The 72089-nt window shown below is 34.7% G+C and overlaps 1 protein-coding gene and 1 pseudogene across 1 annotated transcript; one reads left to right on the top strand and one right to left on the bottom strand.

Annotated features, from left to right (window-relative positions):
• Positions 1-43615: 43615 nt before the first annotated feature.
• LOC135553788 (electron transfer flavoprotein subunit alpha, mitochondrial-like) lies at positions 43616-61131 on the bottom strand (annotated as a pseudogene).
• Positions 61132-62383: 1252 nt separating this feature from the next.
• LOC135553780 (insulin gene enhancer protein ISL-3-like) lies at positions 62384-67214 on the top strand. Its single transcript, XM_064985729.1, has 6 exons — positions 62384-62484; positions 62919-63108; positions 63596-63858; positions 65045-65340; positions 65992-66159; positions 66478-67214. The coding sequence occupies exons 1-6, from the start codon at positions 62427-62429 to the stop codon at positions 66592-66594; spliced, it is 1092 nt and encodes a 363-aa protein (XP_064841801.1). The 5' UTR covers positions 62384-62426; the 3' UTR covers positions 66595-67214.
• The last annotated feature ends 4875 nt before the right edge of the window (positions 67215-72089 follow it).

Here is a 72089-nt window from a genome sequence, read left to right as displayed (position 1 = left end):
CCACCATGATATATAACACCATTATCCACAGTGATATATAACACTGTATTATTCTGATACTGTAGCTTTCCATGATCCACTGTGAATTATAACACTGTATTATTCTGATACTGTAGCTTTCCATTATCAACGGTGAAATATAACACTATTATCCTGATACTGTAGCTTTCCACTATCCACCGTGATATATAACACCATTATCCACCGTGATATATAACACCATTATCCTGATACTGTAGCTTTCCATTATCCAACGTGATGTATAACACTATCCTAATACTGTAGCTTTCCATTATCCACTGTGATATATAACACTATCATCCACCGTGATATATGACACTATTATCCTGATACTGTAGCTTTCCATTATCCACCATGATATATAACACTGTATTATCCTGATACTGAAGCTTTCCATTATCCACAGTGATATATAACACTATCCTAATACTGTAGCTTTCACTTATCCACTGTGATATATAACCCCATTATCCACCATGATATATGACACTATTATCCTGATACTGTAGCTTTCCATTATCCACCATGATATATAACACTGTATTATCCTGATACTGAAGCTTTCCATTATCCACAGTGATATATAACACTATCCTAATACTGTAGCTTTCACTTATCCACTGTGATATATAACCCCATTATCCACCATGATATATAACACTATTATTCTGATACTGTAGCTTTCCATTATCCACCATGATATATAACACTATCGTAATACTGTCGCTTTCCATTATCAACCGTGAAATATAACACTATTTTCCTGATACTGTAGCTTTCCATTATCCACCGTGATATATAACACCATTATCCACCATGATATATAACACTACTATCCTGATACTGTAGCTTTCAATTATCCACCGTGATATATAACACCATTATCCACCATGATATATAACACTATTATCCACCTTGATATATAACACTATTATTCTGATACTGTAGCTTTCCATTATCCAACATGATATATAACACTATCCGAAAACTGTTGCTTTCCATTATCCACTGTGATATATAACACTATTATCCACCGTGATATATAACACTGTATTATCCTGATACTGTAGCTTTCCATTATCCACCGTGATATATAACACTATTATCCACCATGATATATAACACTGTATTATCCTGATACTGTAGCTTTCCATGATCCACCGTGATATATAACACTATTATTCTGATACTGTAGCTTTCCATGATCCACCGTGATATATAACACTATTATCCTGATACTGTAGCTTTCCATTATAAACCGTGATATATAACACTATTATCCTGATACTGTAACTTTCCATTCTCCACCGTGATATATAACACTATTATCCACCGTGATGTATAACACTGTATTATTCTGATACTGTAGCTTTCCATTATCAACCGTGATATAAAACACTATTGTCCTGATACTGTAGCTTTCCATTATCCACCGTAATATAACACCATTATCCACCGTGATATATAACACTATCCTAATAATGTAGCTTTCCATTATCCACTGTGATGTATAACACCATTATCCACCGTGATATATAACAGTATCCTAATACTGTAGCTTTCCATTATCCACTGTGATATAAAACACTATTATCCACCAAGATATATAACACCATTATCCACCGTGATATATAACACTATCATAATACTGCAGCTTTCCATTATCCACTGTGATATATAACACTATTATCCACAATGATATATAACACTGTATTATCCTGATACTGTAGCTTTCCATTATCCACCGTGATATATAACACTATTATCCTGATACTGTAGCTTTCCATTATCCACCGTGATATATAACACTATTATCCTAATACTGTAGCTTTCCATTATCCACTGTGATGTATAACACCATTATCCACCGTGATATATAACACTATCATAATACTGCAGCTTTCCATTATCCACTGTGATATATAACACTATTATCCACAATGATATATAACACTGTATTATCCTGATACTGTAACTTTCCATTATCCACCGTAATATAACACCATTATCCACCGTGATATATACCACTATCCTAATAATGTAGCTTTCCAATATCCACTGTGATATATAACACTATTATCCAGCGTGTTATATAACACTATTATTCTAATACTGTAGCTTTCCATTATCCACCGTGATATATAACACTATTATCCTGATACTGTAGCTTTCCACTATCCACCGTGATATATAACACTATCGTAATACTGTCGCTTTCCATTATCAACCGTGAAATATAACACTATTATCCTGATACTGTAGCTTTCCATTATCCACCGTGATATATAACACCATTATCCACCATGATATATAACACTACTATCCTGATACTGTAGCTTTCAATTATCCACCGTGATATATAACACAATTATCCACCATGATATATAACACTATTATCCACCTTGATATATAACACTATTATTCTGATACTGTAGCTTTCCATTATCCAACGTGATATATAACACTATCCTGAAAACTGTTGCTTTCCATTATCCACTGTGATATATAACACTATTATCCACCGTGATATATAACACTGTATTATCCTGATACTGTAGCTTTCCATTATCCACCGTGATATATAACACTATTATCCACCATGATATATAACACTGTATTATCCTGATACTGTAGCTTTCCATGATCCACCGTGATATATAACACTATTATTCTGATACTGTAGCTTTCCATGATCCACCGTGATATATAACACTATTATCCTGATACTGTAGCTTTCCATTATAAACCGTGATATATAACACTATTATCCTGATACTGTAGCTTTCCATTATCCACCGTGATATATAACACTATCCTAACAACGTAGCTTTCCATTATCCACTGTGATATATAACACTATTATCCACCGTGATATATAACACTATTATTCTAATACTGTAGCTTTCCATTATCCACCGTGATATATAACACCATTATCTACCGTGATATATAACATTATTATCCTGATACTGTAGCTTTCCATTATCCACAGTGATATATAACACTATTATCCTGATACTGTAGCTTTCCATTATCCACCGTGATGTATAACAGTGTATTGTTCTGATACTGGAGAGTTCCATTATCCACCATGATATATAACACCATTATCCACAGTGATATATAACACTGTATTATTCTGATACTGTAGCTTTCCATGATCCACTGTGAATTATAACACTATTATTCTGATACTGTAGCTTTCCATTATCAACGGTGAAATATAACACTATTATCCTGATACTGTAGCTTTCCACTATCCACCGTGATATATAACACCATTATCCACCGTGATATATAACACCATTATCCTGATACTGTAGCTTTCCATTATCCAACGTGATGTATAACACTATCCTAATACTGTATCTTTCCATTATCCACTGTGATATATAACACTATCATCCACCGTGATATATGACACTATTATCCTGATACTGTAGCTTTCCATTATCCACCATGATATATAACACTGTATTATCCTGATACTGAAGCTTTCCATTATCCACAGTGATATATAACACTATCCTAATACTGTAGCTTTCACTTATCCACTGTGATATATAACCCCATTATCCACCATGATATATGACACTATTATCCTGATACTGTAGCTTTCCATTATCCACCATGATATATAACACTGTATTATCCTGATACTGAAGCTTTCCATTATCCACAGTGATATATAACACTATCCTAATACTGTAGCTTTCACTTATCCACTGTGATATATAACCCCATTATCCACCATGATATATAACACTATTATTCTGATACTGTAGCTTTCCATTATCCACCATGATATATAACACTATCGTAATACTGTCGCTTTCCATTATCAACCGTGAAATATAACACTATTATCCTGATACTGTAGCTTTCCATTATCCACCGTGATATATAACACCATTATCCACCATGATATATAACACTACTATCCTGATACTGTAGCTTTCAATTATCCACCGTGATATATAACACCATTATCCACCATGATATATAACACTATTATCCACCTTGATATATAACACTATTATTCTGATACTGTAGTTTTCCATTATCCAACGTGATATATAACACTATCCGAAAACTGTTGCTTTCCATTATCCACTGTGATATATAACACTATTATCCACCGTGATATATAACACTGTATTATCCTGATACTGTAGCTTTCCATTATCCACCGTGATATATAACACTATTATCCACCATGATATATAACACTGTATTATCCTGATACTGTAGCTTTCCATGATCCACCGTGATATATAACACTATTATTCTGATACTGTAGCTTTCCATGATCCACCGTGATATATAACACTATTATCCTGATACTGTAGCTTTCCATTATAAACCGTGATATATAACACTATTATTCTGATACTGTAACTTTCCATTCTCCACCGTGATATATAACACTATTATCCACCGTGATGTATAACACTGTATTATTCTGATACTGTAGCTTTCCATTATCAACCGTGATATATAACACTATTGTCCTGATACTGTAGCTTTCCATTATCCACCGTAATATAACACCATTATCCACCGTGATATATAACACTATCCTAATAATGTAGCTTTCCATTATCCACTGTGATGTATAACACCATTATCCACCGTGATATATAACAGTATCCTAATACTGTAGCTTTCCATTATCCACTGTGATATAAAACACTATTATCCACCAAGATATATAACACCATTATCCACCGTGATATATAACACTATCATAATACTGCAGCTTTCCATTATCCACTGTGATATATAACACTATTATCCACAATGATATATAACACTGTATTATCCTGATACTGTAGCTTTCCAATATCCACCGTGATATAACACTATTATCCACCGTGATATATAACACTGTATTATCCTGATACTGTAGCTTTCCATTATCCACCGTGGTATATAACACTATTATCCTGATACTGTAGCTTTCCATTATCCACCGTGATATATAACACTATTATCCTAATACTGTAGCTTTCCATTATCCACTGTGATATATAACACTATTATCCTGATACTGTAGCTTTCCATTATCCACCGTGATATATGACACTATTATCCTGATACTGTAGCTTTCCATTATCCACCATGATATATAACACTATTATCCTGATACTGTAGATATCCATTATCCACCGTGATATATAACACTATTATCCTGATACTGTAGCTTTCCGTTATCCACCGTGATATATAACACTATTATCCTGATACTGTAGCTTTCCATTATCCACCCGTGATATATAACACTATTATCCTGATACTGTAGCTTTCCATTATCCACCGTGATATATAACACTATTATCCTGATTCTGTTGCTTTCCACTATCCACCGTGATATATAACACTATCGTAATACTGTCGCTTTCCATTATCAACCGTGAAATATAACACTATTATCCTGATACTGTAGCTTTCCATTATCCACCGTGATATATAACACCATTATCCACCATGATATATAACACTACTATCCTGATACTGTAGCTTTCAATTATCCACCGTGATATATAACACAATTATCCACCATGATATATAACACTATTATCCACCTTGATATATAACACTATTATTCTGATACTGTAGCTTTCCATTATCCAACGTGATATATAACACTATCCGAAAACTGTTGCTTTCCATTATCCACTGTGATATATAACACTATTATCCACCGTGATATATAACACTGTATTATCCTGATACTGTAGCTTTCCATTATCCACCGTGATATATAACACTATTATCCACCATGATATATAACACTGTATTATCCTGATACTGTAGCTTTCCATGATCCACCGTGATATATAACGCTATTATTCTGATACTGTAGCTTTCCATGATCCACCGTGATATATAACACTATTATCCTGATACTGTAGCTTTCCATTATAAACCGTGATATATAACACTATTATCCTGATACTGTAGCTTTCCATTATCCACCGTGATATATAACACTATCCTAACAACGTAGCTTTCCATTATCCACTGTGATATATAACACTATTATCCACCGTGATATATAACACTATTATTCTAATACTGTAGCTTTCCATTATCCACCGTGATATATAACACCATTATCTACCGTGATATATAACATTATTATCCTGATACTGTAGCTTTCCATTATCCACAGTGATATATAACACTATTATCCTGATACTGTAGCTTTCCATTATCCACCGTGATGTATAACAGTGTATTGTTCTGATACTGGAGAGTTCCATTATCCACCATGATATATAACACCATTATCCACAGTGATATATAACACTGTATTATTCTGATACTGTAGCTTTCCATGATCCACTGTGAATTATAACACTATTATTCTGATACTGTAGCTTTCCATTATCAACGGTGAAATATAACACTATTATCCTGATACTGTAGCTTTCCACTATCCACCGTGATATATAACACCATTATCCACCGTGATATATAACACCATTATCCTGATACTGTAGCTTTCCATTATCCAACGTGATGTATAACACTATCCTAATACTGTATCTTTCCATTATCCACTGTGATATATAACACTATCATCCACCGTGATATATGACACTATTATCCTGATACTGTAGCTTTCCATTATCCACCATGATATATAACACTGTATTATCCTGATACTGAAGCTTTCCATTATCCACAGTGATATATAACACTATCCTAATACTGTAGCTTTCACTTATCCACTGTGATATATAACCCCATTATCCACCATGATATATGACACTATTATCCTGATACTGTAGCTTTCCATTATCCACCATGATATATAACACTGTATTATCCTGATACTGAAGCTTTCCATTATCCACAGTGATATATAACACTATCCTAATACTGTAGCTTTCACTTATCCACTGTGATATATAACCCCATTATCCACCATGATATATAACACTATTATTCTGATACTGTAGCTTTCCATTATCCACCATGATATATAACACTATCGTAATACTGTCGCTTTCCATTATCAACCGTGAAATATAACACTATTATCCTGATACTGTAGCTTTCCATTATCCACCGTGATATATAACACCATTATCCACCATGATATATAACACTACTATCCTGATACTGTAGCTTTCAATTATCCACCGTGATATATAACACCATTATCCACCATGATATATAACACTATTATCCACCTTGATATATAACACTATTATTCTGATACTGTAGCTTTCCATTATCCAACGTGATATATAACACTATCCGAAAACTGTTGCTTTCCATTATCCACTGTGATATATAACACTATTATCCACCGTGATATATAACACTGTATTATCCTGATACTGTAGCTTTCCATTATCCACCGTGATATATAACACTATTATCCACCATGATATATAACACTGTATTATCCTGATACTGTAGCTTTCCATGATCCACCGTGATATATAACACTATTATTCTGATACTGTAGCTTTCCATGATCCACCGATATATAACACTATTATCCTGATACTGTAGCTTTCCATTATAAACCGTGATATATAACACTCTTATTCTGATACTGTAACTTTCCATTCTCCACCGTGATATATAACACTATTATCCACCGTGATGTATAACACTGTATTATTCTGATACTGTAGCTTTCCATTATCAACCGTGATATATAACACTATTATCCTGATACTGTAACTTTCCATTCTCCACCGTGATATATAACACTATTATCCACCGTGATGTATAACACTGTATTATTCTGATACTGTAGCTTTCCATTATCAACCGTGATATATAACACTATTGTCCTGATACTGTAGCTTTCCATTATCCACCGTAATATAACACCATTATCCACCGTGATATATAACACTATCCTAATAATGTAGCTTTCCATTATCCACTGTGATGTATAACACCATTATCCACCGTGATATATAACAGTATCCTAATACTGTAGCTTTCCATTATCCACTGTGATATAAAACACTATTATCCACCAAGATATATAACACCATTATCCACCGTGATATATAACACTATCATAATACTGCAGCTTTCCATTATCAACTGTGATATATAACACTATTATCCACAATGATATATAACACTGTATTATCCTGATACTGTAGCTTTCCAATATCCACCGTGATATAACACTATTATCCACCGTGATATATAACACTGTATTATCCTGATACTGTAGCTTTCCATTATCCACCGTGGTATATAACACTATTATCCTGATACTGTAGCTTTCCATTATCCACCGTGATATATAACACTATTATCCTAATACTGTAGCTTTCCATTATCCACTGTGATATATAACACTATTATCCTGATACTGTAGCTTTCCATTATCCACCGTGATATATGACACTATTATCCTGATACTGTAGCTTTCCATTATCCACCATGATATATAACACTATTATCCTGATACTGTAGATATCCATTATCCACCGTGATATATAACACTATTATCCTGATACTGTAGCTTTCCGTTATCCACCGTGATATATAACACTATTATCCTGATACTGTAGCTTTCCATTATCCACCCGTGATATATAACACTATTATCCTGATACTGTAGCTTTCCATTATCCACCGTGATATATAACACTATTATCCTGATTCTGTTGCTTTCCATTATCCACCGTGATATATAACACTATTATCCTGATACTGTAGCTTTCCATTATCCACCGTGATATATAACACTATTATCCTGATACTGTAGCTTTCCATTATCCACCGTGATATATAACACTATTATCCTAATACTGTAGCTTTCCATTATCCACTGTGATATATAACACTATTATCCTGATACTGTAGCTTTCTATTATCCACCGTGATATATGACACTATTATCCTGATACTGTAGCTTTCCATTATCCACCATGATATATAACACTATTATCCTGATACTGTAGATATCCATTATCCACCGTGATATATAACACTATTATCCTGATACTGTAGCTTTCCATTATCCACCGTGATATATAACACTATTATCCTGATACTGTAGCTTTCCATTATCCACCCGTGATATATAACACTATTATCCTGATACTGTAGCTTTCCATTATCCACCGTGATATATAACACTATTATCCTGATTCTGTTGCTTTCCATTATCCACCGTGATATATAACACTATTATCCTGATACTGTAGCTTTCCATTATCCACCGTGATATATAACACTGTATTATCCTGATACTGTAGCTTTCCATTATCCACCGTGATATATAACACTATTATCCTGATACTGTAGCTTTCCATTATCCACCGTGATATATAACACTATTATCATAATACTGTTGCTTTCCATTATCCACCGTGATATAACACTATTATCCACAGTGATATATAACACTGTATTATTCTGATACACCATTATCCACCTTGATATATATCATGGTTGATAATAGTGTCATATATCACAGTGGATAATGGAAAGCTACAATATCAGAATAATAGTGTTATATATCAGGGTAGATAATAGTGTTATATATCATGGTGGATAATAGTGTCATATTTCACGGTGGATAATAGTGTTATATCACGGTGGATAATAGTGTTATATCACGGTATATAAGAGTGTTATATCACGGTGGATAGTAGTGTTATATCACGGTAGATAATAGTGTTATGTCACGGTGGAGAGTAGTGTTATATCACGGTAGATAATAGTGTTATATCACGGTACATAATAGTGTTATATATCATGGTAGATAATAGTGTTATATCACTGTGGATAATAGTGTTATATATCATGATGGATAATACTGTTATATCACGGTGGATAATAGTGTTATATATCACGGTGGATAATAGTGTTATATATCAGGGTGGATAATAGTGTTATATCACGATGGATAATAGTGTTATATCACGGTAGATAATAGTGTTATATATCATGGTAGATAATAGTGTTATATCACGGTGGATAATAGTGTTATATATCAAGGTGGATAATGGTGTTATATATCATGGTGGATAATAGTGTTATTTCACGGTGGATAATATTGTTATATCACGGTAGATAATAGTGTTATATATCATGGTAGATAATAGTGTTATATTTTACGGTGGATAATAGTGTTATATCACGGTGGATAATAGTGTTATATCACGGTGGATAATAGTGTCATATATTACGGTGGATAATAGTGTTATATATCATGGTGGATAATAGTGTTGTATCACGGTGGATAATAGTGTTATATCATGGTGGAGAATAGTGTTATATATCATGGTGGATAATAGTGTTATATCACGGTGGATAATAGAGTTATATATCATGGTAGATAATAGTTTTATATCACGGTGGATAATAGTGTTATATCACGGTGGATAATAGTGTTATATATCATGGTGGATAATAGTGTTATATATCATGGTGGATAATAGTGTTATATATCATGGTGGATAATAGTGTTATATATCATGGTGGATAATAGTGTTATATATCATGGTGGATAATAGTGTTATATATCACGGTGGATAATAGTGTTATATATCACGGTGGATAATAGTGTCATATATCACAGTGGATAATGGAAAGCTACAGTATCAGAATAATAGTGTTATATATCACGGTAGATAATAGTGTTATATATCATGGTGGATAATAGTGTTATATATCATGGTGGATAATAGTGTTATATCACGGTGGATAATAGTGTTATATATCATAATAGTGTTATATCACAATGGATAATAGTGTTATATCACGGTGGATAATGTTATATCAGTGTTATATCATCACGGTGGATAATAGTGTTATATATCAAGGTGGATAATAGTGTTATATCACAGTGGATAATAGTGTTATATCACGGTGGATAATAGTGTTATATCACGGTGGATAATAGTGTTACATAATGGTGGATAATAGTGTCATATATTACGGTGGATAATAGTGTTATATCACGGTGGATAATAGTGTTATATCACGATAATAGTGTTATATATATTACGGTGGATAATAGTGTTATATATCATGGTGGATAATAGTGTTATATCACGGTGGATAATAGTGTTATATCATGGTGGAGAATAGTGTTATATATCATGGTGGATAATAGTGTTATATCACGGTGGATAATAGAGTTATATATCATGGTAGATAATAGTTTTATATCACGGTGGATAATAGTGTTATATCATAAATAGTGTTATATCATCATGGATAATATAATAGTGTTATATATCATGGTGGATAATAGTGTTATATATCATGGTGGATAATAGTGTTATATATCACGGTGGATAATAGTGTTATATATCATGGTGGATAATAGTGTTATATATCACGGTGGATAATATATCACGGTGTAATAGTGTCATATATCACAGTGGATAATAGTGTTATATCAGGTGGATAATAGTGTTATATATCATGGTGGATAATAGTGTTATATATCACGGTGGATAATAGTGTTATATATCATGGTGGATAATAGTGTTATATCACGGTGGATAATAGTGTTATATATCAGGGTGGATAATAGTGTTATATCACGATGGATAATAGTGTTATATCACGGTAGATAATAGTGTTATATATCATGGTAGATAATAGTGTTATATCACGGTGGATAATAGTGTTATATATCAAGGTGGATAATAGTGTTATATATCATGGTGGATAATAGTGTTATATCACGATGGATAATAGTGTTATATCACGGTAGATAATAGTGTTATATATCATGGTAGATAATAGTGTTATATCACGGTGGATAATAGTGTTATATCACGGTGGATAATAGTGTTATATCACGGTGGATAATAGTGTCATATATCACGGTGGATAATAGTGTTATATATCAAGGTGGATAATAGTGTTATATATCACGGTGGATAATAGTGTTATATCATGGTGGATAATAGTGTTATATATCATGGTGGATAATAGTGTTATATCACGGTGGATAATAGAGTTATATATCATGGTAGATAATAGTTTTATATCACGGTGGATAATAGTGTTATATCACGGTGGATAATAGTGTTATATATCATGGTGGATAATAGTGTTATATATCATGGTGGATAATAGTGTTATATATCATGGTGGATAATAGTGTTATATATCACGGTGGATAATAGTGTTATATATCATGGTGGATAATAGTGTTATATATCACGGTGGAAAATAGTGTTATATATCACAGTGGATAATAGTGTCATATATCACAGTGGATAATGGAAAGCTACAGTATCAGAATAATAGTGTTATATATCATGGTGGATAATAGTGTTATATATCACGGTGGATAATAGTGTTATATATCATGGTGGATAATAGTGTTATATCACGGTGGATAATAGTGTTATATATCAGGGTGGATAATAGTGTTATATCACAATGGATAATAGTGTTATATCACGGTAGATAATAGTGTTATATATCATGGTAGATAATAGTGTTATATCACGGTGGATAATAGTGTTATATATCAAGGTGGATAATGGTGTTATATATCATGGTGGATAATAGTGTTATTTCACGGTGGATAATATTGTTATATCACGGTAGATAATAGTGTTATATATCATGGTAGATAATAGTGTTATATATTACGGTGGATAATAGTGTTATATCACGGTGGATAATAGTGTTATATCACGGTGGATAATAGTGTCATATATTACGGTGGATAATAGTGTTATATATCATGGTGGATAATAGTGTTGTATCACGGTGGATAATAGTGTTATATCATGGTGGAGAATAGTGTTATATATCATGGTGGATAATAGTGTTATATCACGGTGGATAATAGAGTTATATATCATGGTAGATAATAGTTTTATATCACGGTGGATAATAGTGTTATATCACGGTGGATAATAGTGTTATATATCATGGTGGATAATAGTGTTATATATCATGGTGGATAATAGTGTTATATATCATGGTGGATAATAGTGTTATATATCACGGTGGATAATAGTGTTATATATCATGGTGGATAATAGTGTTATATATCACGGTGGAAAATAGTGTTATATATCACGGTGGATAATAGTGTCATATATCACAGTGGATAATGGAAAGCTACAGTATCAGAATAATAGTGTTATATATCATGGTGGATAATAGTGTTATATATCACGGTGGATAATAGTGTTATATATCATGGTGGATAATAGTGTTATATCACGGTGGATAATAGTGTTATATATCAGGGTGGATAATAGTGTTATATCACGGTGGATAATAGTGTTATATCACGGTAGATAATAGTGTTATATATCATGGTAGATAATAGTGTTATATCACGGTGGATAATAGTGTTATATATCAAGGTGGATAATGGTGTTATATATCATTGTTATAATAGTGTTATTTCACGGTGGATAATATTGTTAGATCAATAGATAATAGTGTTACATAATGGTGGATAATAGTGTCATATATTACGGTGGATAATAGTGTTATATCACGGTGGATAATAGTGTTATATCACAGTGGATAATAGTGTTATATCACGGTGGATAATAGTGTTATATATCATGGTGGATAATAGTGTTATATCACGGTGGATAATAGTGTTATATCATGGTGGATAATAGTGTTATATATCATGGTGGATAATAGTGTTATATCACGGTGGATAATAGTGTTATATATCAATCCCTTTTGGTGGATAATAGTGTTATATCATTATTGTGACAAAGGTGGATAATAGTGTTTATTTATAAACACACGGTAATCACTGGTGGATAATAGTGACTATACTTTAACAACAGCTATAAACTATACAGGGGTGGATAATAGTGTTATATATGTATGCATGGGCGGTAATAGTGCAATAAACACAAACACCATAACCAAAAACAATACTCACAGGTGATGACAAAGTGCTATGAGGTGCTTAAACAAAAGAGAGTTATATAAAGCGAGAGTGAAACACAGAGACCTACAGGTGGATAATAGTGTTATATCAAATGGTGGATAATAAAGTGTGATATATATGAGGAGGTGTGTCTTCTGATTGTGGATAATATTGGGGAGTTATACCACGGTGGATAATAGTGTTATATCACACACATAATAGGATACATATAACTGTATATAACAGTGGATAATAGTGTTATATCATAATAGTGTGGATAATAGTGTTATATATCATGGTGGATAATAGTGGGTGGATAATAGTGTTATATATCATGGTGGATAATAGTGTTATATATCACGGTGGATAATAGTGTTATATATCATGGTGGATAATAGTGTTATATATCACGGTGGAAAATAGTGTTATATATCACGGTGGATAATAGTGTCATATATCACAGTGGATAATGGAAAGCTACAGTATCAGAATAATAGTGTTATATATCACGGTAGATAATAGTGTTATATATCATGGTGGATAATAGTGTCATATTTCACGGTGGATAATAGTGTTATATCACGGTGGATAATAGTGTTATATCACGGTGGATAATAGTGTTATATATCACGGTGGATAATAGTGTTATATCATGGTGGATAATAGTGTTATTTCACGGTGGATAATAGTGTTATATCATGGTGGATAATAGTGTTATATCATGGTGGATAATAGTGTTATATAACGGTGGATAATAGTGCTATATCATGGTGGATAATAGTGTTATATATTACGGTGGATAATAGTGTTATATATCATGGTGGATAATGGTGTTATATAACGGTGGATAATAGTGTTATATCACGGTAGATAATAGTGTCATATATCACGGTGGATAATAGTGTTATATATCACGGTGGATAATAGTGTTATATCATGGTGGATAATAGTGTTATATCACGGTGGATAATAGTGTTATATCACAGTGGATAATAGTGTTATATCACGGTGGATAATAGTGTTATATATCACGGTGGATAATAGTGTTATATATCATGGTGGATAATAGTGTTATATATCACGGTGGATAATAGTGTTATATCACGGTGGATAATAGTGTTATATCACAGTGGATAATGGAAAGCTATATATCAGAATAATAGTGTTATATATCATGGTGGATAATAGTGTTATATCACGGTGGATAATAGTGTTATATATCATGGTGGATAATAGTGTTATATCACGGTGGATAATAGTGTTATATATCACGGGTGGATAATAGTGTTATATCATCACGGTAGATAATAGTGTTATATATAATAGTATATCATGGTAGATAATAGTGTTATATCACGGTGGATAATAGTGTTATATATCAAGGTGGATAATGGTGTTATATATCATTGTGGATAATAGTATTTCACGGTGGATAATATCACAGGTGTATATCACGTGATAATAGTGTTATATATCATGGTGGATAATAGTGTTATATATCACGGTGGATAATAGTGTTATATCACGGTGGATAATAGTGTTATATCACGGTGGATAATAGTGTTATATATCACGGTGGATAATAGTGTTATATCACGGTGGATAATAGTGTTATATCATGGTGGATAATAGTGTTATATATCATGGTGGATAATAGTGTTATATCACGGTGGATAATAGTGTTATATCACGGTGGATAATAGTGTTATATCATGGTGGATAATAGTGTTATATCACGGTGGATAATAGTGTTATATCACGGTGGATAATAGTGTTATATATCATGGTGGATAATAGTGTTATATCACAGTTATATGTTATATCACGGTGGATAATAGTGTTATATATCATGGTGGATAATAGTGTTATATATCATGGTGGATAATAGTGTTATATATCACGGTGGATAATAGTGATAATAGTGGATAATAGTGTTATATATCACGGTGGATAATAGTGTTATATCACGTGTTAGTGTTATATATCACATGGTGGATGGATAATAGTGTTATATATCACAGTGGATAATAGTGTTATATCACGGTGGTGTTATATCACGGTGGATAATAGTGTTATATATCACGGTGGATAATAGTGTTATATATCACGGTGGATAATAGTGTTATATCATGGTGGATAATAGTGTTATATCACGGTGGATAATAGTGTTATATAATAGTGTTATATATCACGGTGGATAATAGTGTTATATCACGGTGGATAATAGTGTTATATCACGGTGGATAATAGTGATATATAGTGGATAATAGTGTTATATCACGGTGGATAATAGTGTTATATCATGGTGGATGGATAATAGTGTTATATCATAATAATAGTGTTATATCATGGTGGATAATATCATGTTATATGTTATATCATGGTGGATAATAGTGTTATATCACGGTGGATAATAGTGTTATATCATGGTGGATAATAGTGTTATATATCACGGTGGATAATAGTGTTATATCACGGTGGATAATAGTGTTATATATCAGTGTTATATCACGGTGGATAATAGTGTTATATCACGGTGGATAATAGTGTTATATATCATGGTGGATAATAGTGTTATATATCATGGTGGATAATAGTGTTATATCACGGTGGATAATAGTGTTATATCATGGTGGATAATAGTGTTATATCATGGATAATAGTGTTATATCACGGTGGATAATAGTGTTATATCACGGTGGATAATAGTGTTATATATCATGGTAGGTGGATAATAGTGGATAATAGTGTTATATCACGGTGGATAATAGTGTTATATCACGGTGGATAATAGTGTTATATATCACGGTGGATAATAGTGTTATATATCACGGTGGATAATAGTGTTATATCATGGTGGATAATAGTGTTATATATCATGGTGGATAATAGTGTTATATCACGGTGGATAATAGTGTTATATCATGGTGGATAATAGTGTTATATCACGGTGGATAATAGTGTTATATATCACGGTGGATAATAGTGTTATATCACGGTGGATAATAGTGTTATATATCATGGTGGATAATAGTGTTATATCACGGTGGATAATAGTGTTATATATCACGGTGGATAATAGTGTTATATCACGGTGGATAATAGTGTCATATCACGGTGGATAATAGTGTTATATATCATGGTGGATAATAGTTTTATATATCATGGTGGATAATAGTGTTATATCACGGTGGATAATAGTGTTATATATCATGGTGGATAATAGTGTTATATCACGGTGGATAATAGTGTTATATATCATGGTGGATAATAGTGTTATATATCATATCAGGTGGATAATAGTGTTATATCACGGATAATAGTGTTATATCACGGTGGATAATAGTGTTATATATCATGGTGGATAATAGTGTTATATATCACGGTGGATAATAGTGTTATATCACGGTGGATAATAGTGTTATATCACGGTGGATAATAGTGTGGATATATATCATGGTGGATAATAGTGTTATATATCATGGTGGATAATAGTGTTATATATCATGGTGGATAATAGTGTTATATCATGTGGATAATAGTGTTATATATCACGGTGGATAATAGTGTTAATAGTGTTATATATCATGGTGGATAATAGTGTTATATCACGGTGGATAATAGTGTTATATCACGGTGGATAATAGTGTTATATCACATGGGTGGATAATAGTGTTATATATGGTGGATAATAGTGTTATATATCATGGATAATAGGATAATAGTGTATATATATATCACGGTGGATAATAGTGTTATATATCATGGTGGATAATAGTGTTATATATCATGGTGGATAATAGTGTTATATATCATAATAGGATAATATGTTATATCATGGTGGATAATAGTGTTATATATCATGGTGGATAATAGTGTTATATATCATGGTGGATAATAGTGTTATATATCATGGTGGATAATAGTGTTATATCACGTTAATATGTTATATCACGGTGGATAATAGTGTTATATCACGGTGGATAATAGTGTTATATCATGGTGGATAATAGTGTTATATCACGTGGATAATATGTTATATCACGGTGGATAATAGTGTTATATCATAATGGTGGATAATAGTGTTATATATATCACGGTGGATAATAGTGTTATATCATGGTGGATAATAGTGTTATATCATAATGGTGGATAATAGTGTTATATATCATATCGGTGGATAATAGTGTTATATATCACGGTGGATAATAGTGTTATATCACGGTGGATAATAGTGTTATATATCATAATAGTGTTATATATTACAGGTGGATAATAGTGTTATATCACGGTGGATAATAGTGTTATATCACAGTGGATAATAGTGTTATATCACGGTGGATAATAGTGTTATATCACGGTGGATAATAGTGTTATATCATGGTGGATAATAGTGTTATATCATGGTGGATAATAGTGTTATATAACGGTGGATAATAGTGCTATATCATGGTGGATAATAGTGTTATATATTACGGTGGATAATAGTGTTATATCACGGTAGATAATAGTGTCATATATTACGGTGGATAATAGTGTTATATCACGGTGGATAATAGTGTTATATCACAGTGGATAATAGTGTTATATCACGGTGGATAATAGTGTTATATCACGGTGGATAATAGTGTTATATCACGGTGGATAATAGTGTTATATCACGGTGGATAATAGTGTTATAATCACAGTGGATAATAGTGTTATATTATCATGATGGATAATAGTGTTATATCACGGTGGATAATAGTGTTATATCACGGTGGATAATAGTGTTATATCATGGTGGATAATAGTGTTATATATCACGGTGGATAATAGTGTTATATCACGGTGGATAATAGTGTTATATCACGGTGGATAATAGTGTTATATCACGGTGGATAATAGTGTTATATCACGGTATCAGTGTTATATCATGTGGATAATAGTGTTATATATCACGGTGGATAATAGTGTTATATAACGTTATATATCATGGTGGATAATAGTGTTATATCATGGATAATATAATAGTGTTATATCACGGGATAATAGTGTTATATATCGGTGGATAATAGTGTTATATATCACGTGTTATATATCATGGTGGATAATAGTGTTATATCATCATGGTGGATAATAGTGTTATATCACATGGTGGATAATAGTGTTATATATCACGGTGGATAATAGTGTTATATCATCATGTGTTAATAGTATATATCACGGTGGATAATAGTGTTATATATCATGGTGGATAATAGTGTTATATCACGGTGGATAATAGTGTTATATCACGGTGGATAATAGTGTTATATCACGGTGGATAATAGTGTTATATATCATGGTGGATAATAGTGTTATATCACGGTGGATAATAGTGTTATATATCATGGTGGATAATAGTGTTATATCACGGTGGATAATGGTGTTATATATCACGCTGGATAATAGTGTTATATAGTGTTATATCATGGTGGATAGTGTTATATCACGGTGGATAATAGTGTTATATCACGGTGGATAATAGTGTTATATATCATGGTGGATAATATATCACGTGTTATATATCACGGTGGATAATAGTGTTATATCACGGTGGATAATAGTGTTATATATCACGGTGGATAATAGTGTTATATCACGGTGGATAATAGTGTTATATCACGGTGGATAATAGTGTTATATCACGGTGGATAATAGTGTTATATATCACGGTGGATAATAGTGTTATATATAATAGTGTTATATCATGGTGGATAATAGTGTTATATCACATGGTGGATAATAGTGTTATATCACGGTGGATAATAGTGTTATATATCACGGTGGATAATAGTGTTATATCACGGTGGATAATAGTGTTATATCATGGATAATAGTGTTATATATCACGGTGGATAATAGTGTTATATCACGGTGGATAATAGTGTTATATCACGGTGGATAATAGTGTTATATCACGGTGGAAAATAGTGTTATATATCACGGTGGATAATAGTGTTATATATCACGGTGGATAATAGTGTTATATATCACGGTGGATAATAGTGTTATATCACGGTGGATAATAGTGTTATATCATGGTGGATAATAGTGTTATATATCATGGTGGATAATAGTGTTATATCATGGTGGATAATAGTGTTATATCACGGTGGATAATAGTGTTATATATCATGGTGGATAATAGTGTTATATCACGGTGGATAATAGTGTTATATCACGGTGGATAATAGTGTTATATCACGGTGGATAATAGTGTTATATATCATGGTGGATAATAGTGTTGGATATATATATATCATGGTGGATAATAGTGTTATATATCATGGTGGATAATAGTGTTATATATTACGGTGGATAATAGTGTTATATATCATGGTGGATAATAGTGTTATATATCATGGTATAATAGTGTTATATCACGGTGGATAATAGTGTTATATCACAGTGGATAATAGTGTTATATCACGGTGGATAATAGTGTTATATCATGGTGGATAATAGTGTTATAATCACGGTGGATAATAGTGTTATATCATGGTGGATAATAGTGTTATATCATGGATAATAGTGTTATATCACGGTGGATAATAGTGTTATATCACGGTGGATAATAGTGTTATATATCATGGTGGATGGATAATAGTGTTATATATCATGGTGGATAATAGTGTTATATCATGGTGGATAATAGTGTTATATCACGGTGGATAATAGTGTTATATATCACGTGGATAATAGTGTTATATCACGGTGGATAATAGTGTTATATCACGGTGGATAATAGTGTTATATATCACGGTGGATAATAGTGTTATATCACGGTGGATAATAGTGTTATATCACGGTATATAGTGTTATATCACGGTGGATAATAGTGTTATATCATGGTGGATAATAGTGTTATATCATGGTGGATAATAGTGTTATATCATCATGGATAATAGTGTTATATCACGGTGGATAATAGTGTTATATCACGGTGGATAATATCACGGTGGATAATAGTGTCACGGTGGATAATAGTGTTATATCACGGTGGATAATAGTGTTATATCACGGTGGATAATAGTGTTATATCACGGTGGATAATAGTGTTATATCACGGTGGATAATAGTGTTATATCACGGTGGATAATAGTGTTATATCATGGTGGATAATAGTGTTATATCACGGTGGATAATAGTGTTATATCACAGTGGATAATAGTGTTATATCACGGTGGATAATAGTGTTATATATCATGGTGGATAATAGTGTTATATCACGGTGGATAATAGTGTTATATATCACGGTGGATAATAGTGTTATATATCACGGTGGATAATAGTGTTATATATCATGGTGGATATCACATGGATAATAGTGTTATATCACGGTGGATAATAGTGTTATATCACGGTGGATAATAGTGTTATATCACGGTGGATAATAGTGTTATATCACGGTGGATAATAGTGTTATATCACGGTGGATAATAGTGTTATATGTTATATCACGGTGGATAATAGTGTTATATCACGGTGGATAATAGTGTTATATCACGGTGGATAATAGTGTTATATATCATGGTGGATAATAGTGTTATATCACGGTGGATAATGGTGTTATATCACGGTGGATAATAGTGTTATATCACGGTGGATAATAGTGTTATATATCATGGTGGATAATAGTGTTATATCACGGTGGCTAATAGTGTTATATATCATGGTGGATAATAGTGTTATATATCATGGTGGATAATAGTGTTATATATCATGGTGGATAATAGTGTTATATCATGGTGGATAATAGTGTTATATCACGGTGGATAATAGTGTTATATCACGGTGGATAATAGTGTTATATCATATAATAGTGTTATATAGTGTTATATCACGGTGGATAATAGTGTTATATCATAATAGGTGGATAATAGTGTTATATATCATGGTGGATAATAGTGTTATATCATGGATAATAGTGTTATATCACGGTGGATAATAGTGTTATATCATGGTGGATAATAGTGTTATATCATGGTGGATAATAGCGTTATTTATCATGGTGGATAATAGTGTTATATATCATGGTGGATAATAGTGTTATATATCACGGTGGATAATAGTGTTATATATCACGGTGGATAATAGTGTTATATATCACGTGGATAATAGTGTTATATCATGGTGGATAATAGTGTTATATCACAGTGTTATATATCACGGTGGATAATAGTGTTATATCACGTGGATTATATATCACGGTGGATAATAGTGTTATATATCATATCATGGTGGATAATAGTGATAATATATATCATGGTGGATAATAGTGTTATATATCACGGTGGATAATAGTGTTATATCATGGTGGATAATAGTGTTATATATCACGGTGGATAATAGTGTTATATATCATGGTGGATAATAGTGTTATATATCATGGTGGATAATAGTGTTATATCATGGTGGATAATAGTGTTATATCATGGTGGATAATAGTGTTATATCACGGTGGATAATAGTGTTATATCATGTGGATAATAGTGTTATATCACGGTGGATAATAGTGTTATATCACGGTGGATAATAGTGTTATAATATAATAGTGTTATATCACGGTGGATAATAGTGTTATATCACGGTGGATAATAGTGTTATATCACGGTGGATAATAGTGTTATATAATAGTGTTATATCATGGTGGATAATAGTGTTATATATCATGGTGGATAATAGTGTTATATATCACGGTGGATAATAGTGTTATATCACGATAATAGTGTTATATCACGGTGGATAATAGTGGTGGGATAATAGTGTTATATATCACGGTGGATAATAGTGTTATATATCATGGTGGATAATAGTGTTATATCACGGTGGATAATAGTGTTATATATCACGGTGGATAATAGTGTTATATCACGGTGGATAATAGTGTTATATCACGGTGGATAATAGTGTTATATCACGGTGGATAATAGTGTTATATCACGGTGGATAATAGTGTTATATATCACGGTGGATAATAGTGTTATATCATCGGTGGATAATAGTATATCACGGTGGATAATAGTGTTATATCACAGTGGATAATAGTGTTATCATATCATGGTGGATAATAGTGTTATATTATAGTGTTATATCACGGTGGATAATAGTGTTATATCATGGTGGATAATAGTGTTATATATCACGGTGGATAATAGTTATATCATATCACGGTGGATAATAGTGTGGATAATAGTGTTATATCACGGTGGATAATAGTGTTATATGTTATATCATGGTGGATAATAGTGTTATATCACGGATAATAGTGTTATATCATGGTGGATAATAGTGTTATATCACGGTGGATAATAGTGTTATATCACGGTGGATAATAGTGTTATATCACGGTGGATAATAGTGTTATATATCATGGTGGATAATAGTGTTATATCATGGTGGATAATAGTGTTATATCACGGTGGATAATAGTGTTATATCACGGTGGATAATAGTGTTATATCACGGTGGATAATAGTGTTATATCACGGTGGATAATAGTGTTACATAATGGTGGATAATAGTGTCATATATTACGGTGGATAATAGTGTTATATCACGGTGGATAATAGTGTTATATCACGGTGGATAATAGTGTTATATCACAGTGGATAATAGTGTTATATCACGGTGGATAATAGTGTTATATCATAATAGTGTTATATCATGGTGGATAATAGTGTTATATCACGGTGGATAATAGTGTTATATCACGGTGGATAATAGTGTTATATCACGGTGGATAATAGTGTGGATATATGTTATATCATGGTGGATAATAGTGTTATATCACGGTGGATAATAGTGTTATATATGGATAATAGTGTTATATCATGGTGGATAATAGTGTTATATCATGGTGGATAATAGTGTTATATCACGGTGGATAATAGTGTTATATATCATGGTGGATAATAGTGTTATATCATGGTGGATAATAGTGTTATATCACGGTGGATAATAGTGTTATATCATGGTGGATAATAGTGTTATATATCATGGTGGATAATAGTGTTATATCACGGTGGATAATAGTGTTATATATCATGGTGGATAATAGTGTTATATATCACGGTGGATAATAGTGTTATATCATGGATAATAGTGTTATATCACGGTGGATAATAGTGTTATATCACGTGGATAATAGTGTTATATATCATGTGGATAATAGTGTTATATCATGGATAATAGTGTTATATCACAGTGGATAATAGTGTTATATATCACGGTGGATAATAGTGTTATATCATGGTGGATAATAGTGTTATATATCATGGTGGATAATAGTGTTATATCATGGTGGATAATAGTGTTATATCACGGTGGATAATAGTGTTATATATCACGGTGGATAATAGTGTTATATCATAATAGTGTTATATCATGGTGGATAATAGTGTTATATATCACGGTGGATAATAGTGTTATATATCATGGTGGATAATAGTGTTATATATCATGGTGGATAATAGTGTATATATAATAGTGTTATATCATCAGTGGATAATAGTGTTATATATCACGGTGGAAAAAAGTGTTATATCACGGTGGATAATAGTGTTATATCATGGTAGATAATAGTGTTATATCATGGTAGATAATATTGTTATATCACGGTGGATAATGGTGTTATATATCATGGTGGATAATATTGTTATATCACGGTGGATAATAGTGTTATATATCATGGTGGATAATAGTGTTATATCATGGTGGATAATAGTGTTATATATCATGGTGGATAATAGTGTTATATCATGGTAATAGTGTTATATATGGATAATAGTGTTATATCACGGTGGATAATAGTGTTATATCATGGTGGATAATAGTGTTATATCACGGTGGATAATAGTGTTATATCACGGTGGATAATAGTGTCATATCACGGTGGATAATAGTGTTATATATCACGGTGGATAATAGTGTTATATCACGGTGGATAATAGTGTTATATCATATAATAGTGTTATATCATGGTGGATAATAGTGTTATATCATGGTGGATAATAGTGTTATATATCATGGTGGATAATAGTGTTATATATCATGGTGGATAATAGTGTTATATCATGGATAATAGTGTTATATCACGGTGGATATCATGGTAATAGTGTTATATATCACGGTGGATAATAGTGTTATATCACGGTGGATAATAGTGTTATATCACGGTGGATAATAGTGTTATATCACATGGTGGATAATAGTGTTATATCATGGTGGATAATAGTGTTATATCACGGTGGATAATAGTGTTATATCACGGTGGATAATAGTGTTATATCATGGATAATAGTGTTATATCACGGTGGATAATAGTGTTATATATGGATAATAGTGTTATATCACGGTGGATAATAGTGTTATATCACGGTGGATAATAGTGTTATATCACGGTGGATAATGGATAATAGTGTTATATCACGGTGGATAATAGTGTTATATCACGGTGGATAATAGTGTTATATCACGGTGGATAATAGTGTTATATATCACGTGGATGGATAATAGTGTTATATCACGGTGGATAATAGTGTTATATCATGGTAGGATAATAGTGTTATATATCACGGTGGATAATAGTGTTATATCACGGTGGATAATAGTGTTATATCATGGTGGATAATAGTGTTATATATCATGGTGGATAATAGTGTTATATATCACGTGGATAATAGTGTTATATCATAGATAATAGTGTTATATCACGGTGGATAATAGTGTTATATCACGGTGGATAATAGTGTTATATCACGGTGGATAATAGTGTTATATATCATGGTGGATAATAGTGTTATATCACGGTGGATAATAGTGTTATATCATGGTGGATAATAGTGTTATATCACGGTGGATAATAGTGTTATATCACGGTGGATAATAGTGTTATATCACGGTGGATAATAGTGTTATATCACGGTGGATAATAGTGTTATATATCAGTAATAGTGTTATATCACGGTGGATAATAGTGTTATATCATGGTGGATAATAGTGTTATATCATGGTGGATAATAGTGTTATATCATGGTGGATAATAGTGTTATATATCATGGTGGATAATAGTGTTATATATCATGGTGGATAATAGTGTTATATCACGGTGGATAATAGTGTTATATCACAGTGGATAATAGTGTTATATCACGGTGGATAATAGTGTTATATCATGGTAGATAATAGTGTTATATCACGGTGGATAATAGTGTTATATCACGGTGGATAATAGTGTCATATCACGGTGGATAATAGTGTTATATATCACGGTGGATAATAGTGTTATATCACGGTGGATAATAGTGTTATATCATGGTGGATAATAGTATATCACGGTGGATAATAGTGTTATATCACGGTGGATAATAGTGTTATAATCAGTGGATAATAGTGTTATATCACGGTGGATAATAGTGTTATATATCATGGTGGATAATAGTGTTATATATCATAATAGTGTTATATATCATGGTGGATAATAGTGTTATATATCATGGTGGATAATAGTGTTATATCATGGTGGATAATAGTGGATAATAGTATATCATGGTGGATAATAGTGTTATATATCATGGTGGATAATAGTGTTATATCATGGTGGATAATAGTGTTATATCACATAATGGTGGATATATAGTGTTAGGTGGATAATAGTGTTATATCATGGTGGATAATAGTGTTATATCACGGTGGATAATAGTGTTATATCATGGTGGATAATAGTGTTATATCACGGTGGATAATAGTGATAATAGTGTTATATATCACGGTGGATAATAGTGTTATATCACGGTGGATAATAGTGTTATATCATGGTGGATAATAGTGTTATATCATGGTGGATAATAGTGTTATATATAATGGTGGATAATAGTGTTATATATCATGGTGGATAATAGTGTTATATATCATGGTGGATAATGGTGTTATATATCACGGTGGATAATAGTGTTATATATCATGGTGGATAATAGTGTTATATATCATTGTGGATAATAGTGTTATATCACGGTGGATAATAGTGTTATATCACGGTGGATAATAGTGTTATATCATGGTGGATAATTGTGTTATATCACGGTGGATAATAGTGTTATATCATGGTGGATAATAGTGTTATATATCACGGTGGATGGATAATATAATAGTGTTATATCACGGTGGATAATAGTGTTATATCACGGTGGATAATAGTGTTATATCACGGTGGATAATAGTGTTATATCACGGTGGATAATAGTGTTATATATATCACGGTGGATAATAGTGTTATATCACGGTGGATAATATAATAGTGTTATATCACGTGGATAATAGTGTTATATCACGGTGGATAATAGTGTTATATCATGGTGGATAATATGTTATATCATGGTGGATAATAGTGTTATATCATGGTGGATAATAGTGTTATATCACGGTGGATAATAGTGTTATATCATGGTGGATAATAGTGTTATATCACGGTGGATAATAGTGTTATATCACGGTGGATAATAGTGTTATATCACGGTGGATAATAGTGTTATATCATGGTGGATAATAGTGTTATATCACGGTGGATAATAGTGTTATATATCACGGTGGATAATAGTGTTATATCACGGTGGATAATAGTGTTATATATCACATGGTGGATAATAGTGTTATATATCATGGTGGATAATAGTGTTATATCATGGTGGATAATAGTGTTATATCACGGTGGATAATAGTGTTATATATCATGGTGGATAATAGTGTTATATCACGGTGGATAATAGTGTTATATATCATGGTGGATAATAGTGTTATATATCATGGTGGATAATAGTGTTATATATCATGGTGGATAATAGTGTTATATCATGGTGGATAATAGTGTTATATCACGGTGGATAATAGTGTTATATCACGGTGGATAATAGTGTTATATCATGGTGGATAATAGTGTTATATCACGGTGGATAATAGTGTTATATCACGGTGGATAATAGTGTTATATATCATGGTGGATAATAGTGTTATATCACGGTGGATAATAGTGTTATATCACGTGGATAATAGTGTTATATCACGGTGGATAATAGTGTTATATCACGGTGGATAATAGTGTTATATCATGGTGGATAATAGTGTTATATCATGGTGGATAATAGTGTTATATATCATGGTGGATAATAGTGTTATATATCATGGATAATAGTGTTATATCATCATGGTGGATAATAGTGTTATAATAGTGTTATATCATGGTGGATAATAGTGTTATATATCACGGTGGATAATAGTGTTATATCACGGTGGATAATAGTGTTATATATCATGGTGGATAATAGGTGGATAATAGATAATAGTATATCATGGTGGATAATAGTGTTATATCACGGTGGATAATAGTGTTATATATCATGGTGGATAATAGTGTTATATATCACGGTGGATAATAGTGTTATATCACGGTGGATAATAGTGTTATATCACGGTGGATAATAGTGTTATATCACGGTGGATAATAGTGTTATATATCACGGTGGATAATAGTGTTATATATCACGGTGGATAATAGTGTTATATACGTGGATAATAGTGGATAATAGTGTTATATATCATGGTGGATAATAGTGTTATATCACGGTGGATAATATCATGTGTAATATATATCACGGTGGATAATAGTGTTATATATCATGGTGGATAATAGTGTTATATCACGGTGGATAATAGTGTTATATCATGGTGGATAATAGTGTTATATCACGGTGGATAATAGTGTTATATATCACGGTGGATAATAGTGTTATATCATGGTGGATAATAGTGTTATATCACGGTGGATAATAGTGTTATATCACGGTGGATAATAGTGTTATATATCACGGTGGATAATAGTGTTATATATCACGGTGGATAATAGGATAATAGTGTTATATCATCATAATAGTGTTATATCATGGATAATAGTGTTATATATCACGGTGGATAATAGTGTTATATCACGGTGGATAATAGTGTTATATATCATGGTGGATAATAGTGTTATATATCATGGTGGATAATAGTGTTATATCATGGTGGATAATAGTGTTATATCACGGTGGATAATAGTGTTATATATCACGGTGGATAATAGTGTTATATCACGGTGGATAATAGTGTTATATATCATGGTGGATAATAGTGTTATATCACGGTGGATAATAGTGTTATATATCATGGTGGATAATAGTGTTATATCACGTTAGATAATAGTGTTATATCACGGTGGATAATGGTGATATATATCACGGTGGATAATAGTGTTATATCACGGTGGATAATAGTGTCATATCACGGTGTGTTATATAATAATAGTGTTATATATCAGTGATAATAGTGTTATATCATAATAGGTGGATAATAGTGTTATATCATGGTGGATAATAGTGTTATATCATGGTGGATAATAGTGTTATATATCATGGTGGATAATAGTGTTATATCATGGTGGATAATAGTGTTATATATCATGGTGGATAATAGTGTGGATAATAGTGTTATATCACGGTGGATAATAGTGTTATATCACGGTGGATAATAGTGTTATATCATGGTGGATAATATAATAGTGTTATATCACGGTGGATAATAGTGTTATATCACGGTGGATAATAGTGTTATATATCACGGTGGATAATAGTGTTATATCACGGTGGATAATAGTGTTATATCATGGTGGATAATAGTGTTATATCATGGTGGATAATAGTGTTATATCACGGTGGATAATAGTGTTATATATCATGGTGGATAATAGTGTTATATCACGGTGGATAATAGTGTTATATATCATGGTGGATAATAGTGTTATATATCATGGTGGATAATAGTGTTATATATCATGGTGGATAATAGTGTTATATCATGGTGGATAATAGTGTTATATCATCGGTATATAGTGTTATATATCATGGTGGATAATAGTGTTATATCACGGTGGATAATAGTGTTATATATCATGGTGGATAATAGTGTTATATATCATAATAGGTGGATAATAGTGTTATATCATGGTGGATAATAGTGTTATATCATGGTGGATAATAGTGTTATATATCACGGTGGATAATAGTGTTATATATCACGGTGGATAATAGTGTTATATCATGGTGGATAATAGTGTTATATCATAATAGTGTTATATCATATAATAGTGTGGATAATATGTTATATCACGGTGGATAATAGTGTTATATCATGGTGGATAATAGTGTTATATCATGGTGGATAATAGTGTTATATATCATGGTGGATAATAGTGTTATATATCATGGTGGATAATAGTGTTATATATCATGGTGGATAATGGTGTTATATATCACGGTGGATAATAGTGTTATATATCATGGTGGATAATAGTGTTATATCATGGTGGATAATAGTGTTATATCACGGTGGATAATAGTGTTATATCACGGTGGATAATAGTGTTATATCACGGTGGATAATAGTGTTATATCATGGTGGATAATAGTGTTATATCATGGTGGATAATAGTGTTATATCATCATGGTGGATAATAGGTGGATAATAGTGTTATATATCACGGTGGATAATAGTGTTATATCACGGTGGATAATAGTGTTATATCATGGTGGATAATAGTGTTATATATCATGGTGGATAATAGTGTTATATCACGGTGGATAATAGTGTTATATCATGGTGGATAATAATAGTGTTATATATCACGGTGGATAATAGTGTTATATATCACGGTGGATAATAGTGTTATATCACGGTGGATAATAGTGTTATATCACGTGTAATATATATCACGTGTGGATAATAGTGTTATATCATATCATGGTGGATAATAGTATCATGTTATATGTTATATCACGGTGGATAATAGTGTTATATCATCATGTGGATAATAGTGTTATATCACGGTGGATAATAGTGTTATATCACGGTGGATAATAGTGTTATATCACGGTGGATAATAGTGTTATATCATGGTGGATAATAGTGTTATATCATGGTGGATAATAGTGTTATATCACGGTGGATAATAATAGTGTTATATATCATGGTGGATAATAGTGTTATATCACGGTGGATAATAGTGTTATATGTCATGGTGGATAATAGTGTTATATATCATGGTGGATAATAGTGTTATATATCATGGTGGATAATAGTGTTATATCATGGTGGATAATAGTGTTATATCACGGTGGATAATAGTGTTAATATATCATGGTGGATAATAGTGTTATATCACGGTGGATAATAGTGTTATATATCATGGTGGATAATAGTGTTATATATCATGGATAATAGTGTTATAATAGTGTAATATATATCATGGTGGATAATAGTGTTATATCACGGTGGATAATAGTGTTATATCACGGTGGATAATAGTGTTATATCACGGTGGATAATAATATATCAGTGTTATATCACGGTGGATAATAGTGTTATATCACGGTGGATAATAGTGTTATATATCATGGTGGATAATAGTGTTATATCATAGTGGATAATAGTGTTATATATCACGGTGGATAATAGTGTTATATCACGGTGGATAATAGTGTTATATCATGGTGGATAATAGTGTTATATCATGGTGGATAATAGTGTTATATATCATGGTGGATAATAGTGTTATATATCATGGTGGATAATAGTGTTATATATCATGGTGGATAATAGTGTTATATCATGGTAGATAATAGTGTTATATCACGGTGGATAATGGTGTTATATATCACGGTGGATAATAGTGTTATATCACGGTGGATAATAGTGTTATATATCATGGTGGATAATAGTGTTATATCATGGTGGATAATAGTGTTATATCACGGTGGATAATAGTGTTATATCACGGTGGATAATAGTGTTATATCATGGTGGATAATAGTGTTATATCATGGTGGATAATAGTGTTATATCATGGTGGATAATAGTGTTATATCATGGTGGATAATAGTGTTATATCATGGTGGATAATAGTGTTATATAACGGTGTTATATATCATAATAGTGTTATATCATGGTGGATAATAGTGTTATATATCATGGTGGATAATAGTGTTATATCACGGTGGATAATAGTGTTATATCACGGTGGATAATAGTGTTATATATCATAGTGTTATCACGGTGGATAATAGTGTTATATCACGGTGGATAATAGTGTTATATCATGGTGGATAATAGTGTTATATCATGGTGGATAATAGTGTTATATATCATGGTGGATAATAGTGTTATATATCATGGTGGATAATAGTGTTATATATCATGGTGGATAATAGTGTTATATCACGGTGGATAATGGTGTTATATATCACGGTGGATAATAGTGTTATATCACGGTGGATAATAGTGTTATATCACGGTGGATAATAGTGTCATATCACGGTGGATAATAGTGTTATATATCACGGTGGATAATAGTGTTATATCACGGTGGATAATAGTGTTATATCACGGTGGATAATAGTGTTATATATCATGGTGGATAATAGTGTTATATATCATGGTGGATAATAGTGTTATATCACGGTGGATAATAGTGTTATATATCATGGTGGATAATAGTGTTATATCACGGTGGATAATAGTGTTATATCACGGTGGATAATAGTGTTATATCACGGTGGATAATAGTGTTATATCACGGTGGATAATAGTGTTATATCACGGTGGATAATAGTGTTATATCATGGTGGATAATAGTGTTATATCACGGTGGATAATAGTGTTATATCACGGTGGTGGATAATAGTGTTATATCACGGTGGATAATAGTGTTATATCATACGGTGGATAATAGTGTTATATCATGGTGGATAATAGTGTTATATCACGGTGGATAATAGTGTTATATATCACGGTGGATAATGATATATAGTGGATAATAGTGTTATATATCATGGTGGATAATAGTGTTATATCATTGTGGATAATAGTGTGGTATAATAGTGTTATATCACGGTGGATAATAGTGTTATATCATCACGGTGGATAATAGTGTTATATCATGGTGGATAATAGTGTTATATATCATGGTGGATAATAGTGTTATATCACGGTGGATAATAGTGTTATATATCATGGTGGATAATAGTGTTATATCACGGTGGATAATAGTGTTATATATCACGGTGGATAATAGTGTTATATCACGGTGGATAATAGTGTTATATCACGGTGGATAATAGTGTTATATCACGGTGGATAATAGTGTTATATATCATGTTGGATAATAGTGTTATATCACGGTGGATAATAGTGTTATATCATGGTGGATAATAGTGTTATATCACATGGTGGATAATAGTGTTATATATCATGGTGGATAATAGTGTTATATATCATGGTGGATAATAGTGTTATATATCATGGTGGATAATAGTGTTATATCATGGTGGATAATAGTGTTATATCACGGTGGATAATAGTGTTATATATCATGGTGGATAATAGTGTTATATCATGGTGGATAATAGTGTTATATCACGGTAGATAATAGTGTTATATCACGGTGGATAATAGTGTTATATATCATGGTGGATAATAGTGTTATATCACGGTGGATAATAGTGTTATATATATAATAGTGTTATATCATGGTGGATAATAGTGTTATATCATGGTGGATAATAGTGTTATATCACGGTGGCTAATAGTGTTATATATCATGGTGGATAATAGTGTTATATCATGGTGGATAATAGTGTTATATATCATGGTGGATAATAGTGTTATATATCATGCTGGATAATAGTGTTATATATCATGGTGGATAATAGTGTTATATCATGGTGGATAATAGTGTTATATCATGGTGGATAATAGTGTTATATCACGGTGGATAATAGTGTTATATCACGGTGGATAATATATCACGGTGGATAATATATATCATGGTGGATAATAGTGTTATATCACGGTGGATAATAGTGTTATATCACATGGTGGATAATAGTGTTATATCATGGTGGATAATAGTGTTATATATCATGGTGGATAATAGTGTTATATATCATGGTGGATAATAGTGTTATATAATCATATCACGGTGGATAATAGTGTTATATCATGGTGGATAATAGTGTTATATCATCAGTGGATAATGGATAATAGTGTTATATCACGGTGGATAATAGTGTTATATCACGGTGGATAATAGTGTTATATATCATGGTGGATAATAGGATAATAGTGTTATATATCACGGTGGATAATAGTGTTATATCACATGGTGGATAATAGTGTTATATCATGGTGGATAATAGTGTTATATCATGGTGGATAATAGTGTTATATCATGGTGGATAATAGTGTTATATATATCACATAATGGATAATGTTATATCAGTGTTTATATCACGGTGGATAATAGTGTTATATATCACGGTGGATAATAGTGTTATATCACGGTGGATAATAGTGTTATATATCATTTTGATAATAGTGTTATATCATGGTGGATAATAGTGTTATATCACGGTGGATAATAGTGTTATATCACGGTGGATAATAGTGTTATATCATGGTGGATAATATTGTTATATATCATGGTGGATAATAGTGTTATATCATGGTGGATAATAGTGTTATATCATGGTGGATAATAGTGTTATATCATGGTGGATAATAGTGTTATATCACGGTGGATAATAGTGTTATATCACGGTGGATAATAGTGTTATATATCATGGTGGATAATAGTGTTATATATCATGGTGGATAATAGTGTTATATCACGGTGGATAATAGTGTTATATCACGGTGGATAATAGTGTTATATCACGGTGGATAATAGTGTTATATATCACGGTGGATAATAGTGTTATATCACGGTGGATAATAGTGTTATATCACGGTGGATAATAGTGTTATATATCATGGTGGATAATAGTGTTATATCACGGTGGATAATAGTGTTATATATCATGGTGGATAATAGTGTTATATCACGGTGGATAATAGTGTTATATCATGGTAGATAATAGTGTTATTATATATCACGGTGGATAATGGTGTTATATATCACGGTGGATAATAGTGTTATATATCACGGTGGATAATAGTGTCATATCACGGTGGATAATAGTGTTATATATCATGGTGGATAATAGTGTTATATATCATGGTGGATAATAGTGTTATATCACGGTGGATAATAGTGTTATATATCATGGTGGATAATAGTGTTATATCACGGTGGATAATAGTGTTATATATCACGGTGGATAATAGTGTTATATCACGGTGGATAATAGTGTTATATATCACGGTGGATAATAGTGTTATATCACGGTGGATAATAGTGTTATATATCATGGTGGATAATAGTGTTATATATCATGGTGGATAATAGTTATATATCATGTGTTATAATAGTGTAATAGTGTTATATCATGGTGGATAATAGTGTTATATCATGGTGGATAATAGTGTTATATATCACGGTGGATAATAGTGTTATATCACGGTGGATAATAGTGTTATATCACGGTGGATAATAGTGTTATATATCACGGTGGATAATAGTGTTATATATCACGGTGGATAATAGTGTTATATATCACGGTGGATAATAGTGTTATATATCATGGTGGATAATAGTGTTATATATCACGGTGGATAATAGTGTTATATCATGGTGGATAATAGTGTTATATCACGGTGGATAATAGTGTTATATATCACGGTGGATAATAGTGTTATATCATGGTGGATAATAGTGTTATATATCATGGTGGATAATAGTGTTATATCACGGTGGATAATAGTGTTATATCATGGTGGATAATAGTGGTGGATAATAGTGTTATATCACGTGTTATATCACGGTGGATAATAGTGTTATATCACGGTGGATAATAGTGTTATATCATGGTGGATAATAGTGTTATATCACAGTGGATAATAGTGTTATATCACGATAATAGTGTTATATCATGGTGGATAATATATATCATGGTGGATAATAGTGTTATATATCATGGTGGATAATAGTGTGGTGGATAATATGTTATATATCATGGTGGATAATAGTGTTATATCATGGTGGATAATAGTGTTATATCACGGTGGATAATAGTGTTATATATCACGGTGGATAATAGTGTTATATCATGGTGGATAATAGTGTTATATCACGGTGGATAATAGTGTTATATCATGGTGGATAATAGTGTCATATCACGGTGGATAATAGTGTTATATATCACGGTGGATAATAGTGTTATATCATGGATAATAGTGTTATATCATGGTGGATAATAGTGTTATATCATGGTGGATAATAGTGTTATATCATGGTGGATAATAGTGTTATATATCATGGTGGATAATAGTGTTATATCATATATCATGGTGGATAATAGTGTTATATATCATGGTGGATAATAGTGTTATATCATCATGGTGGATAATAGTGTTATATATCATGGTGGATAATAGTGTTATATCACGGTGGATAATAGTGTTATATCATGGTGGATAATAGTGTTATATCACGGTGGATAATAGTGTTATATCATCATGGTGGATAATAGTGTTATATATATCATGGTGGATAATAGTGTTATATATCATGGTGGATAATAGTGTTATATATCATAATAGTGTTATATCATGGTGGATAATAGTGTTATATCACGGTGGATAATAGTGTTATATCACGGTGGATAATAGTGTTATATCACGGTGGATAATAGTGTTATATCACGGTGGATAATAGTGTTATATCACGGTGGATAATAGTGTTATATCACGGTGGATAATAGTGTTATATCACGGTGGATAATAGTGTTATATCATGGTGGATAATAGTGTTATATCACGGTGGATAATAGTGTTATATCATGGTGGATAATAGTGTTATATATCATGGTGGATAATAGTGTTATATATCATGGTGGATAATAGTGTTATATCATTGTAGATAATAGTGTTATATCACGGTGGATAATAGTGTCATATCACGGTGGATAATAGTGTTATATATCACGGTGGATAATAGTGTTATATATCACGGTGGATAATAGTGTTATATCACGGTGGATAATAGTGTTATATCACGGTGGATAATAGTGTTATATATCATGGTGGATAATAGTGTTATATATCATGGTGGATAATAGTGTTATATCACGGTGGATAATAGTGTTATATATCATGGTGGATAATAGTGTTATATCACGGTGGATAATAGTGTTATATATCATGGTGGATAATAGTGTTATATCACGATGGATAATAGTGTTATATCACGGTAGATAATAGTGTTATATCACGGTGGATAATAGTGTTATATATCATGGTAGATAATAGTGTTATATCATGGTGGATAATAGTGTTATATCACGGTGGATAATAGTGTTATATCACAGTGGATAATAGTGTTATATCACGGTGGATAATAGTGTTATATCATGGTGGATAATAGTGTTATATCACGGTGGATAATAGTGTTATATCACGGTGGAAAATAGTGTTATATATCACGGTGGATAATAGTGTTATATATCACGGTGGATAATAGTGTTATATATCACGGTGGATAATAGTGTTATATATCATGGTGGATAATAGTGTTATATCATGGTGGATAATAGTGTTATATCATGGTAGATAATAGTGTTATATCACGGTGGATAATAGTGTTATATATCATGGTGGATAATAGTGTTATATCACGGTGGATAATAGTGTTATATATCATGGTGGATAATAGTGTTATATCACGGTGGATAATAGTGTTATATATCATGGTGGATAATAGTGTTATATCACGGTGGATAATAGTGTTATATCACGGTGGATAATAGTGTTATATATCACGGTGGATAATAGTGTTATATCACGTGGATAATATGTCATATCACGGTGGATAATAGTGTTATATATCAGTTGGATAATAGTGTTATATCACGGTGGATAATAGTGTTATATCATGGTGGATAATAGTGTTATATCATGGTGGATAATAGTGTTATATCATGGTGGATAATAGTGTTATATATCATGGTGGATAATATATCATGTGTTATATATCATGGTGGATAATAGTGTTATATCATGGTGGATAATAGTGTTATATCACGGTGGATAATGGTGTTATATATCACGGTGGATAATAGTGTTATATCATGGTAGATAATAGTGTTATATCACGGTGGATAATAGTGTTATATCACGGTGGATAATAGTGTTATATCACGGTGGATAATAGTGTTATATATCACGGTGGATAATAGTGTTATATCACGGTGGATAATAGTGTTATATCATGGTGGATAATAGTGTTATATCATGGTGGATAATAGTGTTATATCACGGTGGATAATAGTGTTATATATCATGGTGGATAATAGTGTTATATCATGGTGGATAATAGTGTTATATATCATGGTGGATAATAGTGTTATATATCATGGTGGATAATAGTGTTATATATCATGGTGGATAATAGTGTTATATCATGGTGGATAATAGTGTTATATCACGGTGGATAATAGTGTTATATATCATGGTGGATAATAGTGTTATATCACGGTGGATAATAGTGTTATATATCATGGTGGATAATAGTGTTATATATCATGGTGGATAATAGTGTTATATATCATGGTGGATAATAGTGTTATATCATGGTGGATAATAGTGTTATATCACGGTGGATAATGGTGATATATCACGGTGGATAATAGTGTTATATCATGGTAGATAATAGTGTTATATCACGGTGGATAATAGTGTTATATATCACGGTGGATAATAGTGTTATATCACGGTGGATAATAGTGTTATATATCATGGTGGATAATAGTGTTATATCATAGTGGATAATAGTGTTATATATCATGGTGGATAATAGTGTTATATCATGGTGGATAATAGTGTTATATCACGGTGGATAATAGTGTTATATATCATGGTGGATAATAGTGTTATATCACGGTGGATAATAGTGTTATATCATGGTGGATAATAGTGTTATATCACGGTGGATAATAGTGTTATATCACGGTGGATAATAGTGTTATATCACGGTGGATAATAGTGTTATATATCACGGTGGATAATAGTGTTATATCACGGTGGATAATAGTGTTATATCATGGTGGATAATAGTGTTATATCATGGTGGATAATAGTGTTATATCACGGTGGATAATAGTGTTATATATCATGGTGGATAATAGTGTTATATCATGGTGGATAATAGTGTTATATATCATGGTGGATAATAGTGTTATATATCATGGTGGATAATAGTGTTATATATCATGGTGGATAATAGTGTTATATCACGGTGGATAATAGTGTTATATCACGGTGGATAATAGTGTTATATCATGGTGGATAATAGTGTTATATCACGGTGGATAATAGTGTTATATATCATGGTGGATAATAGTGTTATATATCATGGTGGATAATAGTGTTATATCATGGTGGATAATAGTGTTATATCACGGTGGATAATAGTGTTATATATCATGGTGGATAATAGTGTTATATCATGGTGGATAATAGTGTTATATCACGGTGGATAATAGTGTTATATATCATGGTGGATAATAGTGTTATATCACGGTGGATAATGGTGTTATATATCACGGTGGATAATAGTGTTATATCACGATGGATAATAGTGTTATATCACGGTGGATAATAGTGTTATATCACGGTGGATAATGGTGTTATATATCACGGTGGATAATAGTGTTATATCATGGTGGATAATAGTGTTATATCACGGGGATAATAGTGTTATATCACAGTGGATAATAGTGTTATATCACGGTGGATAATAGTGTTATATATCACGGTGGAAAATAGTGTTATATCACGGTGGATAATAGTGTTATATCATGGTAGATAATAGTGTTACATATTACGGTGGATAATAGTGTTATATATCACGGTGGATAATGGTGTTATATATCACGGTGGATAATAGTGTTATATATCATGGTGGATAATAGTGTTATATATCATTGTGGATAATAGTGTTATATCATGGTAGATAATAGTGTTATATCACGGTGGATAATGGTGTTATATATCACGGTGGATAATAGTGTTATATCACGGTGGATAATAGTGTTATATATCATGGTGGATAATAGTGTTATATCACGGTGGATAATAGTGTTATATATCATGGTGGATAATAGTGTTATATCACGGTGGATAATAGTGTTATATCACGGTGGATAATAGTGTTATATCACGGTGGATAATAGTGTTATATCACGGTGGATAATAGTGTCATATCACGGTGGATAATAGTGTTATATAATCAGTTGGATAATAGTGTTATATCACGGTGGATAATAGTGTTATATCATGGTGGATAATAGTGTTATATCATGGTGGATAATAGCGTTATTTATCATGGTGGATAATAGTGTTATATATCATGGTGGATAATAGTGTTATATATCATGGTGGATAATAGTGTTATATCATGGTAGATAATAGTGTTATATCACGGTGGATAATGGTGTTATATATCACGGTGGATAATAGTGTTATATCATGGTAGATAATAGTGTTATATCACGGTGGATAATAGTGTTATATCACGGTGGATAATAGTGTCATATCACGGTGGATAATAGTGTTATATATCACGGTATATAATAGTGTTATATCACGGTGGATAATACTGTTATATCATGGTGGATAATAGTGTTATATCATGGTGGATAATAGTGTTATATCACGGTGGCTAATAGTGTTATATATCATGGTGGATAATAGTGTTATATCATGGTGGATAATAGTGTTATATATCATGGTGGATAATAGTGTTATATATCATGCTGGATAATAGTGTTATATATCATGGTGGATAATAGTGTTATATCATGGTGGATAATAGTGTTATATCACGGTGGATAATAGTGTTATATATCATGGTGGATAATAGTGTTATATCATGGTGGATAATAGTGTTATATCACGGTGGATAATAGTGTTATATATCATGGTGGATAATAGTGTTATATATCATGGTGGATAATAGTGTTATATATCATGGTGGATAATAGTGTTATATCATGGTAGATAATAGTGTTATATCACGGTGGATAATGGTGATAATGGATAATAGTGTTATATCATGGTAGATAATAGTGTTATATCACGGTGGATAATAGTGTTATATATCACGGTGGATAATAGTGTTATATCACGGTGGATAATAGTATATCATGGTGGATAATAGTGTTATATCATGGTGGATAATAGTGTTATATATCATGGTGGATAATAGTGTTATATCATGGATAATAGTGTTATATCATCATGGTGGATAATAGTGTTATATCATGGTGGATAATAGTGTTATATCATGGTAGATAATAGTGTTATATCACGGTGGATAATAGTGTTATATCATGGATAATAGTGTTATATCACGGTGGATAATAGTGTTATATATCATGGTGGATAATAGTGTTATATCATGGTGTAATAGTTTATATCATGGTGGATAATAGTGTTATATCATGGTGGATAATAGTGTTATATCATGGTGGATAATAGTGTTATATATATCATGGTGGTGGTTATAATAGTGTTATATATCATGGTGGATAATAGTGTTATATATCATGGTGGATAATAGTGTTATATATCATGGTGGATAATAGTGTTATATATCATGGTGGATAATAGTGTTATATATCATGGTGGATAATAGTGTTATATCATGGATGTGTTATAATATGTGGATAATAGTTATATATCATGGTGGATAATAGTGTTATATATCATGGTGGATAATAGTGTTATATCATGGTGGATAATAGTGTTATATCATGGTGGATAATAGTGTTATATATCATGGTGGATAATAGTGTTATATCATGGTGGATAATAGTGTTATATCATGGTAGATAATAGTGTTATATCACGGTGGATAATAGTGTTATATCACGATAATATATATCACGGTGGATAATAGTGTTATATATCATGGTAGATAATAGTGTTATATCACGGTGGATAATAGTGTTATATCATGGTGGATAATAGTGTTATATCATGGTGGATAATATGTTATATCACCGGTGGATAATAGTGTTATATATCATGGTGGATAATAGTGTTATATCATGGTGGATAATAGTGTTATATATCATGGTGGATAATAGTGTTATATATCATGCTGGATAATAGTGTTATATATCATGGTGGATAATAGTGTTATATCATGGTGGATAATAGTGTTATATCACGGTGGATAATAGTGTTATATATCATGGTGGATAATAGTGTTATATCACGGTGGATAATAGTGTTATATATCATGGTGGATAATAGTGTTATATATCATGGTGGATAATAGTGTTATATATCATGGTGGATAATAGTGTTATATCATGGTAGATAATAGTGTTATATCACGGTGGATAATGGTGTTATATATCACGGTGGATAATAGTGTTATATCATGGTAGATAATAGTGTTATATCACGGTGGATAATAGTGTTATATCATGGTAGATAATAGTGTTATATCACGGTGGATAATAGTGTTATATATCATGGTGGATAATAGTGTTATATCATGGTGGATAATAGTGTTATATATCATGGTGGATAATAGTGTTATATCATGGTGGATAATAGTGTTATATATCATGGTGGATAATAGTGTTATATCATGGTGGATAATAGTGTTATATATCATGGTGGATAATAGTGTTATATATCATGGTGGATAATAGTGTTATATATCATGGTGGATAATAGTGTTATATCATGGTGGATAATAGTGTTATATCACGGTGGATAATAGTGTTATATATCATGGTGGATAATAGTGTTATATCATGGTAGATAATAGTGTTATATCACGGTGGATAATAGTGTTATATATCACGGTGGATAATGGTGATATATATCACGGTGGATAATAGTGTTATATCATGGTAGATAATAGTGTTATATCACGGTGGATAATAGTGTTATATATCATGGTGGATAATAGTGTTATATCATGGTGGATAATAGTGTTATATCACGGTGGATAATAGTGTTATATCACGGTATATAATAGTGTTATATCACGGTGGATAATAGTGTTATATCATGGTGGATAATAGTGTTATATCACGGTGGCTAATAGTGTTATATATCATGGTGGATAATAGTGTTATATATCATGCTGGATAATAGTGTTATATATCATGGTGGATAATAGTGTTATATCATGGTGGATAATAGTGTTATATCATGGTGGATAATAGTGTTATATATCATGCTGTATAATAGTGTTATTACACCATACCATGATACTGTAGCTTTCCATTATCCACTGTGATATAACAGTGTATTATTCTGATACTGTAGCTTTCCACAAAGGAAAGCCCAAACATCCATTTGATCAGATTTCAAATCCTCAACAAAAACAAATTGAAAGGAACAAGTTGTGATACATTGTAACATATCCACTAGCTTTATTATTCATTAAAAAGATATCACAATCAAATATGTATTAGATGTAGACATTTTAAGCACCAATTTCAAAATGCACAAGAAGCCTGAAATGCAGTTTAAGGCTGGATTTTCTTTTGGGTAGTTAAAACTGGCAGCTTATGGTGGTTAATGTTTCATCTTCAGATTTTGGAGTATTATAGGATCTTGGAGTATTATAGGATCTTGGTTGGATCATGATGGCGATCACTTCTTCAATGCTGCAGTCATCTCAGGAACAGCCTACAAGTACAAACAGTTCTCATACCTCTGACAGTTTCATTGGCAACAACGTCAAAAGACACATCCATTGTCTTTGACTGTTATCTGAAATCAGAGTGTATGTAAACACAGGTAAGATGAGAACTATTGTCACAGTTCTGGACCTGCCTGTTATTATTATCTCTACTTACCCATCACTTCAGCAGAATATTACTAACTTAAACACCTAGTCACCAACACCGGCCGATCACACGCAACGGCACTGGTTAATAAATGATGAGACAAACAAATGGAAAAAGCCACTAGGCTTTCACTTCTCACAAAGGGTCCCTCTTGAAGAGTGTGGCAAAGCTTGGGCACTGGATCTGGATCTGCCACCTCCGTATTTATACCTAAACTAGAGGGTAGAAGTGCTGCCTGGAACCCTGTGGCGTTGAGCCCTGCCAAAGTTACCTGAGCATGTCAATTAGGAGTGAATAGGTGAAGAGGAACACAGAATCAATATGAAAGCCAACACCAGGCAGTCCCCTTAGTTTAACTATCAAGTAGTTCCTGTTAAGGTTGAGGAGTGGAAGTTACTCTCTGAGCAGGAGGTCCTCTCATGAACTATCCACTGATACATTCACGAGTTCAATAATTCAGTACATCTGTTTTTTCATTAGGTGGAGTAATATACAGTTCCAAATGGTTCCTATTCTATCAATCACAATAACTGATTTACCAGGTTTGGATTCAGGCACTCAACAGAGAAATGTTTACAGTCGTAGAGAGTAAGAACTCAACTGCATAGTCATTTAAACATGATTTCACTCAGTGTTATTTTAGGCTAAGAAACCTAGTTAACGGATTGTAACTGAACAAGCACAACTCAGTAAGCCACAAGGTCTCTAGAAGTTTTGCTTTCTGAGATTAAACAACTGAATAATATTCAAATGTATGAGAGGGAAAACCAGACATTAACATTGCCTTTAAAACAGGTCAAATAGATTGCTGCACCACCAAGCTAATGAATCCACATTGTTTAAGACTGAACGGCAAATGGAAGGTGCCCTTTAATGATTTATAATGATAAACCTAACTATTCAATTCATTTTATCAAACTCATTTATAGAACCCCTTGTACATCAACAGTTGTCACAAAATGCTTTTACAATGAATGACATTATCACAGGAATACTTTTAATGAGCGTCTAACTGACAGCCTGGGCCTCTGATCACAGGAAATGGCTTGCGGGTGGTCTCTAGTGAACCAGGAAGTGCCTCAATGACACAATCAGAGAAGAAGAAGAGTGAATTAACAGTGACCATTAGACATTTCCCTTAATAATTGAAATGTTTGAATAAAGGCTCAAAGGGAGTCAGTTTAAATGCATTAACATTAGTCAATCAGTCGTTGATGTGTCTTATTACAGCATCATTAACTGAGGAGGAAATCTAAGATATCACCTCTTTCTTGCGCTTTTCAAATGTGTTTTGCTATTGCAATAAGGCACGAGGGGGTGTGGTATATGGCCAATATACCGCGGGCTAAGGGATGTTCTTAAGTACGACGCATTGCAGAATGCCTGGATACAGCCCTTAGCCGTGGTATATTGGCCATATACCACACACCCCTAATTAGAGTAGTAAAAATACATGTTTTTTCATACCTGTGGTATACGGTCTGATATACCACGGCTGTCAGCTAATCAGCATTCAGGGCTTGAACCAGCCAGTTTATAATAATTTATAGCTAATTAAGGACCTATGTAACGCTCGTCTTCTTCCTCTGAGGAGGAGTAGGAGAGATCGGACCAATGCGCAGCGTGGTAAGTGTCCATAATGATACTTTATTTCCATGAACACCAGAAAACAAAATAACGAGAGAATGAAATGAAACGAAATGAAACCATCCTGTACGGTGACAAACACTAAACAGAAAACAATCACCCACAACTCAAAGGTGAAACCAGCCTACCTAAATATGGTTCTCAATCAGGGACAACGATTGACAGCTGCCTCTGATTTAGAACCATACCAGGCCAAACCCAGAAATACCAAAACATAGAAAAAGGAACATAGACAACCTACCCAACTCATGCCCTGACTATACTAAAACAAAGACATAACAAAATAACTAAGGTCAGAACGTGACAACCTAATTCAGTCAAAACCAATGTTGTGTTTGCTTTTATCAGGAAATCACTTTTGGTAGAATAAGGTCCATATTATTAATATAACAAATACACATCATATTAATAAACCTATTTTAAATCCTCCTGAGGGTACTAGAAGAATGACTCTTAAAGGAGAGATGGACAGGGTGTGACAGGCATCTGTAACGATGGCATGAGGGTGTGATGGATATTTCCCTCAAGACTCCTCACCACAATTTACCCATCAGAACTAAGCAGATCTCAAGTACATGAACACTGACTCTTTAAATGCTGTCATGAATTAAAAATACTGGGCACCATACAGGTTAAATCCAGTGTAACAGTGTTGACTTAGATAAGACTCATAGCACTTTACTAAACCTATACAGGGTGTGGTGTACAATACTTCATTTAGCCAATGCTGAAGATCTAGGTCCACCTCCTTAAGATTGACTAAATATCTTCCTCCATATAGGGAATCATTTCACACCTTTAATATCACAATATCTAATCGTGTCATCATTGACAGTCTTACCTTGAAGAGATCCTCCACCAAACCGTAGTCAGCTACCTGGAAAATAGGTGCCTCTGGATCTTTGTTGACGGCAACGATTATCTAGAAATAAAACACGTGTCACAGTTCGTCTCAGTACATGTACTAACCTGTCCTCTGAATGAAAATGCAAAGCGGTATGCATACTGTACATGGATTGCCTCAGAATTTTAATGGAGGCTAAACCAAACACTTAAATCATAAATGAAAGATACATTGCATTCGGCATTAGGACAATATCAGTCACTATGATGAGAATCAAAATTAAGTTTAAAAAAAAAGAAAAGAAAAAGAACAAAATAAAATAAAGTTGTATTACCATTCCTTACTACTCTCTCATGTTATTTATACACACACACACTATGCTTTCATTACATATTGTATAGATTGTTAAAGCAGCAAACATACAAACCCAAATTAGCTGCACTTAAGTGATGTCACATATGAATGTGTTGTTTTTTAAGTGGATGAAAGTGATTTTATAAACAGCTCCGTGACATCAAGCGGCTGGATATATGTAGAAGCAGAGTAAATCTCATACAAAACAAATAGATATGGGACTATGGCTGCATAATAGTACATAATACTGTGGTCTGACACATTCAGAACACATCCCACACACTCTACTCTCCTCTTAAGAAGCAAGAGAGAAAATACAAATAAATTATACATCATTCTTTAAAAAGCTTCTTCAGGTTCCCTTTTAAAACACACTTCTTAAGTGCACGGGATCACGGAGCAGATAGCTTGCCTTGGTGGAAGAAATCCACTCAGGAGACTGTTGTCATGGCTACGAAAGAGTTTCTCCATTTTGCATTTACATAAAACAGTTCTCTTCCAGGGACAGACGTATTCTGCCCTCCACTTGTTGTAAAAGTGGGTCAACTACAGCGAAAAGAGGAATACAAATAAGAAAAAGTACTTTGACCAAGTTCATTCAAATCCTCCCCATATATAGACATTCTGAAAGAGTGAATTGCTGTAATACTATTAATTAGGTAAATTGGTGCAGTTATATCACACCCATTTTGGCTTTTTCAAATCAGCCTATACAGTAACAGTGTTAACTGGACTGATTATTGGAATGGGTGATCTTTATACTTTCAGATAACTTGAAGATATCAAATGATTGACTGAAGATAAACATTTTAAAAACTGTTTCAAAGAGTTGTAAATGATTTTAAATGAATTAACACTTTTTAACATTAATACAATTTATTTGAAATCAATATGACATTTAATCAGTATCCCCATTGTTTTACTGTATGTATGTCTTTACTTGTTAATCCATCACTAGTGCAAATTCCATAAAAGGCTGAAGAATAAGCTTAGCTACATGAAATTGTGATAAACATGAGGGTGAGATGTATTTATCACTCTCCTGGTGACAAGGCGCTACATCACAAAGAGCTCAGAAGAATTTAATCAAATAAATCAACACCACAGTTAATTTAGCAATCAGACGCACAAGCCCAAGCCCCATAACTATACGTACTTATGCATGACTTGCGACAGCAAGAATCAGCAAAAAACAATGTTTTAAAAAGCACAACTTGCTTCAAAAATATCTTGCTGTATAAAACACATCCTGTATTTTTTTGGAGTACTAGAACAATTCAAAACATATTGCATCCTCAAATATATAAATATATATATATATATATTTTTTTCATCAGTAGAACAAATCTATTTACATTTGTTTATCCACAAGTAATAACACAGCTATTGCTGTTCTTCATCCCAGCCAGGTGCTGAATAGCTCCAGAGATGCCAACTGCGATGTAGAGTTCCTGGAAATAAAACATAATACATTATTATATACTGACTGGCCATTTTATCAAAAATGTAATTCATATAACAAAAGATGTATATTATTGCAATAATACTAAATAGACATAAATAAATAAAATAAATCAGCTTTCAAGTTTTAATAAACAGAGTTACTGTAGGGAGAACAAAAAATATATATTCTGAAAACAAAAGTCTCAACCAAATGAATGAAAATGTTTGGCCATAATATAATATGTAAGACTATTTATTTAACCATTACTTTTCAACAACTTAAAATGAGAAGATGATGCGTGTTTTCACACATACATACACAGCATGGCCATCAGAGAATCCCTATGACCACAGCCTTACGAGATAGGCTCTCCTAACCAGTAGATGCAGTGACCATAAGTGACCAACACCAGAACCACAAACTGAACCCCAATCCTCCGGAACCATTTACACCATACTCTGACCCAGTAGGCAGTCAATTCCTGACCATATATCTCAATGGCTCTGACCAGAGTGTGGTCCTTTAGGGTGTCTGACAGCCAGAGTGTGGGGGCCTGGGCCCCTGGCTGCAACATTACCATCCACTCTCCAGGGAGCAGCACATCAATTGCTTTCAGCTAAATGCACTCACATATGAATATTTCAGTAGGATTTAATGTTTCAGCTGCAGCCCCAGAGGAACAGAGCATCAATTTGTGAACACAGTTCTGCCGGAGTTAAAAGCCAGGCTGGATAATACAGTATGAAAGGCACTGTCAATCCAGAGGCCTTTTTTCCCCCCAGACTGGGAGAGAGAAAATAAAAAATAGAAAAGCTTCTCCCTGTTAGCCTCCAAGTAGGTCCCCAGCTGGGTATAAACAGCTTTTTGAAAGTTTTCCACTACAAACTGCTATACTTGGGGGGGTGGGGTCATTTAGCCCTGGATGTTTTTAAAGTATATGTAGGGAGAGGAGGAGAATGGCCAGTTGATTTGCCAAGCTTGGTCAGTTTTCCCCTCCTCTTCTGCCTGTCAGTCTGCTTGCCTGTCTGGCGTTTGGTCTCTCCACAGCTGCTGTGAGCCGTGGCAGCAGGGCAGGGACTTGGTGCACTCGCTGGCCTGTTAATAAAATCCCCCAAAGTGATGCTGAAACCCAGTGGTTCACACAGCACAGCTCCCCTCAGGTGTGAGAACACAAGCTCCTGTACACACAGCCAGATTGTGACACAACTGAGTTAATCAACCAGGTGATCACGGGATGCTGCTGTGTGCAAACAGACAGCAAAGGACAACAGGTTGGCTAACGATACTAAATACTGTTCGACTGGCTCGGTGGTATCTCAGGACTGAGTCCTATAACTGGTTTGACAGAACAATCTATGATATTTAATGCCTTGAAAAGCATATGAAAAAACAGTAAAAGTGGTCCCACTAGAAGTCTTTATTTTGTTATATTTGTACTGTTGGCCTACATGTGACAATGCTTGTGAAGATGAGAAAATTATAAAGTTATCACTTGAAATTATTACTTTAGTCCTCTAAAATCACAAGTAAAAGACTATATCAACCTGCATCATTCTGAAACCACCAATGCCTATACACTGCTCTCACTTAACAATAGCCTTATATTATAAATCTTTCATTATTTGTTCCTTATGACAAAACCTGAAACAATTGTGTCATTATTTTAATCAATTGTTATTGTATCCCATTTCAAGTAAAATACTTAGTCTTTGTAAGTAATTAACAAGAATACAGTAATTGAAAACATTAATTTTGCCAGCGTTGTTTTGACTGATACATTGAGTCAAGCGGAGGTGTTGCTCTCCTCATTTAAGTGACATGGCGTCTTGTAAAAGCCACTAATAAGTTTTATCCTGATGAGTGCAGTTCATAACAAAATACACGACAACGCATGTGTAAACTAAAACAGGCCACTGACAGTTACACTAATAAGGTCATAATGGCCCAGGTTCCTGAAGCCAACAATGCAGAAATGCCCGCAGGCAGCAATCAAAAATGTATCCTAATTATCATGTGAATACTGCATTACCTCTAAAGAATGATAAATTATAAATCCACAACATGGTTCCCCTCTCAGTCTGGCATGAGGAAAGATGTGATTTTTTTGTGTGTGTGGGGGGGTACCAGTCAAAAGTGCACACACCTGACTCTTTTCTACATTGTAGAATAATACTGAAGACATCAAAACTATGAAATAACACACATGGAATCATGTAGTAACCAAAAAAATGTTAAATACATCAAAATATAATTTAGATTCTTCAAAGTTGCCACCCTTTGCACACTCTTGACATTCTCTCAATCAGTTTCACCTGGAATACTTTTCCAACAGTCTTGAAGCAGTTCCCACATATGCTGAGAACTTGCTGGCTGCCTTTCCATCAGTCTGCGGTCCAACTCATCCCAAACCATCTCAATTGGGCTGAGGTCAGGTGATTGTGGAGGCCAGGTCATATGATGCAGCACTCCATCACTCTCCTTAATGATCAAATAGCCCTCACACAGCCTGGCGGAGTTGGATCATTATTCTGTTGAAAAACAAATAACAGTGGGACTAAGTGCAAACCAGATGGGATGACGTATCGCTGCAGAATGCTGTGGTAGCCATGCTGGTTAAGTGTGCCTTGAATTCGAAATAAAATCACTGACAGTGTCACCAGCAAAGCACCCCCACAGCACCTCCTCCATGCATCACGGTGGGAACCACACAGATCATCCGTTCACCTACTCTGCGTCTCACAAAGACACGGCGGTCGGAACCAAAAATCTTGAGTTTGGACTCAATCAGACCAAAGAACAGATTTCCACTGGCCTAATGTCCACTGCTCGGGTTTCTTAGCCCAAGCAAGTCTCTTCTTATTGGTGTCCTTTAGTAGTGGTTTCTTTGCAGCAATCCGACCATGAAGGCCTGATTCACGCAATCTCCTCTGAACAGCTGATGTTGAGATGTGTCTGTTACTGTGAAGCATTTATTTGGGCTGCAATCTCTGAGGCTGGTCTTCCTTTCATGTGGCGGTCCAGTTAACTCTAATGAACTTGTCCTCTGCAGCAGAGGTAACTCTGGGTCTTCCTTCCCTCTGGCAGTCCAGTTAACTCTAATGAACTTATCCTCTGCAGCAGAGGTAACTCTGGGTCTTCCTTTCATGTGGCGGTCCAGTTAACTCTAATGAACCTATCCTCTGCAGCAGAGGTAACTCTGGGTCTTCCTTTCATGTGGCGGTCCAGTTAACTCTAATGAATTTATCCTCTGCAGCAGAGGTAACTCTGGGTCTTCCTTTCATGTGGTGGTCCAGTTAACTCTAATGAACTTATCCTCTGCAGCAGGGGTAACTCTGGGTCTTCCTTTCATGTGGTGGTCCAGTTAACTCTAATGAACTTATCCTCTGCAGCAGAGGTAACTCTGGGTCTTCCTTTCATGTGGCGGTTCAGTTAACTCTAATGAATTTATCCTCTGCAGCAGAGGTAACTCTGGGTCTTCCTTTCATGTGGTGGTCCAGTTAACTCTAATGAACTTATCCTCTGCAGCAGAGGTAACTTTGGGTCTTCCTTTCATGTGGTGGTCCAGTTAACTCTAATGAACTTATCCTCTGCAGCAGAGGTAACTCTGGGTCTTCCTTTCATGTGGTGGTCCAGTTAACTCTAATGAATTTATCCTCTGCAGCAGAGGTAACTCTGGGTCTTCCTTTCATGTGGTGGTCCAGTTAACTCTAATAAATTTATCCTCTGCAGCAGAGGTAACTCTGGGTCTTCCTTTCATGTGGTGGTCCAGTTAACTCTAATGAACTTATCCTCTGCAGCAGAGGTAACTCTGGGTCTTCCTTTCATGTGGTGGTCCAGTTAACTCTAATGAACTTATCCTCTGCAGCAGAGGTAACTCTGGGTCTTCCTTTCATGTGGTGGTCCAGTTAACTCTAATGAATTTATCCTCTGCAGCAGAGGTAACTCTGGGTCTTCCTTTCATGTGGCGGTCCAGTTAACTCCAATGAACCTGTCCTCTGCAGCAGAGGTAACTCTGGGTCTTCCTTCCCTCTGGCGGTCCAGTTAACTCTAATGAACTTATCCTCTGCAGCAGAGGTAACTCTGGGTCTTCCTTCCCTCTGGCGGTCCAGTTAACTCTAATGAACTTATCCTCTGCAGCAGAGGTAACTCTGGGTCTTCCTTTCATGTGGCGGTCCAGTTAACTCCAATGAACCTGTCCTCTGCAGCAGAGGTAACTCTGGGTCTTCCTTCCCTCTGGCGGTCCAGTTAACTCTAATGAATTTATCCTCTGCAGCAGAGGTAACTCTGGGTCTTCCTTCCCTCTGGCGGTCCAGTTAACTCTAATGAACCTATCCTTGCAGCAGAGGTAACTCTGGGTCTTCCTTTCATGTGGCGGTCCAGTTAACTCTAATGAACTTATCCTCTGCAGCAGAGGTAACTCTGGGTCTTCCTTCCCTCTGGCAGTCCTCATGAGAGCCAGTTTATTCATAGCGCTTGATGGTTTTTGTGACTGCACTGACTGACCTTCATGTCTTAAAATAATGATGGAATGTTGTTTCCTCTTTGGTTATTTGAGCTGTTCTTGCCATAATATGGACTTTTACCAAATAGGGCTATCTTCTGTATACCACCCCTACATTGTCACAACGGATTGGCTCAAACGCATTAAGGAAAGAAATTCCACAAATTAACAAGGCACACCTGTTAATTGAAATGCATTCCAGGTGTCTACCTCATGAAGCTGGTTGAGAGCATGCCAAATGTGCAAAGCTGCCATCAAGGCAAAGGACAGCTACTTTGAAGAATCTCAAATATATTTTGATTTGTTTAACACTTTTTTGTTTACTACATGATTCCATATGTGTAATTTCATAGTTTGTGTCTTCACTATTATTCTACAATGTAGAAAATAGTAAAAATAAAGAAAACCCCTTGAATGAGTAGGTGAGTCCAAACTTGACTGGTACTGTATATATAATATTACTGTAAATAGTATATTACATTTGATTACATCAATTATATTTCCAGTGACCTTATTTGTTTTGAATATTAATTACAATACACAAGCAATGAATGGTTACTGGTTTAGGATGTTGCATATCATACCCTTCTGTGATTGTACACAATGTAAACAGGAAACAACAATATTGGCAGAGTTGTCCATTTTGAGGGGCAGGGTGGACTCACAGCACTTAAGTCTCCTTCCTAATGGGTCTGGTAAATCATTTAAGACCTTAAAAATCAGCCATTAACTACATTACAGCCGCTTCAGACTGCCCTAATGGGGGTCTGATGACAGATGGGATATCCTTGTCGCTAGCCAAATGACCAATTTAGCCTTTTTAAGCTTATTCAATTTCAAATAATGTCACAATACAGAGTATTGTCACACATGGTGATTATGTTTGTATTGTTTTGTATAACAAGTGTGTGCTTGCCTGTATTAATTCCCTTTAACCTGATGTAGCAGGCATAAGAGAAGCACCTGAGCGGAGTTCCCACATTCGGTTTTCAGCGGAAAAGGAAGCTAGGTTGAAAATAGCTGTATTGCTGAAAACCGGAATATTCAACACGACTAAGGATAATTCCCTTTGCTGTGAGGGGTCTGTCTTGTGGCTTGTTGGCTTTGCCAAAACATACACAGCCTCCGCAAAGTCTTGGCACACACACACACCCAAATCCACACCAATCTGCTAACTAACACACTGTACACACAATTGAATGTAGGAGACAGATCGGCCATCTTGGAACATCAAGATTGAGAAAATACAGTGCATTCAGAAAGTATTCAGACCCCTTGACTTTTTCCACATTTTGTTCTGTTAGACTTATTTTAAAATTGAATTTAAAAAATATATATTTTTAAATTTCCTCATCTACGCACAATACCCCATAATGACAAAGTGAAAACAAGTTTTTAGAAATGTTTGCAAATTTAAAAAAAAACAAGAAACAGAAATATCTTATTTACATAAGTATTCAGACTATGCTATGAGACTCAAAATTGAGCTCCTGTTTCCATTGATCACCCTTGAGATGTTTCTACAATTGATTGGAGTCCAGCTGTGGTACATTCAATTGATTTGACATGATTTGGAAAGGCACACACCTGTCTATACAAGGTCCCACAGTTGAAAGTGCATGTCAGAGCAAAAACCAAGCCATGAGGCCTAAGGACTTGTTCGTAGAGCTCTGAGACAGGATTGTGTCGAGGCACAGATCTGGGGAAGGGTACCAAAAAATGTCTGCAGCATTGAAGGTCCCCAAGAACACAATGGCTTCTATCATTCTTAAATGGAAGAAGTTTGTAGCCACCAAGACCCTTCCTAGAACTGGCCGCTCGGTCAAACTGAGCAATCAGGGGAGAAGAGCCTTGGTCAGGGAGGTGAACAAGAGCCTGATGGTCACTCTCACAGAGCTGCAGAGTTCCTCTGTTGAGATGGGAGAACCTTCCAGAAGGACAACCATCTCCGCAGCACTCCAACAATCAGGCCTTTATGGTAGTGGCCAGACTGAAGCCACTCCTCAGTAAAAGGCACATGACAGCTACCTTGGAGTTTTCCAAAAGTCACCTAAAAACTCTCAGACCATGAAAAACAAGATTCTCTGATCTGATGAAACCAAGATTGAACTCTTTGGCCTGAATGCCAAGCGTCACGTCTGGAGGAAACCTGGCACCATCCCGACGGTGAAGCATGGTGGTAGCTGCATCATGGTGTGGGGATGTTTTTCAGCAGCAGGGACTGGGAGACTAGTCAGGATCGAGGGAAAGACGACCGGAGAAAATTACTAAGAGATCCTTGATGAAAACCTGCTCCAGAGAAAAATGGGAGAAACGCCCAAAATACAGGTGCGCAAAGCTTGTAGCGTCATACCCAAGACGACTCGACGCTGCAATCGCTGCAAAAGGTGCTTCAAAGTACTGAGTAAATGTGATATAAAAAAAGTTTTACATACACTACCATTCAAAAGTTTGAGGTTACTTACAAATTCTTGTTTTTGAATGAAAAGCACATTATTTGTCCATTAAAATAACATAACATTGATCAGAAATACAGTGTAGTTAATGTTGTAAATGACTATTGTTGTAAATGACTAGGTTTGAAATGGAATAGGCGTACAGAGGCCCATTATCAGCAACCATCATGCCATCGCAGCTTCATTAAATAGTACCCACAAAACAGTCTCAACGTCAACTGTGAAGAGACGACTCCGGCATGCTGGCCTTCTAGGCAGAGTTGCAAAGAAAAAGCCATACCTCAGACTGGCCAATAAAAAGAAAAGATGAAGATGGGCAGAAGAACAGACACTGGACAGAGGAACTCTGCCTAGAAGGCCAGCATCCCGGAGTCACCTCTTCACTGTTGACATTGAGACTGGTGTTCTGCGGGTACTATTTAATGAAGCTGCCAGTTGAGGACTTGTGAGGCGTCTGTTTCTCAAACTAGACACTAATGCACGTGTCCTCTTGCTCAGTGGTGCACTGGGGCCTCCTACTCCTCTTTCTATTCTGGTTGGAGCCCTTTTGCGCTGTTCTGTGAAGGGAGTAGTACACAGCGCTGTCCCAGATCTTCAGTTTCTTAGCAATTTCTTGCATAGAATAGACTTCATTTCTCAGAACAAGAATAGACTGACGAGTTTCAGAAGAAGGTTCTTTGTTTCTGGGCATTTTAAGCCTGTAATCAAACCCACAAATGCTGATGCTTCAGATACTCAACTAGTCTAACGAAGGCCAGTTTTATTGCTTCTTTAGTCAGCACGACAGTTTTCAGCTGTGCTAACAATTGCAAAAGGGTTTTCTAATGATCAATTAGCCTTTTAAAATGATAAACTTGGATTAGCTAACACAATGTGCCATTGGAACACAGGAGTGATGGTTGCTGATAATGAGCCTCTGTATGCCTACATAGATATTCCATTTCAATCTGACGTTTCCAGCTACAATAGTAATTTACAACATTAACCATGTCTACACTGTATTTCTGATTAATTTTATGTTATTCTAATGGACAAAAAAAGTGTTTTTCTTTCAAAATCAAGGACATTTCTCGGTGACCCCAAACTTTTGAATGGTAGTGTATATACAGTTGCAAAACTGTCTAAAACCCTGTTTTTGCTTTGTCATTATGGGGTATTGTGTGTAGATTGAGGGGGGAAAAAACAATTTATTCCATTTTAGAATAAGGCTGTAACAAAATGTGAAAAAGTCAAGGGTCTGAATACTTTCTGAATGAACGTAGGCTAATGAAGGTCAGCAAAAGTGCACATACAGTTCAATTAAAGTCATTCAACAAGACCAAACATAATTACATTTGTAATCCAAAATAACTAAATTAAAATATAATTTTACAGAACATTTAATATGATAGTGTGATGCTGAAAAACTGAAACGTAATCATATACAATTTATTAAAGTTATGTTATTATTTTCTTGTCAGGTTGCTCACTAAGAAATATTATATGTTGGTTTCTGCTGTGACACAGTGAAATAACAGAGACAATAAAAGGGTGTGTGTTGTATCACTTACAGGTGCTACAATCTTGCCAGTCTGGCTGACCTGCATGTCATTGGGGACATAGCCAGCATCCACAGCAGCTCTGGAAGCCCCCACTGCATTCACAACATACAGCGGGTTATTAATACACATGATCATACCACGCAGTTACACACAGACAACTGACCACATGAAGAGCACACTCACACTCTTTCCACTGTCCCTCACACATGCACCCACTCACTCTCAAAGATTCTCTCTCTCCTTCTCTCTGATGTACACACACATGGTTATTTATACCTGCAGCACCCATTTGGTCAGCGAGGTCGTACAGCAGTTTGATGTTCTCACCGCCCTTCAGCCCTCGTCCTAATGGGACAAAGAAATCAAGTGCTTGGTCACAATGACCTAACAGAATGAGAGGCCAGGGAATGTGAATGACACATTGGCTGAAGCAGTCAGACAGTGTAAAGCTAAGCCCTTACCTGCGGACACTACCACTTTGGCACTAGTGAGCTCTGGTCGATCGCTCTTGGTCAGGCTCTGCTTAAGTCATTCTGACATCCCCGCAGGAGAGGGTGAGGCAACTGCAACAGAACGGACAGACATAACTAAAAATCAATCTCAAAACGCAGTCAAATTAAATGTGCAAAATATTCTTTACACTAGAATCTGAATATGCTGCTCGGGAGCCATAATCAGGTATTGAAAATGACTGTTATGATGAGAGACAGAGAAAGGTTACTGAGTGGCGCTGCTGTCAACAGTGTAATGGAAGAGTAGTGCACCCTGTTCAGTAGCAGCACTGCCTCCCTCCACAGCAGCAGGTTCAAAGGAAGTCCCCCTCACTGTGAACACCTTGACTTTCTCATTGCACTTCACTGTGGCCAGGGCATTACCTGTAGTACAGACACCACGTACAGTAACACCACATGCAATGGGTTTGCTTGGTTATATTGGAATATATTCTTAGAGCAAAAAAACGCAATAAGAAAAAGTATTTAGAAGAATTTGGTGATTCAATTAAGCTTTTGCGTTGTTGGTTATTCTCTGATAAATGCCATTGTCTGTTTTACATGCGATGCAATTCAGGCAATTCTAAAAAATACAATGACAAATGTTCCCAGTAATAATTAAAAACAAGAAAGAACAGACTTGCGTTGTAATTATTTGCATTGTAAGAACTTGCATTGTATGAAGCTAGGCTGGGTCCTGGCATATGCATTGTGTATTACTAATTGGACTGTCTGACAACACCAAAACATCCAAGTGTAAGACCTTTGTCTGGCAAAAATGCAGCAGCAAAATGGTTAAAAAACAAAAAAACACTGAATTCCCAACCAGGAAGAGTCAGGCTCTTGCCAAAGTTTAAGTGGATAATTTTAATCAGACCCATCTATATTTTATGATTATGTGCCCAATCAAAATATGATCTGAGCTTATTCTTCTTCAGGGAGGCTTTTAGGCTTTCAGACTGACAGCTGGGATGACCAGGGTGGATCTCTGTAGTCATTAAGAGGTCAGAAACAACAACATGAACTACTATAGCCTCATCACTTTACTAATGAATATAGAACAATCATCTCCATTTAACCCCTGACCCCAGCCCATTAGCAGAGCACTACACCAATACTGAAATCTATCTAATCATTTATTCTGCTGCTTACGTATGCATTATAGGTAGTGCTAAGAACAGGCCTGCAGCGATAAGAAACTATGTTGTAATGCATAATAATTAGTGTGCTTACAAAATATTTGGGGTCATTTTATACCTCAATGGAATAGTTGTTAATTATAAAAGATATTACAACAGGAATATCACCAGCGTAAATGGTTCTAACAACGGTGTCTTGAGATTTGACCTCGATGATGTCAGAGAGAGTTACAACATCCAGCTTGGCTGACACTCTGGGAAGGAGATTCTGTTGAGCATAATAAGGTATTGAGATGATATTCTTTAATTCAACCATATCACCCTGTGGATCTCTCAGGACACAGAGGTGATGGGGAGGTTGATTGTTTTAAAATGGGAATGTTTCTCAACATTTTAAGGACTTGCCAAAGTTTGGTACAATAAAGACCAAATTGAAACTATTACCAATAATGTGTCCCTACAGAAACAGTTTAAAGTAGATGATGTCAATAATGCTATAGTACCATGACAGATACAAACTGCCCTCTGTGAGTTGGATAAAACTAGCTTGGGCCACGGAGACTGAAATACAAAACTGTGTGAAGTTTAGCCCAAGGATGGACAATGGAATTTAAAGTCATCTTTGACAAATGATTGTTGATGATGTTTTTAGTAAAATAAATTAAATCAGATACCAGACAGTATTAGGATGCATCATCTAAAACACTTTCATCTACTCAGGGAAATCGAGACCAGACAACCCAGCCTCAGTCAATATGAGTTGGATTACAATACATAAGATATTGTTTAATGCATCCTAATTCAATAGAAATCCCATTAGATCAGCAAGTTGACAGTTCTATTGCAGAATGACAGATTACTGGGTAGTAATTGAGGGGTAGTACTACACTTACTGGGTAGTAATTGAGGGGTAGTACTACACTTACTGGGCAGTAATTGAGGGGTAGTACTACACTTACTGGGTAGTAATTGAGGGGTAGTACTACACTTACTGGGTAGTAATTGAGGGGTAGTACTACACTTACTGGGTAGTAATTGAGGGGTAGTACTACACTTACTGGGTAGTAATTGAGGGGTAGTACTACACTTACTGGGTAAAATTGGAAGGAAAAAAACAACTTTCAGAAGCATTAAAGCATAATGTTTAAAAATGGTAAATCAGATCAACTAGATGTTGCTATGATGATAAAATGCACTATAATTCATGCATGTCTGGATACATAATAAACTTCCCATGATAAGGAAGGATTTGATCATTATATAGCTATTAATAATATGCGGGAAATGCAGACATGTGAACACTGTTGTGTTACAGTCAGTAACTCACCTTCCCAAAAGCAGAAGCTCCTGCACAGATGTGTGTGAAGTTGAACTGCTTTTGGGTAGCAAGAATCAAAGGAGTCAATTCCTCTGTATGGAGAAAAGAGGACCAGGGTTAAAGTCCAAAAGGAAGTATCATGCCATTCCATCATTCCAACAGTAAATATCATCTCAACATCTCCGGCATCTGTATTTGAACTAAGCATATCCACACAGACCTCAGAACGTAACAAAACTATCCCATCCCAGAATGGTAACAGTCCTTTGTAGGAGTCATGTTGAGCCACTAGAATCTTCTTGACCCCCTGGACTTTACTGATCTGGTCTGCAACCTGCTAAAGACGAATGCAACATAGAAATAAACAGTTAACCATATCAGCCAGCTGTATATCATGAAAGAGCTACATTGTACTGCACAAGTGTGACATACGTATGAAATACCACATTAAAACATAACTTCCATTGATGTGTGACTGAACAGCTGTTATGGCAGGAGTAGCTAACCATCGTCCAGCAGAGCTGGGCTATTGCGCAAGCCTTCCTGAAACACACCTGATTCTACCCACCAGAATCACAATTAGTCTAGCTGAATTAGGTGCATTAGTGTAGGGTTGAAGCAAAATTTGGTCTCTCTTGCAGAGATGTTTAATCTCAATGAGACCAACCTGGTAAAATAAAGGTAACATTTTAAAAATGCATGCACACTGGTAGCTCTCCAGATAAGAGGGGTTGCCACCTCTGTGGGGCATCGTAGTGACAGTCCTACCTTGGCACAGTTGGTTCCAGCCACCAGGCAGGTGACCTCTCCTCCCACCTTGCTGGCAGCAGTAATGACGTTCAGTGTGATGGCTTTGAGCTGGTTGTTGTTGTGCTCTGCTATTACCAGAGTACTCTGAAACCTCTGGACCAGACAGGGCTGCAGGAGAGAACACAACCAATCTCCATAATGAAACTGCTTTAAAAATAAGACTTAGTTTAGACAATTGAATTGACATTTCTGATTGTCAATAACTACTATTTTGGTATTTTGGCCTTGAATGATAAACTAGACAGCTGGCATAGGTTTAGGGCACATTATCAGACTGGCTCTATCAAATTAACAGTGTAAACAGTAGTGTGTACAAAGGTCAATATAAAACACACTGTGCACGACAGGGTATAAGGGCAATATGAAATACGTTTGTCGAACACCAAAGGGAAGGCTTTAGCCATGTCAGGTCAACTGTGTGTTTTGTCCTCCAAGATAACAAAATCACTTGCTAGTTTAGTTTAACCCAAGTCAGGTGACACACTGTACTGTAGCTAGTTATGGTCCCACAATCAGGATTAGTTGCATGCTCTACTCTGACACGATAACCGTTAATAGCTACAATGTATGTAACTAACAGTGCAGTTGCAAATTAGAGTGAAAGTATGTTGTCGACATGCCATGTCCTGAACTGACCTCAGACAGACTTCAGTCAGACTAGCCAACTAGACGTTGATGGCAATCTGAAACGGTAGAAGAAATGGCTGCATTTGTCAACACTGGAGTTTTACATACCAATTGTCCCAAACTTCTTCTGTTAATTGCTGTGAACATAACTGGCTAGCTTTCTAGCTAATCAGCTAAATTTTTTGCTACCTATTTGTCTTGATATTGTAACGACCCTGGCTTTATAAGCGCGGAAATCGGCTGTGCCGCACGAGCATGCTTTTGCGGCACAGTCGATAGCGCGCCGGACCTCGGGCTCGATGGTCGAGGGTTCGAGACTTGCTCCCTGCCTGTTTCATGACAATATCAACAGGCATCAGTTAATTCTCCACTCTTGTATCTCGCGAGAACAATGTATGTAGTCTGATCTCTCCGCTTCTCTTTCACTTTAAACAGTGAACTCATGAAATAGCCCTATCTAATCATTTGAATTCAAAGGCCCTTTTAAAGTGCAAAAGACCAGGGATTTGAGAATTGCATGTACTGTAGGCTATAAAATACATGGTGTAAGCATTCCATTCCATCCATAGACATATATTTATTCCATGACATAAACATGTATATTTAATTGGAAAAATACAAGCTGATGTAAAAGTATATAATGAGAGCCCTATACTCCAAAATTCCCGAGACAATGAAAGGAACCTACCTACATTTTATTAATTTGATATATGAAATAGAACAAATTCAATACAGAAACTTTGTGGATACATTTTATTTTATGTATAACTAAAAAGCAGGTAACAGTCTAGAGTGGCTCACTGCGCTGCTCTCCTGTCCTGCCATGAAGCAGTAAAATTGTACTTCTAATGTTCCTCCAGTAGGTGTCCTTGTTGTTCTCGAGTAGATGGATGTACTGATTCACATGGTGTCAGGTGTCATGACGGGTTGTCTCTGTGCATTCTCCTCTGTCTTAGGAAAAACATGCAATTTAATGCTTACTCCTGCTAATTCCAATTCCAATGTAGGCCTAATAAAAGTGTACAGATTTAAAATAATTAGCAGTAATTGTCAGGAAATAATACATCAACCAAAAAAGCTCACCATAAACGTAGGCAAATATCCAAGTCCCAAAATACCTTAGAATTACCTATTGCATTCTAACAAATAACCAACTGTTTCAAAATAAATAAACATTTTCGAAATACTTAATTATTTAAAATCTCTAGCGAGACTTGATATGACAGTGAGAATATGTTATGTGGGACGAATAGATGTCCAGTTGTACGCGTGACGTCAGAGAGCGTGTGGGACACTGCAGCGCCTCTTCCCGGGGCCGTCCCACAGTCCGAACTGAAGTTATCAGACAGCCAGGCACAGGCTACTTACCTCCCTCTTTTCTCCTCTTCTTCTCCTTCTTGCTTCTTTTCTGCATCTTATCGCAATCCCGTCATTATTCCTGTATGGTGGATATTATTTTCAACTCTTCTTTCTTGGGTGATATGGGGGATCATTCCAAAAGTAAGTGCCATTTTTTTGTATGTATTTTTATCCACCTTTCCCAGTGTTGAAGATTACCCTACAAATCGTAGCCCCTGAAATTAAAACATATTCTATTATCGCATTCAAATACCATCGTGTTTCATATATTTATTTGCATAAAGCAAATATAATATATTCGTATTGGTATTGTTTTGTTATCCATAATGCGGACTTGTTCTTGTTTATAGTTCATTTTATCTTAGATTTCTTTCTAAACGATTATGCATAATTTCAGAACAGGTCTTAGTCATTGGAATGTAATACATTGAGAAACTGGGTGTATTTCGCTCTGTATAAGACCATTTAAGACGAAGAAGTGACATGTAGGCCAGTGGCTCTCAAAAAGTGTGATTTAAGGTGTCATTAACCGTGTACATGGGAAAGAATGGTTCCAATGTATGTGCTCTCTGCAGAGAAGTCCGGATTCGCGATGTGTGTAGGCTGTGGAAGTCAGATACATGACCAGTACATTCTGAGAGTTTCCCCAGACCTGGAGTGGCATGCAGCCTGCCTGAAGTGTGCAGAGTGCAGCCAGTACCTGGATGAGACATGCACTTGCTTCGTACGGGACGGAAAAACCTATTGCAAAAGAGATTATGTAAGGTAGGGATTGAAATTCTTTGGAGATATTTTGTTAGTGATTGAACGTATTTTAACGTTGGTGTGAATGAGGAGGTAGCCTAGAAACTAAAATTCAGCATATCCATATACATGCAAGACTTGTACCTAAATCACAGATGCTTATTAGGCCTAAAAATACAAATGTCCTTGTTTTGGAAGGTTTATTAAAAAAAGCGTGTTCAGTCTGCGTAATTCCATGCAAAATGTATCTGTTGTTCAACGCATAAAAGGCCATTTGATCTACAATTAAGCAGCTTTTCTACAATTAAAATAGTTCGTTCAAGTTAGATTTTATACTTTGATCCTGGCTAAACAATGCACAGTAATATTTATCTTAGCCTTGTTTCTGACGTTCGAAGTAGACCGAGTAATGTAAAACTTGGAACAAAAACTGCAGTAACAACAAATCAAATGGCTGTTAGAAGTTGTTGTTTAATTCAATACATTTTTTTTCATTTATTCCTTGCAGGTTATTTGGAATAAAATGTGCAAAATGTAACCTGGGATTCAGCAGCAGTGATTTGGTGATGCGAGCCCGGGACAACGTGTACCACATCGAGTGTTTCAGATGTTCCGTGTGTAGCAGGCAGCTCTTGCCGGGGGATGAGTTCTCTCTCCGGGACGAGGAGCTGCTGTGTCGGGCGGACCACCGTTTACTAATGGAGCGGAGCTCCGCCGGAAGCCCAATCAGCCCCGAACATATCCACTCCAACAGATCACTACACTTAGCAGGTCAGTTGCACATCCAAAACAACACCACCACTGATTTCTGTAATAATAAGAAGAAGAAGAACAACAACAACAACAACAATAATAATAATAATATGGAGGCAATCATGTTAATCAGAATTATGATATTCATTGTTATATTAATTATCCTAATAATAGCCTGATAATAATAGTTCTAAATATATTACCTAGAATTATCGATAGGCCTCATTTTATGATTATAACGATCGGTAGACTCCAGAAAACAAATCAGATGCAAGCTTTGAGTCATTAAGATGTCAATAACTAGTCTATATTGGGCAATAGGCGACCAATATCAGACTGACCTTTAAACTTTTTCTTGGAAAATCACTGAGATATGATTTCATTTTAAACCAAGCTTTTAAAATGGATAGAGTTTGAAAATAAGTGACGTTGGATTTTTTAAGGATTTTGATAGCTTAATTTACATGACTATTTAATAGTGTTGACCCAATAATACAAATACAGTAGGCTATAATAACTTCAAAGATTAGGCTAATCCCTACTCCTTGATTTTAGGCCTATCAGGATCATCTGGATAACAATAAATACGATTTTACAGTTAATCTCTTAATGTGCAAATTAAAGAATTGTAGTAGATAGAAATGTTAACGAGTAGGCCTACACACCGTTTCTGTTGCCTAATTGACTAAGCCTTTTTAATTTAACAAAAACTTAATGCATGACATAAACAATGAGTGTGTCATAGTGCGCGGATGGGAATCTGTAGCCTATTGAACTATAATGCAATAAAGCTTACATGCTTTTAGAATTACATTGTCATTGGGGCCTAGACATAATTGTTGCTCAATATGGGCGATGTATTTTTAGAGGGGAATACCAAGATCAAATGGAGTACGTGTGGATGGTTAAATATATATATTTACGATAACAGTCTCTCCATCCACACGTACTCTCTCTCTCTCTATATATATATATATATATATTATAACGCATGGCAAAAGTTCAATAAGTTATATTTTAGATTAATAAGAGTACCTAACGGTCTATATAACCTATGGCAAGGAACATGCTCCAGGAAAAAACGTATTTGCATAGCCTGGGATAATAATTAATAATAATAATAATAACAATGACACTAATAACAATATAAGTCAAACTTTAGTTAATTTCCTTTTTTATTAAATATAATTCCGCCTCTCTTCAGCAGAGCCGGTGACAGTACGGGCACCACACCGAAACCACGTCCACAAGCAGTCAGAGAAGACAACACGAGTGCGAACCGTTTTGAACGAGAAACAGCTCCACACGTTACGGACCTGCTACAACGCCAATCCGCGGCCAGATGCGCTAATGAAGGAACAACTGGTGGAAATGACCGGCCTCAGCCCAAGGGTTATTCGAGTTTGGTTCCAGAATAAAAGATGCAAAGACAAAAAGAGATCTATTCTCATGAAGCAACTTCAGCAGCAGCAACACAGTGATAAGACTGTAAGCATTTTCGTAAGTTAATATCGGAAAGATTTTTTTATACTTCTACTAGCCTACTACTTTTTCTTTATGTTTGGTTCATCGTTGAATCCTTACATTTTTGCGATAGTTGAGGTATGTCAGCACAGTCTGGTCTCATAGACTAGACAAAACATAGTAAACGAGAATCCGGGATATAAGAACTGCAATTAGTAACATATCATACGAATTGTAATTCGTAACATTTCATACGAAATGGATGATAGACATCCACAAATTAATACCATACCAAACGTACATATCATAAGTCTCCAAGATTTTCGTTTACTATGTTACGTCTACCCGTGAGTCTCGGTTGGTCAGCAACGAAGCACTTGTGGCCAAATGGTTACCTCTTATTAAAGGCAAAGAATTCGTTTTTCTGGAATGATTTGACCAGTGCCACACTTGAATAACCCTTGGTCCGAGGCCGGTCATTTCCACTAGCTGTTCTTTCATTATTGTTTTTCTGTATTCAACCTGCCAATAAATAATTAATCAAGAATTTAATTGTGCATGACCTGTATTGGAAAACAAAGACTACAGAACAAAATGCTGACATTCTGATCTGGGAATTTGATTATTTTCTTCGACTCTACCAAAGTGGAGATTTAATTTGGATTTCCTATTCTAATCTCGTATCAGAGTCTACAGGGGCTCACAGGTACGCCTCTGGTTGCCAGAAGCCCTATCAGGCACGACAACACGGTGCAGGGTAACTCCGTGGAGGTGCAGACCTACCAGCCGCCCTGGAAGGCCCTCAGCGAGTTCGCCCTGCAGAGTGATCTGGACCAGCCGGCCTTTCAACAACTGGTAAGATAGAGGAAACATTCTATACTTGCATGCTAATGTGGGTGCACATATGGGTACGCGTAATTACGCACGAACACACATTCAAACGCTCTCTCACACACACGAACGCACGCACGCGCGTAAACACACACACACACGCACGTATTAATTTTGATGACGACACTTTCTGAGTTTTTTTCTTCACTTTAATGTCATCAATTTAAATGTTATAAGTAATAACGTTAAATGGCCATTTTCAACGTCAGAAGTGACAACATTTGTAGCCTGAACAAAGCCAGAACATATTTATTTTGACATCACTGTCTTTGCACATTACAGGTGTCTTTCTCGGAATCGGGTTCATTAGGAAACTCATCCGGCAGCGACGTGACTTCTCTGTCATCGCACTTACCCGACACCCCGAACAGCATGGTACCCAGTCCCGTGGAGACGTGAGACCGAGCCACCAGCCTTGGTCCCAGGCCTAGCATGTTCCCGCCCCGGTCCCATGCATGTGACCAGCTCATCACAGCGTCCTAAAGACAGAGGAGTCGTTTCGGACATGGAGGAGAAAATGACATATTCTAAATGTTGAACAATTACCTAACGGCACTATAAAGCAACGCGAACGAAAGCCCTTCTTCTTTAAGACTCAGTTCAGCAGTTTTGAGGATATCAGTGACAAAAGAAAAACCGAACTTCCTTGCGTGAACCGAAAGAAGATAGAAGATTCTCGTGATGGATTTACAAAACAGCCTCCTTCCATATTACATTGGAGCCATTTAATGTCGAACCAGATGGACATTCTGCAATTCATTGTGAACATATCTTCTCTTGGTTTATTTATGTGATTTTTGATACATTTATTTCGTTATCAAGTCCATAGACTCGTGTGTTTGTCTTAAAAAGGAGCATGATTTCCGAAGATTATATAAAACAGATTATTGTTGTTAAATATTTGATCTTAATAGGAAAAGGGCAGGTTGTTTGAGCCTCTCTAACAAAAGTAAGTTATTGTTATTTATTGCCAGGACAACGATTCATAAAGGAAGTAATAACTGATCAAAAATAAACTGTTAAATCTTTATAATGTCTAAGGTGCACAGTCTTTGCATAAACTCTTGTAGAATTTCCCTCACTAGGCTTACACCCCCGTTCCCTCACTAGGCGTACACCCCCGTTCCCTCACTAGGCTTACACCCCCGTTCCCTCACTCAGCCTGTGGCATGCAGTTCATCAAGTGGACCAGTGGTTATTTGAGCTATAGACATCAAAACCTTCAACCAAAGGTATTCCCAAAACGAGTATGCTTCACGCAAGCCCCCAGTTCCCCGAGCTTCTAAACCACAGAGGTGTAGGCCTATATACAACAAATCAAACACCAATATATTTCTGAATTTATCAAAATAATAATTCTACTAACAAGGTGAATAAGTTTTAGTTCCCTATTTATCCCTGCATTAAGTATAAAACCACTGCGAAAAGTAGACCTATTTAATTGCGATACAAAAGGATGGATTAAAACGTCAATGGTCGAATACTGAGGGTCCATTGATGAAACCATTTGCATATAAATGTTGAATGTTATGACTATTATCAGGCTAATATGATAGGCCTATTGATTTGGGGGAAATCCTTATCATCATGTTATTATGTTGGTTTTATTACGCAGGCTATTTAATAATTTTAACTTTAAAAAACATTGGAGCTTAAAAATTGCATGTGGAATGAACAATAATATATATTTTTTAAAGTAAATTAGACACCCTCAATTTAAGGTTTAGCGCAGCCTACCTAATGCTTAACATAATAGTTTTTCTGAGGCTGGGAATAAGGTGGATTGGCTTCTGGTCATTTACTTTCTAGGGGCGAATTTGTGTTGTGATCAATCCAGTTTCACTGTTTAAGTCACAAGTCTAGACAGCCAACAAGGATCGGCGGCTTCTTATCTGCGCCTGGCATCACCTGCAAACGATACATTGAATGAAGCCACAACAAACCCACTGCTCTCTTTGGAAAGAGCTAGTTTAGGGGAGAGACCAGCTCGTAAACCCACCCTAATCTGGCCACAGTTTATTTTCATTCCACTCAGTCAATTGCGTTATTACGCACGGGTCAGACGTCTCAGTAATGACATCTCAGACCAAGTACCTTTGTGTGTTTTTAACCGGGCTACGCAAAGACTAGGCTACCTGGACACAATTAGTTAGCACTCATCAAATAATTTGAAATAATAGGAACAATTAACAAAAAAATACAGTAGACTTAGACGAAATATATAGCCTCTTATTAATTATCCCATTTGTAGTTGGCTATAAATTCCGTTTAAAAGTGGGTCTAACTTATCATTTTAATGTCTGACCATAATATCACAGGATCAAAGTAGACTCAGGAATGAAACTCTATATCTTGTAGATATAATTTAATTTGTATTAAACACCATTATCCTAATTCAACTCAACTATTGGCTAGGCCTACGATTTATTGATTGATTGATTTCATTATAGTGTCATGCATCTTCATGATTCCCAGCCCACATGGGCTTATACACTGTAATAATATTATCATACTTATATATGGACCTACCTACCTACCTACCTACCTACCTACCTACCTACCTACCTACCTACCTACCTACCTACCTACCTACCTACATACGTACATGCGTGCATACGTACATACGTACATACATACATACATACATACATACATACATACATACATACATACATACAGAAGTTGCATACATAAGTTACTACGTGCATACATACATACCTACATACACACATACATACCTACATACATACATAAAAAAATGCATTCCTAATAAAATGAAAACAATTGAAAACACAAAACAAAAACCTGTATCTAAATCGGAAGTTTGAATGACAATGGGTAGATAATAGATGTGTAATTGAGCTGTTTTGGAGACGTTGCAGGAAACAATGCTGCCTGTTAGAGATAACCGGAGATAACCAGAAGTTACTGACAGAGGAATAACAATATTGGTGCATCTAGCCTGGAGAGGAAAGTTTCAAGAGACAAATGTCCTCGATACACATTTATTATACTGTGGATTCATAACATTTACGAAGTTGTATTCTTCCCTTTAAGGTAAAACACATTTCAACCCTATACACTCAAAATGCCTGGAATGCTTGATTTGGATTGTGAATTAAGAGTCGACGAAATAGTGTGGGAAAAGGATAGGCCTATGGTAATGTGGTTGGAATTGGTAGGCTATTTCAAACACAATCGATAAATCTAAGCGAGATCATAGGTCAAATAAACATGTGAATTTTATCAAACCGTAGTCAATCTGACCTATTTCATTGCAGGAATTTCAGAGTAGGCCGTAGCAAAAATACTGCAAAAATAGTGCATGATATCCTATCGAATTGGTTGAATTTCAGATGGATTTTAACCTATACTTCTCATATCTATTGATATTTTACAACATAAAAATATAAAAACACTTAATACTATTAAATAATTTTTTTTACACTTTTTTTAAAATACCACACGACAGCCATCACATAATCCTATAACATCAACCTGAATTCTCTTTAATTGATGCTTTGCACAGGGCAGCCTGGAGAAGACCATTGCATATTACGTTTCCAGTTGCGCTTGCTGATAACCGCGCCAGTTAAGGCCTGTATGATTTAATCACTGTTGGCAACACTAATTGCAAAAGATAATATAAAATCATGACTTACGAAATTCCATGAAAACGACTGGCCAGTGTAAACAGAACATTCAAGAAAAGTCATGCACGCAAAGTTCATGCCAAAAGTTTGGAACGTTCTAAAAACTTAAGATAGTGCAACATCTATGTAGTGTCTGTTGTTGATCTTTTATCAGCTATTCAATGGGCGCGTCTATCCATTGCGTTAAACCAGAACCACAACAAACACTATTAACACCCGCTCGCGGGAGCGTTCTGATCGCGCGCACGCGCGCGCACACACACACACACACACACACACACACACACACACACACACACACACACACACACACACACACACACACACACACACACACACTGAGATAGCGCAGGAAATAAATTACATTTATTAAGGCTAACTAGAGAGACACTCCAGAATTTCACAATTACAATAATATATGGTCTAACCGAACGACAACCCGTTTTCTGAGCTGGTCCTGTCAACCAATGAATTGATCCCATTCAGAAAAATGTATAGTTATGTTTAAGAGGAGTAAATAATTACTTGAATGATTTCAATCCATTTATCCAGTCATATAGCCTACCTTTGCATTTGCATCTGTGATTGCGTCTTTCTTTCAGCGGACACTTGCACAATATATGCAGTCAACATTTTATTGACTCCTCATTAATGTGTTTGAGAAAATAAGGACTGCTTGCCTGCCAACTGACTCGGTCTAACAATAACAGGGCATTTAGTGGCTACCTGGTCACTCAGTGCAACTGGACTCTTCTGAAGGACATTGTACCACATCATGAATGATTGCATACACCAAACAATTTACATAAGTCAAGGTGAGATGCAACACTCTAATTGGTTGGACTTGTGAAATCGAATAACAGGTCCTGTTTGGATAGATTCCAGCGTGTTGTCCCAGTCCCATCAGCGGCCGTGCGAAGTGAATGGAGCAGTACTGTATAGCGCGGCCGGTTACAGTGGCCTAGACCTGACTCACCAATGTTCTACACCGAGAAGGGATGTGTGGTTGGCATCATTCTTCCGCTAATTAGTGGAATACCAAATTAGCTCAAAATATAATTTATATTGGTTAAGCTTATCATAATAAATAGCCAGATACAAACTAATAATGCATATTTTGGGCTGTCATAAAACCATAATAACTTTTGTATAAAACATAATGACAGATACATTTAACGTTTAAGGTTTAATTGAATAGTAGCCTATACACATTTGCAGTTAAAATATGAATGCCAAGGCATGAGCGTGGAAGAGAGGCCGCCATACTGACCTGGAAGGAAAAGCTACAAGTCCAACATCTCAAGGGAATCATTCTGACAGTTTGATTTAATATAGAGACTATGGGGCGTTTTCAAAGAGACAAATAATAGGGCTGAGAGGAGAGAGTAGCATGCAACATTGTATACTGAGTAATAACAATGGAAACTAAGGGTTAAAGTCAGGTGAAATGATTAGCAATGGCAGTTACCACTGATGTGATCCATGCCGAGAAATGAGAACGGCTTATTGACCCTTAATCTACTATGAAAAGGCTGGGAGGAGTTAAAGCAAATAACGTGTCTCCTTTACAGAGGAATTTTCACTATCACTAGCTACATCACATACAGTAGATACTATTATTGTTCCTGCTTTCAATGTCAAAATACTGTTATTACTTTTTGAAGGATCCTCCTTTATGTCTTTCGGTATTTTCCAATACACATGTCCACAGCTAAATGTTATTTTGACTCCATCTGTCAACAAATAAATTATGAACACCACTGAGTATTTGCACCCCCCCCCCCCCCCCCCCCCCATGCACTTCCTGTCAGGTCTCTTAAATAGGACATTTAAGGACCAATTCATCTTAGATGGGTATTGGCCAATTTAACTTCTAGTGACAAGAATTTAATCATCTCAGGTTACACAGATAATGAAAGAGCACTGTGTGTGTGTGTCAACATCCCAATGTAATACTGGGTACTTGTGTTCTATCGATCTGGAGGAATGGATGCTGTTTTTATGGGAAAGTGACACCATGAAGTACTTATTCAGATATTGTCAACCTTAAAAGCATGGAGGAGAAGGAGGAGGAGGAGGAGGAGGAGGAGGAGAAGGAGGAGGAGGAGAAGGCCTGGGCCATACAAGGATAATTGTCAATGGCATAATAACACAGTAAGTATTCCGTAGCTCTTGTTTTAATATTTAGTTGGTGTGGTATGAGAAAAACATAAAAACACAATAACCAACACATTCTCTTCT

The sequence above is a fragment of the Oncorhynchus masou genome, chromosome 2, assembly GCF_036934945.1.
Source record: "Oncorhynchus masou masou isolate Uvic2021 chromosome 2, UVic_Omas_1.1, whole genome shotgun sequence".
Lineage (NCBI taxonomy): Eukaryota > Metazoa > Chordata > Actinopteri > Salmoniformes > Salmonidae > Oncorhynchus > Oncorhynchus masou.
The sequence above is the reverse complement of the archived record's forward strand: the minus strand, read 5'-3'. Positions and strand labels throughout refer to the sequence as shown.

Bases quoted from the DNA above. Each gene is read 5' to 3' on its own strand.
- LOC135553780 (XM_064985729.1), top strand. From the start codon at position 62,427: ATGGTGGATATTATTTTCAACTCTTCTTTCTTGGGTGATATGGGGGAT. The intron at 62,485-62,918 runs GTAAGTGCCATT...TGCTCTCTGCAG, and splicing joins TATGGGGGATCATTCCAAAA to AGAAGTCCGGATTCGCGATG. The intron at 66,160-66,477 runs GTAAGATAGAGG...TGCACATTACAG, and splicing joins AGCCGGCCTTTCAACAACTG to GTGTCTTTCTCGGAATCGGG.